The sequence below is a fragment of the Heterodontus francisci genome, unplaced genomic scaffold (assembly GCF_036365525.1).
Source record: "Heterodontus francisci isolate sHetFra1 unplaced genomic scaffold, sHetFra1.hap1 HAP1_SCAFFOLD_43, whole genome shotgun sequence".
NCBI classification, from domain to species: Eukaryota; Metazoa; Chordata; class Chondrichthyes; order Heterodontiformes; family Heterodontidae; genus Heterodontus; species Heterodontus francisci.
Window position 1 is genome coordinate 7,354,707 of NW_027141852.1, and position 72,089 is coordinate 7,426,795.

The 72,089-nt window shown below is 46.0% G+C and overlaps 4 non-coding genes across 4 annotated transcripts; all 4 read left to right on the top strand.

The window, feature by feature from the left end:
• The first annotated feature begins 23,840 nt into the window (after window positions 1-23,840).
• trnal-uaa (transfer RNA leucine (anticodon UAA)) lies at window positions 23,841-23,923 on the top strand. Its single transcript has one exon. It is a non-coding gene; the product is annotated as a tRNA-Leu (tRNA).
• Window positions 23,924-27,661: 3,738 nt separating this feature from the next.
• trnal-cag (transfer RNA leucine (anticodon CAG)) lies at window positions 27,662-27,744 on the top strand. Its single transcript has one exon. It is a non-coding gene; the product is annotated as a tRNA-Leu (tRNA).
• A 23,111-nt stretch (window positions 27,745-50,855) lies between these two features.
• On the top strand, window positions 50,856-50,937 carry trnas-gcu (transfer RNA serine (anticodon GCU)). The gene has a single exon. It is a non-coding gene; the product is annotated as a tRNA-Ser (tRNA).
• Window positions 50,938-61,328: 10,391 nt separating this feature from the next.
• On the top strand, window positions 61,329-61,400 carry trnaw-cca (transfer RNA tryptophan (anticodon CCA)). Its single transcript has one exon. It is a non-coding gene; the product is annotated as a tRNA-Trp (tRNA).
• The last annotated feature ends 10,689 nt before the right edge of the window (window positions 61,401-72,089 follow it).

The window sequence follows — 72,089 nt, forward strand, 5'->3', positions numbered from 1 at the left end:
TAGAAATCTTGATACTCATGACATCAAGGGATATGGGGATAGCATGGGAAAGGGGCTTTGAGGTAGGGGATCAACCATGATCGAATTGAATGACAGAGCAGGCTCGACGGGCTGAATAGCTTACTCCTATGTTCCTCTATTCCTAAGAGAGTTGGCGCCAGCGCGCAGCCCTGCTTTACCCCACTGCTGATCTTGAAAGCGTCTGATGTTGCTCCATTGTAACTGATGGAACTGTGCATGTTCTCGTGGAAAGAAGAGATGATGCCCAAGAGGTCAGGAGGGCAGCCTATGTTCCATTGCAGTTTGAAGAGGCCGTCTCTGCTGACAAGATCAAAGGCCTTAGTGATGTTAATAAAAATGTGTGAGGCTCAGTGGCGCAATGGATAGCGTGTTGGGCTTCTAAATAATGATTGAGACGATATTCAAAGGTTGTGGGTTCAAGTCCCACCAGAGTCAGATTTTGGACCAGAAACAGAGGAGCACAACGGAACAACAAATGAAGAAATACGCCAAAAGCACAGACTCGGAGACAGAGCGAGAGAGAGGGGAGCACGGCAGGAGCAGAGCAGGGGAAAAAGAAAATCGAGGAGTGACGTCATAATGGAGAGTGAGAGCAGGGAAACAGAGAGCCGCTGGGGTGAGGACACAGGGTTTGGTTCTTTCTTCGGTGCAGTGGAAGGAGCTGGTTGGTGAGGATCTGGTAAGCTGTGACATCACAGGCAAGCAGGTAGTTAATTGGTTTGGAAGAACCGACCTGCTTGATGCGCATCTGGTAAGTGATTAAGATCCATTTTAGTCCTAACGTTTAAAATAGTAAACAAACTAGTGGTAAGTTTAATAAAATATGCAATAAAATTAATAATTGAATAAAATATTTAAGTAGTTAATTGAAACACGTTAAGGTTGACAGGACAGGTGATGTGTCACAGCTGCAGCATGTGGGAGTTCCTGGATGCCAGTGTGATCCAGGGCAAACACGTCTGCAGTAAGTGTTTGCGGCTCAAAGAGGGAGAAAAAAGGAATGTAGTGGTAGTAGGGGACAGTATAGTAAGGTGGATTGACTCTGTTCTCTGCAGCAAAAGCAAGAGTCTAGACGGCTGTGTTGCCTGCCGGTGCCAGGATTCAGGACATCTGCTCAGGGCTGGAGTGAAACATACAATGGGAGGGGGAGGATCAAGTCGTCGTGGTCCATGTCGGTACCAGCGACATAGGCAGGACAAGGATAGAGGTTCTGCAAAGTCAGTATGAGGAACTAGGCACCAAATTAAGAAGCAGAACCTCAAAGTTAATCATCTCTGGATTATTACCTGAGCCATGTGCAAATTGGCATAGGACAAATAAGATTAGAGAAAGTAATGTGCGGCTGAAAGACTGGTGTGGTAGTAGTGGGTTCTGGTTCATGGGGCATTGGCACCAGTACTGTGGAAATAGGTGGCTGTACCGTTGGGACGGTCTACACCTGAACCGTGCTGGTGCCGGTGTTCTAGCGAGCCACATAACGAGGGAAGTAGAGACGGTTTTAAACCGAATAGTGGGGGCAAGGGATCAAATTTGGGAAGATATGGTGAATCAAGGAGGAGAGACAAGGCAAGAGAGAAAGGTATAAATATGGGAAATGATAAACAGACTGTGTCAGGAAGGGACAGAATGTACGAATCTAAGAGTAAATCGACAGATAAGGCGAGAGGTGACAAAAATAATAAAAGGACAAAACTAAATGCTCTGTATCTGAATGCATGGAGCATTTGAAACAAAACAGATGAACTGGGAGCACAAATAGAATAAATAAGTACGATCTGATAGTCATTACAGAGACATGGCTGCAGGGCGACATAGATTGGGATGTGAATATTGGAGGTGACATGGCATTTTGGAAGGACAGGAAGCTAGGAAAAGGTGGCGGGGTAGCTCTGTTAATTAATGATGGTATTAGCGTAATAGAGAGGGATGACCTGAGTTCTGGAGATCAGGATGCAGAAGCAGTTTGGGTACAAATGAGAAATCATGAAGGCAAGAAGTCACTTGTGGGAGTGGTGTACAGGCCACCTAACATTAACCACACTGTCGGATGGGATATAAAGGAAGAAATAATGGCAGCTTGTCAGAAAGGTACTGTGATAATTATGGGGGATTTTAATCTACATATAGATTGGAAAATTCAGATGGGCAGAGGTAGCCTAGATGAGGAGTACAAAGAATGTTTTGGGGATAATTTCTTGGAACAATACATTCTGGAGCCAAACAGAGAGCAGGCTATACTAGACCTGGCATTGTGCAACGAGATAGGATTAATTAATGACCTCATAGTTAAGGTGCCCCTAGGTAGTAGCGATTATAATATGATTGAATTTTACATTCAGTTTGAGGGAGAGGAGAGTGGGTCCCAGACTAGTATTTTAAATTTAAATAAGGGCAATTATAAGGTCATGAAAGCAGAGCTAGCTAAAGTGAACTGGCAAATTAGGTTAAGGGATAAGTCAATAGAGATGCAGTGGCAGACATTTAAGGGGATAATTCAGAATACACAGAATAGATACATTTCAACGAGAAAGAAAAGTTCCAAAGGTGGGACTCATCATCCATGGTTCACGAAAACAGTTAAAGATAATATCAAACTTAAAGAAAAAGCCTATAATTGTGCAAAGGTGGGAGGCAGGTCAGAAGATTGGACAGAATATAAAAAAAACAGCAAATAATGACTAAAAGATTGATAAGGAAGGTAAAATTAGAGTATGAGATAAAGCTCGCAAGAAATTTCAAGACAACTAGTAAGAGTTTCGATAGATATTTTAAAAAGAAAAGAGTTAACAAAGTGACTGTTGGTCCAATAGAAAGTGTGTCTGGGGAATTAATAATGGATAATTAAGAGATGGCAGATGAATTGAACAGATACTTTGCATCGGTCTTCACTATTGAGTATACAAATAACATCCCAGTATTAGCTGTAAGTCAGGAAATGGAAGGGATGGAGGAACTCAAGAAAATTACAATCACCAGGGAAGTGGTACGAAACAAATTGTTGGAGCTGCGGGTTGACAAGTCGCCAGGTCCTGAATTGGCTAGTGAGATAGTTGATGCGCTGGTTTTAATATTCCAAAATTCCCTAGATTCGAGAAGGTTCCGTTAGATTGGAAAAGAGTGAATGTAACTCATTTATTCCAAAAGGGAGGGAGACAGAAAGCAGGAAACGACAGGCCAGTTAGCTTAACATTTGTCTTAGGGAAAATGTTTGGAGCTATTACAGAGGATGTTATAGCAGGGCATTTAGAAAAAATTAAGGTAATCAGGCAGAGTCAACATGGTTTTTTGAAAGGGAAATCATGTTTAACCAATTTATTGGAGTTCTTTGAGGGAGTTACATGTGCTGTGGATAAAGGGGAACCAGTGGATGTATTGTATTTCGATTTCCAGAAGGATAAGGTGCCATATCAAAGGTTATTGCAGAAAATAGAAGCTCATGGTGTCGGGGGTAACATATTGGCATGGATAGAAGATTGGCTAGCTGACAGGAAACAGAGAGTCAGCATAAATGGGCCATTTTCTGGTTGGCAAGAAGTAACGAGTGGTGTGCCACAGGGATCTGTGCTGGGGCCTCAACATTTTACAATTTATATAAATGACTTAGATGAAGGGACCGAAGGTATTGTTGCTAAATTTGCTGATCACAAAGATAGGTAGGAAAGTAGGTTGTGAAGAGGACATAAGGGGGCTACAAAGGGATATAGATAGGTTAAGTGATTGGGCAAAGACTTGGCAAATGGAGTATAATGTGGGAAAGTCGGAAATTGTCCACTATGGCAGGAAGAATATAAAAGCATATTATCTAAATGGTGAGAGATTGCAGAGCTCTGAGATGCAGAGGGATCTGGGTGACCGAGGGCATGAATTGCAAAAGGTTAGTATGCAGGTCCAGCACGTAATTAGGAAAGCTAATAGAATGTTATCATTTATCACCATGGGAATTGAATACAACAGTAGGGAGGTTATGCTTCAGCATTACAGGACATTGGTGAGACCTCTTCTGCAGTACTGAGTACTGTACTGGTCTCCTTATTTGCGGAAGGATGTAAATGCATTGGAGGTAGTACAGAGAAAGTTTACGAGACTAATACATGGAATGGGTGGGCTGTCTTACGAGGAAAGATTGGACAAGCTAGGCTTGTCTCCGCCAGAGTTTAGAAGAGAAAGAGGCGACATGATTTGTTATTTAATTTATTAATTAACAAATTAGCTATCCTCCAGTCTTCCGGTACCTCACCCGTGGCTAACGATGATACAAAAATCTCTGCCAGCGCCCCAGCAATCTCCTCCCTTGCTTCCCATAGCATCCTAGGATACATCTGATCAGGCCCTGGGGATTTATCCACCTTAATGCGCTTCAAAACCTCCAACACCTCCTCCTTTGTAATGTTGATATGCTGCAGGATATCGCTGTTCCCTCCCTTGAACTCACTAGCTTCCATGACCTTCTCCACGGTAAATACAGACGAGAAATATTCATTTAAGACCTCGTCCATTTCGCGTGGCTTCACACATAGATTGCCACACTGATCCTTAAGGGGACCTACTCTCTCCCTAGCTACCCTTTTACTCTTAATACACTTATAGAATATTTTAGGATTCTCCTTTATCTTATCTGCCAGGGAAATCTCATGGCCCCTTTTCGCCCTCCTAATTTCCTTCTTAAGTATACTCCTATATCCCCTATACTTCTCGAGGGACTCGCTCGATCCCAGCTGCCTATACCTGACGTATGCCTCCTTCTTTGTCCTGACCAGACCCTCAATATCCCTCGTCAACCAAGGTTCCCTAAACTTGCCAGCCTTTCCCTTCCATCTATCAGGAACATGCTGGCCCTGAACTCTTCCTATCTCACTTTTAAAAGCCTCCCACTTGCCAGACGTCCCTTTACCTGTAAACAGCCTCTCCCATTCAACTTTTGAGAGTTCCTGTCTGATGCCATGGAAATTAGCCTTCCCCCAAGTTAGGACTTCAACCTGAGGACCAGTCCTATTCTTTTTCATAACTATCTTGAAGCTAATAGAGTTATGGTCACTGGTCCCAAAGTGCTCCCCCACTGCCATATCAACCACCTGCCCATCCTCATTTCCTGAGAGGAGATCGAGTGTAGCCCCTTCTCTAGTCGGGCCATCCACGTACTGCTTCAGAAAACTATCCTGGACTCACTTAACAAATTCTTCCCCATCTGATCCCTCAGCACTAAGGCAGTCCCAGTCAATATTAGGGAAGTTAAAATCACCTACTATTACAACCCTATAATTCCTATACCTATCTGTGATTTCCCTACATATATGCTCCTCCACTTCCCTCTGACTATTGGGGGGCCTATAGTATAATCCCATCAAAGGGATCACCCTTTTATTATTTCTAAGTTCTACCAGTATGGCCTCACTGGACATTCACCCCGGGATATCCTCTCTAAGTACTGCCGTGATGTCCTCCCTAATCAATAGTGCAACTCCCCCTCCTCTCTTACCTCCACCTCTGTCACGCCGGAAGGATCGGTACCGCGGAACATTGAGCTGCCAGTCCTGCCCATCCCTCAACCACGTTTCCGTAATAGCTACAATACCACAATCCCATGTACCGATCCATGCTCTGAGTTCATCTGCCTTACCTGTAAGGATACTTGCATTAAAGTAAATGCAGTTTAGCTCACCAGACCTTCTACGCTCCCTGTCCTGCCCCTTCCTGGCCTTCCTACTGGACTTGCTTGCTTTAACCTCTCCATTTGCCTCAACTATCTCATCGGAGAGACTACTACTTTGGGTCCCAACCCCGCTGCAAGACTAGTTTAAACCCTCCAGTGTATTACTATAAAATCTCCCTGCAAGGATATTGGTCCCCTTCCAGTTCAGATGCAACCTGTCCCTCTTGGACAGGTCACCTCTGCACCAGAAGAGATCCCAATGATCCAAGTACCTGAAGCCCTCCCGCCTTCGCCAGTCTTCAGCAAAGCATTCATTTGCCTAATCCTCCTATTCCTACCCGCACTAGCACGTGTCACAGGGAGTAATCCTGAGATTACAACCCTAGAGGTCCTGCTCTTTAACCTTCTGCCTAACTCCCTATATTCACTTTGCAGAACCTCATCTCTCTTCCTGCCTATGTCGTTCGTACCAATATGGACCACGATCTCTGGCTGCACACCCTCCCCTTTCAAAATTTCCGGCAGCTGCTCCGAAACATCCTTGACCCTAGTATTAGGGAGGCAACATACCATCCTGGAGTCTCGTTTGCGGCCACAGAAACGCCTATCTGCACCCCTTATGATAGAATCCCCTATCACAATAGCTCTTCCACCCCTTTTCCTCCCCTGCTGTGCAGCAGAGCCCTCCGTGGTGGCACGGACCGCGGTGTTGCTCTTTTCCCCTGGGAGGTCATCCCCCCAACAGTAACCAAAGCAGTATCTCTGTTTGAGAGAGGGATGGCCACAGGGGACTCCTGCACTACCTGCCTGCTCCTACTATTCCATCTGGTGGTCACCCATCCCTTTTCTGCCTGTGCATCCATTACCTGCGGTGCGACCACCTCACTAAACATGCTATCCATGATGCCCTCAGCTTCGTGGACGCTCCACAGTGAAAACACCCGCAGGTCCAGCTCCATAATGCGAGTAGCCAGTAGCTGCAGCTGGATACACTTCCTACACACATGGTCGTCATGGAGACTGGGAGGGTTCCTGAATCCCCACATAGCGCAGGAGGAGCATATCACGGGGCTGAGCTCTCCTGCCATGACTTACCCTTAGATTAATTAGTTACTCCCTTAATTAAAAAATACTAATGACACTAGGGGCCTTGTTCTACCCACTACTATCTCAAGTCCTTCATAAGCGACACTGAATTAAAAAAACACTTTAGTAGTACTCATCTTCTCAGCAGAGGTTTTTTTTTCAAGTAAAAAAACTTTGCCCTTTTCTTTAAGTTATTTAAATACACTAACAGCAGTGACTCACCAACCAATCACCTTGCAGCTCTCCTCTGACATCACAGTTGGCTTCTTTTTTTTCAAAACTCCAGCACACTGGAAGAGCTCCACTCCACTCCTGGAAGGGAAGAGACTGGGCCTCGATCCTCGGATTGGATTTATAGGCTCCGCTCTCAACGTTCTCCTCATATCGGTCCATATAGGTCTGCTCCGCTCCACTCCTCTCCGCTCCCGGAAGGTAATTCACCAGCTTTTGCAGAAAAGTAGGTCTTAAGCTGTTGCAGTACCTGTCAGAAAGATAGTCTAAGCTATTCTGAAGTCATCTTCCAATGTTATCTACATGGAAGCAGGATTTTAAAGGATAAGATGTAGTTTTTAAATGTCACTTCAATCTTCCTCAAGAGTCTTTACAAAGAAGCCAAGTAAATCTTGATAAAAAGTCATATACATTTAGAGATCTTTTAAAAGCACTTCAATCATGTTAATAAAAAGTAAGATGTAAATTTAAGAACTCTGATCAGGCGATGCGAAAAAGTTACATCTAATTAAGAAATAAAATACAACATTTAAAATGTCTGAATTCCCTCTGAAAGTTGACCACTGCTGCTGCCGGTGTCTTCCTGGAATAGTGGAGCTGTTGTGTCAACAGAAAGGTCTTTCCCGAGCAGCCTGTTGGTACCGGCTTTAATCCAACCCAGGTAAAAATCAGGGTACATTGTGGGCAATGAGCCCAAATTGCTGAACTACAGGTCCCTGTCACTTTAAAGAGTGGGCTGGTGCGATTTTGATCAGAGGCTCCTTCTAAGCACATTTCTCACCACCACAACTTCCAGATGCTGGTGTTAGTGTGTGCATGTACCAGCAGTTGCAGTGCTGTTCAGACCCTCAATAGCAGTGAAAGTCTCAGAATTCACCGCTTTTGGGGCTGTAAAATCCAGGCCAATATCTCACAGTCCTGTTAGATTTGCTCTCCCTCTGTACAAAATCAAACTCCACACATTGTCTTTCACTCACTCCTGTTTCCAGCCCTGATGGTGCAGAAATCCCCTCTCAAAGGTACACAATCCAGTTGATTTCTGATCAAATACCTCCTTCCTCATTCAATAGAGGAAACAGAGATATGAACAGGAGTCAGGTGCAAGAACGTTTCACCAACAGAGCAAAGAAAACACCAACAAAAGTCACACCTACTTTCCAAATCATTTCATTGGAATATTTTTTCACTTGTTTTCTCGGATGACTGCAATAAATCTGAAAATGAGCACCATGAGGTTTGTGTTCACTAGTCACTTGTTCTCCTGTGTTTGTCTGTCAGGTTTGTAATTCAGTTTGTATTGGATATTGAAGAGAATCTCTTTTCAAGATGATTGCACATCGTACTGTGTTTAAAGCAACCAACTTGTAAAATGGCAGAAAATGAATGTTTCAATACCTGTGTGACCAGATTCTTCCAATGCTTTTCAACAGCTAGATTGATGATGCTTGCAATCTCTATCCTGTGGAGAATGGGAGAGGAGAACAAAAACATGGTGCATGAACAGGACAGACTGTGTAAAATGGGAGCACAGAAATACTGCCACCTCATTGAAAGTTAATGAGATTTATTCTAAGTCAGAACCTGTCCACAATGAACAAGTGAATACATTAATTGTCCACTTTCAATCTAAATGGGACTGAGGTTCCAACAGAGAGGTTTTCTGGAAAATACCTGCTGCAGTTTTAAAATTGATGAACTGGAACATCTTATACTAACTTTCAAATAACTGTAGTGATTGTATAGTTCTCATAGTGGAGAGAAGGAGTTGTTTATAAATATAAGCAGAAAGACACATTTGTGGATTGGTGAATGAGCTTTATCTTTCTGAAATGTATTTGTCCATTGGTTGCAGGTCACTGGAAATTCTTTTTTACATTTCAATTGTAGCAGCAGCAGTTAGCAGCAAAATGTCTGATTAATTAGAGTAGTGGGTCTGGGAAACACTTAAACAGCCGAGACCCTGTAGAACAGAACTCCAAGTAATAGTTCAAATAAGGCACTGAACTGTCAGGAAAAAAAACCCGACACGAACCTGACAGAACCACACTGGACCCGAGCCCTACCCGGCCCGAGTATCTCCATTTATTCCCGCGCCCGAACCGACCCGAGCCTTACCCGACCACCGGAATGTTCACTTTACCGACCTCCCGATTCCGAATCTACAGGAAGCTGCAGCATGAGCGCAATGACGTCATAGAGATGCTCACTTGCTCACTGAGCAGACTCAGAGTTTCCCTCCTTGATGACCCGGACTCCCAGCTTAGGTTGGCTTTTCAACTTTTGACACTTATTAAACTCAACTTCCCAGCAGAGTTAAATGTAATACTTACTGTGTGTGTCCGACACGGACTCAGCCCGACCTGGACCCAGCCCAACCCGAACCTAGCCCGACCTGACCCGAGCCCGAAAGCCAGACCCGGAAGAGCGACCCAACACGACCCGGACCCGACACAGGTCGTCGTGTCCCGTTGGGTTCAGGTCGGGTGGCAGGCCTTTTCAGAGCGGAGGTCAGATGAGGATTGAATTAATTTCAATCACTGAATCTAAACAAGAAATAAATCTGCCAGGAATGGAAGACTTTGCTTTATGTGTGAGCTTGTGGCGCAACGGTAGTGCGTCTGACTCCAGATCAGAAAGTTGTGTGTTCAAATCATGTCAGGCTCACTTATATTTTACAGCAGCTCAAGTTCCTGGATTTTATATCAGAAGAGAGTTCGTTCTCTTGGAATGTTCGTGCATGGTATAATTTCAAGATCAACTTTAATAGATTAAAGTCCTGATTTCTGGTTCCGTTCCATTTCCATGCTCAGTTCTTATTTCACACTGTTTTACATCAGAACAATGTTTCAGGGATGTAATGTGTCCATTGTTTGGACAATCGCTCTGTCACCCAGCGTGAGAAACAAAACACAAACCGCACAGCGTGCGGCGCAAACCCATACCTGGCTCTGTCTATAGGCCGCTTAGTTCAGTTGGTTAGGACGCAGTGTTGATAACAACAAGGCTGTGGATTTGATCCCCATGTGCGCTGTCACATGGTCAGTCATTAATTTGACACATTTTTGTAACACTTAAAATCCAACTTTTAGATGCAAACAAGTTTACATCAAATGTCAAAGGGAATTTATTTTGAATAACATCCATTGCATCTTTGTCACTGGTCTGGAGTAACACAGAATTATTTCCAATTATCTTCCATTTGCTGATAAACATTGAACTCGTGGCCTGTTCTCGTTAATGGTCACGAGCAGCAAAAACAGACAGAGCAAGTCTGACCGCCCAGAGATCTGGAAAAGGCTTCAGTTTGGGACATGTGCAGCAAATCAAATGTTCACCCGGCCCCGAAAGATTCAAAAACTGGGGAAAAGGACACAAGGAGATAGAGAATAAGCAAAAGCAGACAATGTAAATATTTCCCATCCTTGATATCTCTCTATTCCAATATAACCTTCAGAGTTGGGTAAATAATTTCAGTGTAAATTGTGCAGCTCAAGAGTCAAAACCAAAGGGCGATGCAGAATAAAGGAGAACTGCCAAAACCCCAGATTGAACCAGGCATCTTCAGTCTAACACACTCCCAACTGAGCTATTTCAGTCTCACAGGCTTGGGATGATAAGTGGCAAGTAACATTCGCACCACACAAGTGCCAGGCAATGACCATCTCCAACAAGAGAGAATCTAACTATCTCCCCTTGACATTCAATAGCATTACAATCACTGAATCCCCCACCATCAACATCATGGAGGTTACCATGGAGAGCCATACAAATAACTTGACTAGACGAGCAGGTCAGAGGCTTGGAATCCTGAGATGAGTAATTACAGTGCAGCTGTTGGCTCCACCCCAGGGGCTGAATTTGTTCTGTAAACCATGAAGCAGCTTCCTCTCAAATCCCAGGTTTATCAATAAATCCTCTTACAAAAGCCCCAAAGTGTGATATATTCCTCTCACTCATCCATGACTCCTGACTCCCCAAAGCCTGTCCACCATCTGCAATTCACAAGTCAAGAGTGTGATGGAATACTCTCCACTTGCCTGGATGGGTGCAATTCCAACTCAAGAATCTCAACACCGTCCAGGACAAAGCAGCCCACTTGATTGGCACCCCATCTGCAAACATTCACTCCCTCCACCATCGGCACACAGTGGCAGCAGTGTGTACCGTCTACAAGATGCACTGCAGCAATGCACCAAGACTCCTTCGACAGCACCTTCCAAACCAGCGACCTTTACCACCGAGAAGGACAAGGGCAGCAAATGCACGGGATACCACCACCTGCAAGTTCCCCTCCAAGCCACACACCATCCTGACTTGGAGCTATTTCGCCGTTCCTTCACTGTCGCTGGGTCAAAATCCTGGAACTCCCTTTCTCACAGCACTGTGGGTGTACCTACCCCACATGGACTGCAGCGGTTCAAGAAGGCAGTTCACCACCACCTTCTCATGGGCAATTAGGGATGGGCAATAAATGCTGGCCTAGCCAGCGATGCCCACATCGCATGAATGAATGAATAAAAATGTGAAGTATCCCTTGTGTCATTCCTTTGGTAGAAAATATAACCCTGGTGGAATTGCCCCTCCCAATCACACCTCACTTCATAGAACATAGAAAATGGAGAAAATTTATGGCACAGAATGAGACCATTTAGCAATCGTGTCTGTGCCAGCTGAAAAAGAGTGATCCAGCCCAATCCCACTTTCCAGGTCTTGGGAATGGGATCTGAACAGATCTCAGAGCTCACATTATGTGAATGTTCTGTTGAAGTGTTGGTGAGCTGATATACCAGGGGAGATTCACACTGTTGGACACAGTGTGAAATACATTCAAGTATTTATAAAACATTACAACATGTGAGTAATATTCCCCATTGATTTCTCAGCACTGATGGATTGTGAAGTGGGAGACAGCCAGAAGTCCCAGTGATCCACACTGGCCCTGAGCTGAGAATGAAATGAGAAAAAGTTCAATCTTCAGCAGCGAGATGCTGCAGAGAGGTAAGAGTCCTGAATCAAGGACAGACTTTCTCATACTGCTGTTGAATCTCATTTCAAACACTCCTTGAACTCTCTGCAGAGGAATTCAGAGCTGGAGAATGCCTGTAAAATCAGCCTAAAAAGGAAATAGAAAACACCCACCGTGGGCTCAAACTCAAAAACTTGAGATTCAGAGTTTCATGCTTTCATCGACTGAGCTCACCATGCCTGAGACAGTGTCCCCGTCCTGTCTGTTATTGGACGGTGCAGCTGTTGGCTCCACCCCAGGGGCTGAATTTGTTCTGTAAACCATGAACCAGCTTCCTCTCAAATCCCAGGTTTATCAGTAAATCCTCTTACAAAAGCCCCAAAGTGTGATATATTCATCTCACTCATCCAGAATAAAAGTTACATCTTTTGCTCTTTTTACCTTCCAAACATTGACTTCTATTTTACTCAGCGTTTATTTCTCTCTCCTTTTTATGTTGTGCATTTCCTAATAAACATTTCATTTCAATTATTTATGAGGGATGAAATGAACAGAAAAGATTTTCTGCAATGGTACCGGGGTGTGGGACAGAGTGAGTGGTTCGGATCTGGAATACACTGCCTGAGAGTGTGCTGGAGGCAGATTCAATCGTGGCTTTCAGAAGGGAATTGGATAAACACCTGAATAGAGAAAATTTGCAGGGCTACAATGAAAGGGCAGAGGAGTGGAATTAGCTGATCTGCTCTTGCAAAGAGCTGTCATGGACATGATGGACTGAATGGTCTCCTTCTGTACTGTAACCATTTGATTCCTTGATTCTAACTCTGTCAAAGTTGTTATGAACTTGCTCTGCTCCAAGGAGAACAACCCCAGCTTTTCCAGTCTCTGCACATAACTGAAGTTATGAAGAACCATGGGGAACCCACTGTAAACCTTCCTCCAGACAGAAATACAACTGTTCGCCACCACACTGTGACCCAGCTGTTCACATGATTTGGATGCGGGGACCAAATGTAGCATTTCCAAGTTTGCAGATGACACAAAACTAGGTGGGAATGTGTGTTGTGAGGAAGTTGCAAAGTGGCTTCAAGGGAATTTGGACAGACTTAGTGAGTGGACAAGAAAGTGGCACATGAAATATAATGTGTAAAAATGTGAGGTTATCCACTTTGGTAGGAGAAACAGATGTGCAGATTATTTGTTAAATGGTAAGAGTGTGAATGTACAAAGGGGCCTGGGTGTCCTTGTCAATAAGTGACTGAAAGCTAACATGCAGGTGCAGCAAGCAATTAGGAAGGCTAATGATATGTTAGCCTCTATCGCAAGAGGATTTGAGTACAGGAGTAGTGAAGTCTTGCTTCATTTGTGTATAACCTTGGTTGGATTGCACTTTGGAATACTGTGTGAAGTTTTGTTCCCCTTAGCTTCGGAAGGATATCATTGCCATAGAAGGAGTGCAACGAAGGTTCACCAGACTTGTTCCCGGGATGGCGGGACTGTCAAATGAAGAGAGATTGGGGAAACTGGGCCTGTATTCTCTAGAGTTTTGAAGAATGAGAGGTGATCTCATTGAAACTTACAAAATATTTAAAGGGATAGACAGGTAGATGAAGCTAAGATGTTTCCCCCGGTTGAGGAGTCTAGAACCAGGGGACACAATTTCAACGTAAGGGGAAAGCCACTTAGGACAGAGATGAGGAGAAATTTCTTTACTCAGTGGGTTGTGAATCTTTGGAATTCTCTACCTCAGAGGGCTGTGGAAGCTCAGTCATTGAGTATGTTTAAAGCAGAGATTGACAGATTTCTAAACACAAATGACATCGGGGAAATGGAGATAGTGTGGGAAAAAGGCATTGAAGTGGACGATCAGTCATCATCATATTGAATGGCAGGGTGGGCTCGACGGGCTGAATGGCCTACTCCTGCTCCTATGTTCCTATCAGTCTGCAAACTTCATATGCATGCTGTCATTGTCCGTTTTATTCCATGGGCTTCAGTTTTACTGGCAGTCTAGTATGTGACATCATCAAGAAGGTTTTCAATAAGTTAAATAAGGAGAAATTGTTTCCAGTGGCAAAAGGGTCAGTAACCAGAGGATGTATTTATCAGGTGATTGAGAAAAGAACCAGAGGCGAAATGAGGAATGATTTTTTATACAGTGATGTGTTGTGATCTGGAATGCACTGTCTGATCAGGACTTGAAAGCAGATTCAGTCGTAACTTTGAAAAGCGATAGGGATAAATACTGGAAGGAAAAATGTACAGATTACAGGAGACAGCACTGACACAATGGACCAAATGGTCTCCTTCTTTGGATATCATTCTATGGTTTTATGAACATAATGTTGATACAATTCGCTGAGTTGGAAGGGAAGTGAACCCAGATTCCGGGTATTCTAAACACCAGACCCAAACCAAATGAACAAGCCCGTTGTTTAATCTCTGTTTTTCACACCAGCTTCTCCTCGCTCTTTTTGTGTTTCCAGCCTGGTCTGTTCCTCTGACCTTCATTCCTGACACTCTATTGAGAATGGCCAACTCACTGCACCTCTCACTCACACCGTCACTCCACCCCTTCACCCACTTCCAAACCTCTCTGTTCAACAGTACCTCACATCTGCTCCTCTGCTCCATTAATATAACAGGAAAACATTTTCAAACAGACATCTCCAGACAGTGAACGTTCAAGAAAGACAAGGTAAAGAGCAGATTCATTCACTTTAAACACAGATAGAGCAGCTCTCCCTGTTCAGTCTAAGGAGCAGCTGTAGTTTCACTCCCATTAGTCTTAGAGACATGGGCCAGAATTTTAAGGGACCGTTGGAGACGGGAATGGAGGCCGCAGAGGGGGAGGGGGGTGTATAAAATAGGGATGGAAGACGTTGGACCGGATTTTTCTGTCGGCGGCTGACATGGAGGGCAGACTTCGCACATCCACACGGCAAGAAGGCATTTAAAGTATTTATGAGGCCAATTGTCAGCAATTTTATTCACTGGATCCAATTGAACTAATAGCACACGGGAACCACGGGGCTTCAGAGCCTCGCCTGGTTAAAGGAGGTGACTGGGAGGTGGGAGCTGAGTGTTGTCTTCACTGGGAAGCTATCGGGTGAGGCAGCAAAACTTGGCAGCAAGGGTGGAGGGGGAAAGGGCATCGGGAAACACTGTCAGGAGTGGGGGCCAATGTGCCAGCTCTGCAGGGTGAGCCACACCAGGGTGTCATTGGGGCAGTGCCACATCATTGAGGATGACAAGTGAGGTAAATGTGGCTGGGTGTTGTTTACTGTGAAGGCCTTGCACTCAGGGAGGGGCAACCTGTCATGGGCCTCATTCGAAGCTCTCATTGGATTCGAGGCTCCCATTGAGGAGGAGGAGGAGGGGTAGAGAGGAAGGGAGGGAGGCGCAGGCACCAGCAGGGGCACCACAGCAGCTTGGGGGCCCACAGGAAGGCCAGCCTCGAACATGAGGCTGGAGAAGGAGGCAGAGGAACACGTCAGCCGAGGTTCAACTACCTGCAGATGTCCGAGTGACAGTGTCTCCGCAGACTGCACCTCTCCACGGAGGTCGTCACTGATCTCTCTGCCATGATGCAGCTGTGCCCCATGCGACTTGGTGGGCACCTGATGCCAGTGTCACTGAAGGTCACCGTGCCACTGAACTTCTTCACCACCAGATCATTGCGGGGATCCACTGGAGATATGTGTGGAATCTCACAGTCTGTAGTGAATCAGTGCATCAAGGAGGTCACCAATGTCCTGTTCAGGAGGGCCGGTGACTATGTGCACATTGATCCAAACAGTCAAGCTGAGAGAGCTATAGGATTCGGGGCCATCGCTGGATTCCACCAGGTGTAGGGTGTCATTGACTGCACCCATGTGACCATCAAGGCTCCTGCAGACCAGCCAGCAGCCTTCAACAGGAAGGGCTTCCACTTGCTCAGTGTGCAATTGGTCTGCGACCACTGCAAATGGATCCTATAGGTGTTTGCACAAATCCCGGGAAGCAGCCACAACGCCTGCATACCAAGGCACTCCCAGGTGCCAGAACCTTTCCGCGGCCCCATCCGCTTTCAGAGATGGATCCTTGGAGACAAGGGCTACCCACTGAGGACATGACTACTGACGTCTGTGAGGAACCCACGCACGGATGCAGAGGAGAGGTACAACACCTGCTGCGGGTCAACCCGAGCGACCATCAAGGAGGCCATTGGTCTCCTGAAGATGAGATTCAGGTGCCTAGATCGATCCAGTGGAGCCCTTCAGTATGTCCCGGCGAGGGTCTCGCATATCGTGGTGGTTTGCTGTGCACAGCACAATCTGGCATTACAGAGGGGTGAGGTGTTGACTAGTGAGGATATCGTGGAGTGTGGTGTCTCCTCTGATGATGAGGATGTGGAGGAGGATGCTGCCCAAGCAGTGCCAGATGAAGAACCTCAGGAACAGCAGGAAAGGGGCCATGAGATACACACAAGGGAGATATGAGACACCCTTATACATTCAAGTTTCCTTTGAGCCTTACCACCTTCTGGAACCACAGCAATAAAGTCTTAGCTTTAAGCAGCCCTGTTGTCACCTCCTTCCTTCTGTTCTGCAGCTTCCAGGTACACATCGCACAGTGACAAGGCCGAAGCTTTGTAAACTCAGGGCTTGGTCCCTCACTTCCAGCCCCTTGGGAGGAAGGGTTTAAATGAAGTCCCAAAGGGTATCAACAATAAGAAGGAGACATAGTGAGAGAACATCATTTCTATATTCCGTGTGACACCAAACACAACCCTATCCATCTGGAACGTACATTCACCCGTGAATCCCTCAGTGAATTTAGGTGCTCTTCTTAAATCTTTTCCGGGTACTCCTACGTGGTGCTCCCCCTGCTCTGTCAACTGAGATGGAGACAGGCTGCTGACCTTGCTGCCCCATGGCTTGGGATGACATTGGTGGCCGTCCTCTTGCTGCCTGAGGCCTGGAGGGCCCCGGCACACTGAGGGCCTCCTGCACAGGTACAGGGACCCCCCTCTGTCATCGAGGATGATGGAGGCAGGCACTGGCATCACTTGTGTCACTCGCAGAGGGGCTTTGGAGCTACTGTCCACACCAGGAACACCCTGAGAGGGGACCCCAGATGAAGCAGCCAGCTGCTCCTCCCCCTTATAAGACACACTTGTACCTCGCTGCTGACCTGAGAGGGACGTGAACCTGGTGAAGAGTTCAGGTGCCACGTCCCCCCTCTCACCTTGTCACCGCTGGATGGAGCTCATGGACAAAGCGATGGAGTGCAGGTCTGCGCACATCTCCGGCAGCCACTGATTGGTCGGCTGGATCTGGCTCTCCATCAGAGTCACCAATCTCTCAAGGAAGGAAGCCAGACACACCCCCATCAGAGACAGTACAGCATGCAAGGCCTGGATGGACTCCTCCATCATCCGAACTTGGGTACACATAACCTCTGGCAACTCTGCCAGATGTTGCCTGACCTCTTGCTGCAGCTGCAGTATTTCCCGTGTTGCTGGTGACACCAGAGGCACGTCATCAGCCTAGACTCAGTATGGGCCTGGCCTCCCACAGACTTCCAACTGCCAGTGGCCTCGGCTATCACAGCCTCCGTCAGCTGCCCGGGCCTGTCTGTGACGTGCTCACCAGCTTGTGTGCCCAAATCTAACAGCAAGTGGATACCCACCGAGTGAGGGTTTCTGTGCTGGTGGAGGGTGCAGGGGAATGAGGTGATGGTGCACCATCTGAGGCTCCCTCCTCCTCCTCAGAGGTGTCTGGCTGTCCCCCAGTCTCTCCAGCTCTTCGCTCTTGTCGTTCATCCTCGCCTGCATGTGAAAACATGGACATTGAAGGGTTAGGGTCTGCCCATCGTGACATTCCAACCACCCCTCCTGTGCAGCTCCATTGATGCAGTGGTGAACAGATGAGCAGTATGGCTCCTTTGCAGCGGATGCTCCCTTGTGCCCCAGGAGATGTTCACTCACTCTCTTAGGTCGGTGTCCCTGTCTCTCCATCAGCTATGGAGCAGCTGCTTTGCTGCCCTGCCTGTTCCATGGCCTCCACCTCCATCGGAATGAGGACATGGAGATAAGGCATCCACTGCCAGTCTTGACATGCTCTTTCCGATTGTGGGCTGTCTTCTCCTGCAGCCACTATGATCAACAAAGTTAGTCTCCCAGCGGGGACAAACCCAATATCTCTGATGGTGATAGTCCAGCAGTCCATGATGTGGACACACATATTCCTCCTGCATGTGGCCCCTCTCGAGGGACTGTGTGAGTTTATACAATGACTGATGTGCACCTCCCACCGAGATGCAGCCAAGCCTCAGGCAGCATGTCCTGCTGCCCTTCCCCAATACACATGACTGGGTGGTCACTCCCTTTCCACCAAACACTCCCTCTCACTCTGCCATGCGCAATGTCCAAAGGGTCCAAAGTGTTTTGAGTTTGCGCCTGAGCAGCCCGGATCCGGTCATTGACCCACTTCGTGCACTGGATCCATGTCTTGGGGGTGACCCCACGGCTGCTGACTTCACCTACTATCTCAAAGCAGCTTTGCTTGGTCAGGTGGACAGGTCTCCACCTCCCATCCCTGGGGAAGAGGATCTTCCACCTATCTGTTGTCACCTGGAGGCGAACCTGCAGGAAGGCATCGCCAAACCATTGGACCATGGTCACTGCAGGCTCGCATTCAGCTCCTTACCTATCAGGCAGCAGAGACAGCAGAACGGGTCCTGGGGCATCAGTGACAGCAGAAAGGGTCCTGGGCAGCAGAGGCAGCAGAACAGGTCCTGGGGCAGCAGATGCACCAGAACAGGTCCTGGGGCAGCAGAGGCAGCAGAACAGGTCCTGGGGCAGCGGAGGCAGCAGAACAGGTCCTGGGGCGGCAGCTGCAGCAGAACAGGTCCTGGGGCAGCAGATGCAGCAGAACTGGTCCTGGGGCAGCAGAGGCAGCAGAACAGGTCCTGGGGCAGCGGAGGCAGCAGAACTGGTCCTGGGGCAGCAGATGCAGCAGAACTGGTCCTATGGCAGCAGATGCAGCAGAACAGGTCCTGGGGCAGCAGATGCAGCAGAACTGGTCCTGGGGCAGCAGAGGCAGCAGAACTGTTCCTGGGGCAGCAGAGGCAGCAGAACAGTTCCTGGGGCAGCAGATGCAGCAGAACTGGTCCTGGGGCAGCGGAGGCAGCAGAACAGGTCCTGGGGCAGCAGAGACAGCAGAACAGGTCCTGGGGCAGCAGATGCAGCAGAACTGGTCCTGGGGCAGCGGAGGCAGCAGAACAGGTCCTGGGGCAGCAGATGCAGCAGAACGGGTCCTGGAGCAGCAGAGGCAGCAGAACGGGTCCTGGGGCAGCAGAACGGGTCCTGGAGCAGCAGAGGCAGCAGAACGGGTCCTGGGGCAGCAGAACGGGTCCTGGGGCAGCAGAGCCAGCAGAACGGGTCCTGGGGCAGCAGAACGGGTCCTGGAGCAGCAGAGGCAGCAGAACGGGTCCTGGGGCAGCAGAACGGGTCCTGGGGCATCACAGGCAGCAGAACAGGTCCTGGGGCAGCAGAACGGGTCCTGGAGCAGCAGAGGCAGCAGAACGGGTCCTGGGGCAGCAGAACGGGTCCTGGGGCATCAGAGGCAGCAGAACGGGTCTTGGGGCAGCAGAACGGATCCTGGGGCAGCAGATGCAGCAGAACGGGTTCTGGGACAGCAGAGGCAGCAGAATGGGTCCTGGGGCAGCAGAGGCAGCAGAACGGGTTCTGGGGCAGCAGAGGGCTCTCAGGAAGACACTCCTTTAAACCAGGCAGCAGTGAATGCAAGTCTGGCAGCCCTTTCAATATGGTGCCAGCACCTGCCGTTGTATCAGATGTCGGTGCCATCGGTGCCTCGTTCCCTACCTCTGGTCCTTGTTTACATGGGCCCCACGCCTTCCCTTCATTAATTGGTCGGCTGCGCCGTGATCGGGGTCGGTCGGCCACATTTCACTCGTGTGGTGACGACACCCACTTCCGGTGCCTCTGCCGAGAGCCACACCGTTAGTTTAAAATTCAGCCCATGGGGTCAAGAGTGGAAAATCTCCCCTCTGATTCTCTCTACTTAGAATGAAGGAGACACCAAATTAAAACTGATGAAACCAGGGATTGTATCCTGGTTCTTCAATCTAGTGTTCTCCCAACTGAGCTATTCCAGCCTCACTGTGAACTCATCTTCATTGGAGACAAATATAACTCCAGGCGGAATTTCCCCACCCGTTCATTCCTCAATTCAGGGGAATGGGACCCGACCAGATCGCGGAACTCAGATTATGTTAATGTTCTGCTCTTGATATCTTAATATTATCTTGCGTTTGAGCCACTTTGAATCAGGTTCACGGACAAATTCTTCCATCATCCCTTCTCCCACATTCTCTCTCTCTCTCATTCATTCTTTATTCCTCACAATCCAGAAAGGGTTAGGAATCAGAGCTCACCCCCAAACCCTCTGCACACAGACCTCTGTCTGTTACCCTGTTTGATCCAAGAGACCAGTCAATAAATTACACTCTTTATAAACACAGAAAGCTGCCTCAGAGTGTTGGACAGAGATAAATACACTGAAGTCTTTTGAAAAAAAGTTCATCTTACGGGTTGTTACTGAGCCCACAGAGCAGGGCGGGCCCAGGCTCCAGCCCCATCCCCAGCCTGTGCTGTGTTAGCTGATGCCACCTGGTGTGATACTGAGCCACACGGAGCAGGAAAGGGCCTGGTTGTTTTCATGGCCTGTGTTGTGTTAACTGATCCCACTCAGTGTGGTAGGAGCCACACAGAACAGAATGGGCCCAGGCTCCTTCCTCAGCCTGAGGGATGATAGTTCTTCTCACACGTTGTTGTCCAGAGCCCCACACAGAACAGGGAAATCTTAGGCTCCATCCCCGGCCTGTGGTATTTTACTTCATCGCACCTGGTATGGTACGGAGTCCCCAGAGCAGGAAAGATCCAGCTTCCATCTCCGGCCTGTGCTGAATTAGCTGATCTGACCTGGTTGGCACTGAACCGCAATCAGGGAAGGATGGGACGAGGCTCCATGGCCTGTGGTGTGTTAGTTATTCTCATTTGGTGAGGTACTGAGCACCATATAGAGCAGGATGGGCCTGTGCTCAGTGAGCTGATCTCACCTTGTGTGGTCCTGAGACCCACACACAAAGCAGGACAGGCCTAGGCCTCATCCCCGGCCTGTGTTCAATTAGCAGATCTCAGTCAAAAGATTTTGATAAGGTTCCACACAAGAGGCTTCTCTATAAGATTAAAGTCCCTGGTATCAGTGGTAATATATTGATCTGGATTGGGAACTGACTGGCAGACGTAGGCAGAAAGTAGTTACAGATGGATCTGGATCTGTTTGGAGACCAGTTACCAATGGTATCTCACAGGGATCGGTGTTGGGACTGTTGCTCTTTACTATTTTTATTAATGATCTGGATGTAGGTGTAGGGGGCACCATCTGTAAATTTACAGATGATTTGAAGATCTGTGCGAGTGTTCAGACTGTAGACGATACTCGACTATTTCAGGCTGATCTTAATGTGTTGGGAGATTGGGTTCATGACTGGTAAATTATGTTTAATTTGGGTAAGTGCAGTGTTATTCATGTGGACAGGGCGAATGCTCAACATTCATACACCCTTCAGGGAAAAACATTAAAGTAGGTGGAAAAAAGAAAATAATTTTGAGCAGAGATCTGGATGTTCTAGTGCACAGATCTCTAAAGGTACAGCAGCAATGCTGTGAAGTGATAGTTGGAGCAAATAGAGGGTTGGGCTGCATTCAGAGGACAATTGAGTATAAAATGAGGCATATTCTTTCATGGGATGTGAGCGACACTGGCAAGGCCAGAATTTGTTACCCATCCCTAATTGTCCTTCACAAGGTGGCGGTGAGCTCCCTTCTTGAGTTGCTGCACTCCATGTGGTGTAGGTATACCCACAGTTCTGTTTGGAAGGGAGATCCAGGATTTTGACCCAGCATCAGTGCATGAACAGCGATATATTTGCAGATCAGATGGTGTGTGACTTGGAGGGGAGCTTGCACATGGTGGTGTTTCCATGCATCTGCAGTCCTTGTCCTTCAAAGTGGTGGAGGTCTTCGGTTTGGAAGGTGCTGTCTGCGGAGCCTTGGTGAGTTGCAGCAGTGCATCTGGTAGATGGTACACACTATTGCCACTGTGCGTCAGTGATGAAGGGAGTGAATGTTTCAGGTGGTGAATGGGGTGACAATCAAGGCGGCTGCTTTGTCCTGGACAGTGTCGAGTTTCTAGAGTATTGTTGGTGCTGCACTCATCCTGGTTTGTGCCTTGTAGATGGTTGACAAGTTTTGGAGAGTCAAAAATCACAAAATTATTGCAGTGCAGAAGGAGGCCATTCGGCCCATTGTGTCTGCATAGAATCATAGAACATAGAAAGTTTACAGCACAGGCAGGCCAAAAAACGAGCCACCCAGCTGAATCCCATTGCCCAGCATTTGGACCGTAGCCCTGCAGGTTCAGGTACTTGAGGTGCACATCCAGACACCTTTTAAATGAGTTGAGGGTTTCTGCCTCAGCTACCCTTGCAGGCAGTGAATTCCAGACTCCCACAGCCCTCTGGGTGAAAAAACCTTTCCTCATCTCCCCTCTAATTGTTCAACACATCACTTTAAATCTATGCCCCCTAGTCACTGACCTCCCTACTAAGGTAAATAGACACTTCCCATCCATTCTATCCAGACCCCTCACAATTTTGTACATTTCAATCAAATCTCCCCTCAACCTCCTCTATTCAACCCCAGCTGATCCAATCTTTCCTCATCGCTGCATTTTTCCAGAGCTGGCAACATCCTCGTAAATCTCCTCTTTAACCTCTCTAGTGCAATTACATCCTTTCTGGAATGAGGTGACCAGAACTGCACACAGAACTCAAGTTGTGGCCTAACTAATGATTGACACTGTTCCAGCATAACCTCCCTGCTCTTATATTCCATACATCGGCTAATAAAGGAAAGGATTCCATAAGCCTTCTCAACCAACTTATCAACCTGTCCTGCTACTTTCAGGGATTTGTGGACATTCACTTCAAGGTCCCTCACTTCCTCTACACCTCTCAGCATTCACCCATTAATTGTGTATTCCTTTGCTGTGTTTGACCTCACCAAAGGCATCACCTCACACTTCTCCAAGTTGAGTTCCATTTGCCACTTTTCTGCCCACCTGACCAGTCCATTTCTCCAGCTCTCCTAATGAGCATTTCACCACGTGCCTTGAGCTGAGTTACTCATCACAGAATTCCCACTATCTGATTTACTCTTGTAGCCAGTGTATGTATATGAATGGTCCAGTTAAGCTTTTGTCAATGGTAACCCCCAGGATGTTGATGGTGGGGGGATTCAGCGATGGCAATGCTGTTGATCGTCAAAGGGAGATGGTTACATTCTCTCTTGTTGGAGATGGTCATTGCCTGGTACTTATGTGGTGTGAATGTTACTTGCCACTTAGCAGCCCAAGTCTAAATGTTGTCCAGGTCTTGCTGCTTCTGGACACGGACTCCTTCAGTATCTGAGATGTCCTGAATTTGTCCTCTTATGAAACCTTTGTCAGGACTCACTTGGAATATTGTATCCAGTCTTGGTCTCCTCATATGATGGGTGATATTGAGGCTTTGGAAAGGGTACAGAGGAGAGACATTCGACGAATTCCCAGTATAAGACATCTTGGTTATCAAGTTAGACTAAAAGAGTTGGGACCCTACACCTTAGAGAAACCTAGACTTAGGGGTGATCCGATTGAGGTTCATAAATAATGAAGGGTCCAATTTAGCATGGGAGAGGAGTCATAAGTTTATATTGGAAAAGGCCAGATGGCACCCGGATCACATTAAATTTCATTTTCAGTGGTGGCCTAATGTGCCAGGATGGCCGAGTGGTTAAGGCGTTGGACTTAAAATCCAATAGACATGTGTCTGCGTGGGTTCAAACCCCACTCCTGGTATCTGTGCTTACAAAATGTTATTTATTCTTTCCCTGACTTTTGCCTTGCACCATCATCTCTTCTGTCATTTAATCACTCTTGCCTTCCAACTGATCACAGCTTCCTATTATTTGATCTGCCCCAGCACCGTTCCTTGGCTCTGCGCTTGCTTATAAACTGGTAAATCTTTAACTTAATCTCCTCTGTACCCTGACAATGACCTTCTCATCCTTCCTGGATTGTGGTTCCTCACAGGATCCGCTGCCTCTCCGACTCCCCTCCAGGTAACTGAAGGCCCTGAGCCTTGGTCTCGCTTTGTACGCTAGCTGGTAGTTGATTCCTTGCAGGTCTGCCACCGCTCAGGAGAAGCTCAAGACCCAGATCAAGCAAAGTATCAAGAGGAATGTGAACAAAGGCTCCCTGGTGCAGAGCAAGGGACAGGGCGCCACCGGCTCCTTCAAAATCAGCAAGAAGGAAAACCCAGGGAAAAGTGGGAAAGAAGGTGAAGAAACCAGCAGCCAAGAAATCTTTAGTGAGGAAACCAGCAGACAAGAAATCTTCAGTGAAGAAACCAGCAGACAAGAAATCTTTAGTGAAGAAACCAGCAGACAAGAAAGTGACAACAAAGAAAGTAACAGCCAAGAAAACGAGCAGCAAGGTGGCGGCAACGCCAAATAAGGCGGTGAAGAAAGCAACGCTTCAGAAAAAGTCTCCTGCGAAGAATGTCAAAAAAGGCAAGAGTGCGGCGGGCGGAAAGGCGCTGAAGAAAGTGCAGACATGGAAGAGCAAGGTCAAGCCGAAAGCAGCGAAGTCTCAGAAAGCAGGGTCTGGAAAGAAGTGAAAGCGCAGGAAACTTGTAAACATCTGAACACAAAGGCTCTTCTCAGAGCCACCCACATCTCTCAGGAAAGAGCTGATCCCCTGATCAAATGATCCCTGTCCAGGCCCCGCCTGCAGATTCCACATGGAAATGATTTGGAGTAAATCCAGGATCCCTGGTGACTCTCCTCCACCCAGCCCTTTCCCCACTCTCTGTCATAAAACAGAGGGGTGTCCGGCCCTCACACTAACTGGGGATGTGTTCGGTGCAGTCTCAGTTCACAAATTCAGGGGGAGAGTTTGTAAGACAGTAACACTGGCGGAGAAACCCCACCTCACAACTCAAACCCCAACACATGAGTTTCTCCAATTCAGCTGGAGTCGGGTGACAACAGGAGCTGGGATAGGCTGTGATCGGGAATGTTAGGAATGGATTTGTTCAGGGAGGAATGTACCTGGAATCTCCGAAAATAATAGTTCCTTATTTCCCCAGATGACACATTCTGCAGTGAGAATGAAAAGTCTCTTCACTGCTTCACATTTACTAATTGTTTGGTTCGAGATGAATAATGAGTCAGAGAGTAATGACAGGATCTGAAGCTTCTCTCACACCAGCCCTTGAATGACTCAGTGTGAAGTGTCCAATGTGTGAAGCTGCTGCCAGGGTTTGTCAATCTGAACAGTTTCAGCTCAGTTACTGGGGGCCTGGAATCCCCGCAGTTTGACTCTGTCTCTGATTGGTCACCCGCTTCTCAATCCAATTCTTAACCAATAGGAGAATCACATATAAGTAAATAGAAGTTCTCATTGGCTTAGATTTTCCAATTGGAAAAATCCTGGCAATTCCAAAGCAGGAAGGAATTGAAGTGATGGAAAATTTCAATTTTCAGGCAACAATTTTAAAACCTCTCATTTTATGTTCTGTGTTACTGTATTTACCGTCACAAAATCCTGACGCGATTTTAGGAATCGTTTTCATTTGTCAATCTGTTAACTGTAAGCGGCGGGAGGAAGGTCCGGTTCAGCAATTTAAAACGGGACAAATATCAGCTTCCACTCTGTAAAAGGAACAAATTAGCGACTAACCGCCTCTCACAGGCTTCTCGGGGACTGACAGAAACGAGCGGTTTCTGATCTTTTCTCCTGAAAGAGGCGGATAATGCTGCAGGGAGCAATGAACTGCCCTTCACTTTCTGGCTGCTAATTCACCCCTGACTTTAAACAGTTCAAACAGCGACTGATGCTTCTGCCGGAAAATGAGCAGATTCACCAGAATGATCCCGGTCCATCATGGCCAAAGACATCCAGCTGGCCCGCCGCATCCGCGGGGAACGCACCTAAAACCCAGCTTCAGTAACAAGTGTAACAAGGGCTCTTTTCAGAGCCAGCAAATCAGCAAAGGAAAGAGCTGCCATCTCTGTTCATCATCAAACCCATTAGATTGGAGGGGCGGCCACATGGTTTCTGTTTTGTCACATCACTTTCCCGAAAGGCCTGTCGGACTGAGAGCTGATCTGGAATTTAGAAAGCAGCATTACCGGAGACTCATTGCTGCTCAGCACAATCTCAACCCCGCTCCTGGGATCCGTTAGCTGGCATTTGGGGAAAAGAAATGGATCCCAGTTTTATTTGGAAGGCATTAATGGAGCCGGGTCCGTTCACATGAGGGTTATTTACTAACATTACCCAATGAGTTCACTAATATTTGAATCCATTGGAGATTAGTACACAGGCAATGTAAGGCAGCTCGGTCACTCTGACTGAAACCGCCAGTTCCCCGGGGTTGCAGACCATAACACTGCGGGGAGAGAATCCCCGACTCTATCCCGCCGCCGGGGGAAACAGACAGCTCTGTGTCCGGAGAATAGGGAGGGCCGGGGGGAAGGCACATATTAAAGCGCTGCAATGGACTCAGCTCCTGTGTGTGCACAACTCTCACTGATTCCGTCCTCTGGGAAAAGTGCGGTCTAAACAGATCAGGTTAGGAGAGAAACACACAGCCCGAGAATGGCCTCTTCCTTCCTGCATTTACTCTGTTCCGGAAGCAGATTCTCATTGAGAAGCGGCGCTCAGATCACCGGAGAGAAAAAAAAAACACAATTCAAACTGTCCAAATGAAAAACAGAGAATTAACCCGGACACTTCCATTATTAAATTAATTCATCAGCTCCGAACCAGTTCCCGTTTATGTACCGGGATAATCTCGGGATTTATCAAATCGAAGTCAGTGGGATTTATTAAATTGTTGATTCTGACACCCTGTTCTTCACTTAACTAGAGGGGGAGATGTGTGAGCAGAGAAACAGAGCGAAATCCAGAGAGGGAACTGAAAACACACCTGGACAGATGTGAAACAGGTCAATCCACTGTTCCAATAACTCCATCTCTGACTTCCTCCTGACAGTAACCAGCCCTTTCACAGAGACTGTGAGTGGCTCTGAAAAGAGCCTTTGGTTTATTAGATGACATTTTGGCCGCTTTACTTTTTCTGGGAGCTCTTGAGTGCTGGTTTTCTTAGGCAGCAGCACGGCCTGGATATTAGGCAGAACCCCGCCCTGAGCGATGGTCTCCCCTCCCAGCAGCTTGTTGAGCTCCTCGTCGTTGCGGACGGCCAGCTGCAGTTGTCTGGGGATGATGCGGGTCTTCTTGTTGTCCCGGGCCGCGTAACCGGCCAGCTCGAGGATTTCAGCGGTCAGATACTCGAGCACAGCAGCCAGATCGACCGGGGCTCCGGCATCCACACGCTCAGCATAGTTACCCTTTCTCAGGAGCCTGTGAACACGGCCCACCGGGAACTGCAGTCCAGCCCGGGAGCAGTGAGACTTGGCCTTGGCCCGAGCTTTCCCGCCGGTCTTTCCTCTTCCAGACATTTCCACAATCTCACAAATACTTTCACAAAGAATGAATAATTTCCTTAGCAGTGGTAATACATCGCAGGCAGTCAGGATGGCTGAGCGGTCTAAAGCGCTGCATTCAGGTCGCAGTCTCCACTGGAGGCGTGAGTTCGAATCCCACTTCTGACAAGTTGTGTTTTGACTGAACTGGAGGCGTTTGGGAGCAGCGGCAAAAAGCAAAGAAAAAGCATGAAAGAACATGGACAAACAAAATAACAATGGACCCAAAGATGTTGCATTCAAACATGAGAGTAAGAGGCAACTAAACAAACAGCAGGGCACATAAAAGATCAAAAATGTAACCTTTGTCTCGGGGTGGAAGATGTTGCCAATATCCTTAATGAATACTTTGCTGTTTTCCCGAATGAGAGGGTGATGCAGATATTGTTATTAAGGAGGAGGAGTGTGACGTATTGGACGAGATAACTTAAGGAGAGAGGAAGTCTTAATGGGATGAGCATCCTTGAATGTGGATAAATCATCAGGACTCCGAAGTTCCGAAGAAGGGTCACTGACCCGAAACGTTAACTCTGCTTCTCTTTCCACAGATGCTGCCAGACCTGCTGAGTGAATCCGGCATTTCTTGTTTTTGTTTCAGATTTCCAGCATCCGCAGTATTTTGCTTTTAAGAAATAGTGAAAGGTCTGACCATCATTTTCCAATCCCTCACTGGATACAGGTGTGGTGCCAGAGGATTGGAGGTCTTGTAACGTTGCAATAAAAGCAAAATACGAGGCAGATCAAGCATGGCTGATCCTTTCGAGTAGAGAAACAGGGCTGAATTCCCTGAACCAGTGCTACAGCTTTCAGAATAGAAGGAGCCTATACAAACCTGATGGGTTCCACTTAAACAAAAGAGCTGGAGGTGTTGACAGTCAGAACAGATAAAATGTGGAGGACTGTTTGAAGCAGATTCTGTGTGGTTACTGTAGTTGTACTATGGAGTTATTTCAAGGAGGTGATTCTGAATGTAATGGATCAACGTGGACCCATCCAAGGCAAAGGTTCTAAGCTTCCCTGTGGTCCAGCCTGGTTGAATGGAACTGAAGCAAACAAATCATCCAGAAGAGGAAAAGATATGTAAGGCCATGAAAGTACAGAATTCAGATGGATGCAATACCAGATGTTATGGCAAGAGTGTAAAACAGCAACAGATTGGTGAATAAAACTTTCCCATTGAATGAGACAAGAGAAAAGAAGGGTAATAATAGTGTCAGGTGAGTTGTGACACTATTCACATTCCACCTTGATCTGAATAGGACTGTTGAAGGGAGTGATTGAGAAGAATAGAGGAGAAATGAAAAGAAAGGAGAAATAAACAAAAGGTCTTTTGATTTTAGAATGCTTGTTTTTGGAAATGACAGACTGTAAAGTGTGTGTGTCAGAAGATATAGAGCGAAGTTGGGTATGACAAGATCACAGGAAAGTTGTGCCCTGAGACAAGGTGTGTGTTGACAGGAAAGCTGCTTTCTTTTGCACAATATGTATTTTATTCGTATAATTTGTGCAATTACATTGCAAAGCAGTTCAAATTTAATATTACATCAGGAACAATACAGATCAGTTTCCTTCAATAATGTACATGATGTATCTCACTATCCTTGCCTGCACAGGTTATATTTACAGTATTTACATTACACATCAAACATTCTCTGGTGCAAACAGCCCGAGGGGTTTTACACGGGTTCCAGCCCCTCACTGTACTATGGCCTACTAGGGCCCTCGACTGCAGCCTTTCCCCATTGAGTCTCCATGGTGGCTTCCCCAAGCTTTAATGCCGTCCCACAGCACATAGTCTTGGACGTTGCAATGTGCCAGTCTGCAACACTCGGTCATGGACAGCTCTTTGCACTGGAATACCTGTCCCACGGCCGGGCTCGTTCTCAATAGAGATCATTTCAAATGAACATTTCCTAAATCCGTGCTTTCTCTCTCGCAATAAAGAGAACAGGATGTCCAGCAGATTCAGTGTGAGACAATAACACTGCCGGGTAAAGGCCGCTTTCCAACTCCAATCTTAACACAGGAGATTCCCCAAGCAGCTGCAGCAAGGTGCTGTAAACTGCTGGAAGCGGATGTGTGTGGAAATGGTGATGTTACTGAGGAGGTTTCTTGTTATAGAATGGACTGTGTTTAGGTGGGAATATTACTGAGCGTTAATTGCATCGGGACCATATTTAAAAGCTCCGGCTTTCTGGAAAGCCTTGATTATGAAGACCGAGTCTGGAAGGCTTTGTGTGGAGAGCTGGGTTTCGGTTCCACTGTTAATCAAGGGTTTGAAATTGGCAGCCCGGAGGAAACTGGAGGTGGAGCTGAAAGATGAGGGGCCGTTCTCTCTCCGTATGTCACTCTGGGTGTCTCCTCCCCATCTGCTCTCTGTTCAATCTTCACTCTGTCTCCTCCCCTTCCTGCTCTCTCTCTGCCATTCTCAGCCAGGTCCGGGTGGCCTGTATAAAAAGGAGAATGACGGAATCAGTCTCTTTTATTGTGCACTGATTTGAGGCAAGAATCAACTTGTCTGGCAGTAAACAAGAGTATGCTCCAGGCTGGCAGTATGTTAGAATCCATGAGGAAAGGCATCATCACCCTCATCGACAAGCGGAAGGGGGAGAGGACAGAAATAAGAAATTGGCGGCCCATTTCACTGCTTAATGCTGACAACAAGATTCTGTCAAAAGTCATAGCCAGTCGATTCAAGTCTGCTCTGGAGTTGGTGATTCACCCTGATCAGACCTATACTATACCAGGCAGGACAATCTCTGATAGCATTGCGCTACTCAGGGATATGATCACCTATGTACGGGACAGGAGGGTGGACACCTGCCTCATCAGCCTGGACCAGGAGAAGGCTTTTGACAGGATATCGCACACTTACATGATGGATGTGCATTCCAAAATGGGGTTTGGGGAGGGAATCTGCAATTGGGTCAAACTACTCTACACAAACATCAGTAGTGCAGTCTCAATCAATGGGTGGGAATCAGAAAGTTTCCCGATCCAATCTGGAGTCAGACAGGGCTGTCCTCTCTCCCCTGTCTTGTTTGTTTGCAGTATTGAACCCTTTGCTGAGTCTATTAGGAAGAATGCGAGCATCAGAGGGGTGACAATCCCAGGCAGCGGAGGCACTCAGGTGAAAACCTCCCTGTACATGGATGACATCGCCATTTTATGCTCGGATCCACTGTCTGTGCGCAGACTGATGAGCATCTGCGACCAGCTCGAACTGGCCTTGGGAGCCAATGTTAAACACGGCAAGAGCGAGGCCATGTTCTTTGGGAACTGGGCTGATCGATCCTTTGTCCCCTTCACCGTTAGGTCAGACTACCTGAAGGTGCTGGGGATATGGTTTGGAAGGGCTGGGACGTGCACCAAAACCTGGAAGGAGCGAGTAGCCAGGGTACAACATAAGCTGAGCATGTGGGAGCAGCGATCTCTCTCCATTATGGGTAAGAACCTGGTCATCAAGGGCGAGGTGCTCACATTGCTGTACGTGGTGCTGGTCTGGCCCATACCGCATTCCTGCACTGTGGCGATCACCTGAGCCATTTTCCGCTTCATCTGGGGATCCAAAATGGTCCGAGTCCGGAGGGACACGATGTTCAAACCTCTGGATAAGGGCGGGAAAAATGTACCCAACGTCGCCCTCATCCTTATGGCTACCTTTGTGTGCAGCTGCATCAAGCTGTGTGTCGATCCCCAGTTTGCAAACTTCAAGTGTCACTACGTGCTGAGGTTCTATCTGTCCCCGGTGTTGCAAAGGATGGGCCTGGTCATATTGCCGCGGAATGCTCCATCCAGTTGGACTGTGCCGTACTGCCTATCCTTCATGGAAAAGTTTCTGTGGAAAAACACCTTTGACCACCAATCCATCAGGCAGTGGTCTGCACGGAATATCCTCAAGGCCCTACGGGAAAAGAAGATGGTGGATCCTGTCGGATGGTCCCCTGAGCAGAAGTCCAAAGTCATTTGGCAGAATGCCTCATCACCAGAACTTTCAAACAAGCACCAAAATGTAGCCTGGCTGATGATGAGAAGAGCCCTCCCTGTCAGATCCTTCCTGCACACCCGAAGTCTCACCCCATCCACACGCGGCCCTCGAGGTGGCTGTGGTGGAAAAGAGACGTTGCCCACCTCTTTCTGGAATGTGTCTTTGCAAAGCAGGTGTGGAAGAGATGCAGTGGTTTTTGTCGAGGTTCATCCCAAGCAGCTCTGTAGCACAGGAGTCTGTGCTCTGTGGGCTGTTCCCAGGGACGCACACCAAGATAAAAATCAACTGTTGCTGGAGGACTATCAATTCGGTGAATGATGCCCTTTGGTCTGCCCGAAACTTGCTGGTCTTCCAGTGCAAAGAGTTGTCCACGACCGAATGTTGCAGACTGACACATTCCAAGGTCCAGGACTATGTGCTGAGGGACGCACTAAAACTTGGGGCAGCCGCAGCAAAGGCTCAATGTGGAAAGACCACTGTGTAAGGTCCCCTCACCAAGCTGAACTGAGGGGCCGGATCCATGGGAAACCACTCGAACTGTAGCCAGAAAATATTTGTTTGCTGTAAAATGTACATGGCATGACAATGAAATGGAAGGGTTGTGAGGCAACTCACTCCTGTATTGAAGGAAACTGATCTCCTTTGCACTCTTTGTATTGCTTGACTTGGTGCTTTTGGGAACTGTTTTGTAATGTATTTTTTTTACAGATTTTAATGAATAAAGTATATTTTGGAAATTAATAAAAGAAAGTCTGGCAGAGGTAAAGGAGGGAAAGGACTGGGCAAAGGCGGAGCAAAGCGGCACCGCAAAGTGCTTCGTGATAATATCCAGGGCATCACCAAACCAGCAATCCGCCGCCTGACTCGCCGTGGCGGGGTCAAGCGGATCTCGGGTTTGATCTATGAGGAGACTCGCGGGGTGTTGAAGGTTTTCCTGGAGAATGTGATCAGGGATGCGGTCACCTACACTGAACACGCCAAGCGCAAGACGGTCACTGCCATGGATGTGGTGTACGCTCTGAAACGGCAGGGCCGCACTCTCTACGAATTCAGCGGCTGAACAACTCGACCCTTTCCAGCAAACACAACAAAGGCTCTTCTAAGAGCCACCCACCGCCTCACAGAGAGAGCAGTGACCTGGAAACGGGAGCTGGGATAGGCTGTTTAGAACTGTCTGGAATAAATCTGTGCTGTGTTCGGGATACAAAACTAGAATCCCCAAATTTGACATTTCATTTGTAGCAAGGATATGCAGTGGATTTGATTTTCTGAACGGGCTGTGTAAACAGCGCCTGAGGCTCTTCAGTTAGTTATTTCTCCAGTCGACACATGCCCTCAGTGAAAAGCCACATCACTCCTCCAGAATCACTCATTGTTTTCATAGAATTTCAAAATGATTTTGCTGCAATGAGGGAATCCGGGAGTTTTGCAGCAGCCGTTGAATCGGTCGCTGGAACCAGACCCACTTGTGATGTTATTTCCCCCGAGACGGTGTTTCCTGCACTGAAACGGACAGGGTTTGTGAAACTGATCAGTTTCAGCTCATTCATTCAGGGACCTGGAATTCCCGCAGTTTGAGCCCGCGCTATCCAGAGCCCACTTCTGATTGGTCACCCTCTTCCCATTCGCATGTCTTAACCAATTGCCGAGCCTCGAATTAGAAAATACAGCAAATCATTGGCTTAAATTGTCCTCCTGGCAGAAAGGTTGAATTCAAAAAAGCCGCCAATTTCAGTGTTGGGCAGAATCGAATTACTCAATGAATCTCAATAACGAAATTGGCGGCACATTTTATACTTTCCCCGATTTTCCTTTCCATCGATTGGGGTGCTAATTCACTCGGGTGCGTTTGCTAATACTAACTGTAATCCTCAGATCCAGTTAACATTTCAGTAATCCTATTAAATACAAAAGGAATTTTATGATTGAATTTCCATTGGAAGATAGTGAATTAGCACCCCGATCGATGGAAAGGAAAATCGGGCAGAGGATAAAATGTGCTGCCAATTCGTTATTGTGATTTGTTTATATAACTGACCAGGATTGACTTCACCCGAACGCAGCTACTAGCTCCCACCTCACTGACCGCTCTCCCCCCTCTGCAACTCGCTTTCTCCCCCTCCTCCCTGCTGGCGAAATTCCACACTCTGGCTGTTCGCTCCCCGCACCCCTACCCCCCACCCTGTCCCAGCCCTGCCCACAGCTGCTAGCTCTGGCCGTGACACTCGCTCCCACATTTCTTCACCAGGCGCCACCTGTAGAAGCAGGAGGGCCGCAAGGAGTGACAGGGCGACGGAGGAGTGAGTAGCTGAGAGGAGGGAAGCGGCGCGGCCTGGAGCGAGTGGTCAGAGAGTGGGGTAGTGCGAAGCGAGGAACAACTGGCCAGGGGAGTGGGGGGGGGTGGGGGAGCAGCGAGGTCTGGAGCGAGCGGCTGAGGGGGGGAATCGTCGAGGCCTGGAGTGAGTTGCCGAGGGGGGAGAGCTACAGCTTCAAAATCTCCCATTCAGCCACTTCCTCCAGCCAAGTGGTGGGGGGATGGGGTGGCTAGATACCCAATGACGCTTTATCACGCATGCACGAAGATGGATTTGTTGCGGAAATGTGATGATGTTGGCGCTGCAAAATGACATCATCCCGTGCACGCGCCACTCAATCCTGGCAAGATGTCAAAAATCACTGTGATTTTTTGGTCTTTTCAGTGCACTCCTCTTTCTTTAGTTGCCTCTTACCTTAATGTATAGAAGAAACATCTTTGGGTCCATTTTAATTTTCCTTGTCAATATTCTTCCATGCTTTCCCTTCACCGCTGCTCCCAAATCCCTCCAGTTCAGTCAAAACACAACTTGGTAGATTTGGGATTTGAACACACGCCTCCAGAAAACACTACGACCTGAACACAGCCCCTTAGACCACTCGGCCATTCTGACTGTTCCAAGCTTACAACAAAAGCTGAGAAATTATCCATTCTTTGTGACAGTATTTGTGAGATTGTGGAAATGACTGGAAGAGGAAAGACCGGCAGGAAAGCTGGGTCCAAGGCCAAGTCTCGCTCCTCCCGGGCTGGACTGCAGTTCCCGATGGGCCGCGTTCACAGGCTCCTGGGAAAGGGTAACTATGCTGAGCGTGTGGGTGCTGCAGCCCCGGTCTATCTTGCTGCTGTGCTCGAGTACCTGACCGCTGAAATCCTCGAGCTGGCCGGTAACGCGGCCCGGGACAACAAGAAGACCCGCATCATCCCCAGACACCTGCAGCTGGCCGTCCGCAACAACGAGGAGCTCAACAAGCTGCTGGGAGGGGTGACCATCGCTCAGGGCGGGGTGCTGCCTAATATCCAGGCCGTGCTGCTGCGCAAGAAAACCAGCGCTCAGAGCTCCCAGAAAAAGTAAAGCGGCCAAAATGACATCCAATAAACCAAAGGCTCTTTTCAGAGCCACCCACAGTCTCTGTGAAAGGGCTGGTTACTGTCAGGAGGGAGTCAGAGATGGAGTTATTGTAACAGTGGATTGACCTGTTGCACATCTGTCCAGCTGTGTTTTCATTTCGCTCTGTTTTTCTGCTCACACATCTCCCCCTCGAGTTAATTGCAAAACTGAACTACAGGGTGCAGAATCAACAATTCCCAGGATCGGGGGTGAGATTGTGCTGAGCAGCAATGAGCCTCCAGTAATGCTGCTTTCTAAATTCCAGATCAGCTCTCAGTCCAACAGGCCTTTCGTATTTTAAATATCACAACAGAGCTGAGCGGGGGTGAGCGCAGCCTCAGCTGCACCGAGTCTCAGGGGCTCTCAGGACCCCAATCAGAGCCACCAGGCCTGGCGGACGTGCAGCGAGGACCCCGGGGGAGGGAGGGTGCACCATTAAAGTGATGGTTCAGCTCCTCCCCCATCCTCGCCGCCACTTCCCGGTTTCTTCTCCCGTTTATCTCAACATTAAGAAGACGCTTTTGCTCTGGACTACACTGGTTATAAAGTAAGACCCAACTTTGTCTCTGAAAGTGATGAATAGCAGCAACAACAGCAGAATCCAACCCCTGCAGTTACATGTGAACTTGCTGATGTTGCAGCAGATTGAATGACTGAGTGAATCCCTTCCCACACACATGGCAGGGGAACGGCCTCTCCCCAGAGTGAATGTGTTGGTGTTTCAGCAGATCATTACTGCTTTTCAAGCTCTTCTCACAGTCAGGACATTGAAAAGGTCTCTGATCAATGTGAACAAGTTGATGTTCAGTGAGGTTGGATGACTGAGTGAACCCCTTCCCACACACGGAGCAGGTAAATGATCTCTCCCCAGTGTGAACTCACTGGTGTTTCAGCAGGTTGACTCTGGCTGGGTTCAGTTCTACACTCACTGGTTCCTCTCTCTCTCCTCCCCTGAAGGTGCTGATTCTGACTGTATGTACATGCTCTCTCCCCGTCCGACCCTCCCTGTCCAATGTAGTATCTCCAGTTTTGGTGATGTGCTCTCCCTGACCTGTCTCCATTTCTCCTTCCTATACAGACTTGCCCTGAGTGTCACTATTTCATAGAATCAAACAGCACAGAAGGAGGCCAATCGGTCTTTTGTGCCTGTGCTGAATCTGTGAAAAAAATGATGCAATTAGTCCAACCCACTGCCTATTTCCCCATAGTCCTGGAGAAATTCACTTTGAAATATTTGTACAATTCCTTTATGAAAGTTATAATTGAATCTGTTTCCACCACCCTGTCAGACAATTCATTCCAAATCCGAATCAGTTACTTCTTAAATGTTGTGAGGGTTCCGGCCTCTACCACCTCTTCAGGGAGTGCGTTCCAGATTCCAACCACCCTCTGGGTAAATTTTTTTCCTCAAATCCCATCTCAACCTCCTGTCCCTTACCTTAAATCTATGCCACCTGGTTATTGACCCCTCCGCTAAGGTAAAATGTTTCTTCCTATCTAACCCATCAATGCCCCTCATAATTTTGTAAACCTCAATCTTATCTCCCCTCAGCCTTCTCTGCTCTAAGGAAAACAACGCTAGCATTTTCAGTCTCTCTTCATAGCTGAAATGCTCCAGCCCAGGCAACATCCTGGTGACTCTCTTCTGCACCCTCTCCAGTGAAATCACATCCTTCCTATAGTGTGGTGCCCAGAACAGTACACAGCACTCCAGCTGTGGCCTAACTAGCATTTTATACAGCTCCGTCATAACCTCCCTGCTCTTATATTCTCTGCCTCGGACTATCTATATTGGCCTGCAATCTAAGGCTTTCCTCCTCACTATTTACGACACCACCAATTTTCGTGTCATGTGTGAGAAAGGGTTTGATTCTATCCCTATCAGTATCCGTTACATGCATGTGTTTTTAATCTGCACCCCCTCTATTTTATTCTCTGTACTTGTCAGCCTCTTGTAGGTGAGTCTGTGTTTTGCTCTTTATCTCTCAGTCTTCGAAGTATGAGCCTGGGTTTGTACCTAATTTTCTTTGTACCTTGCAGGACGGATATTGAAGAGAGGTTTTTACACATTAACTGCCAAATCCTGATAAGTGATTTTTGGGTTTCACACAGTATCAGTCAGTTTCTTGTCTAGGACTGTTGGTTTTACTCTGTCCCTGGCATTTGCTGGTTTGTTAGTGTGTGGTTTACACTGTACCTGTCAGTTTCTCATTTGTGAGTGTTGGTTTCACTTTGTATAGAATCATAGATCACAGAATAATTACAGCACAAAAGGAGGGATTCAGCTCATCGTGCTTGTGCTGCCTCTCTGCACAAGCAACTCAGCTCATGCCACATCCTCATGTATTCCATGAAAAGCTGATTTTTTTTTCCCTTCAGATAATTATCATATATCCATTTGAAAGCTTTGGTTGAATCTTCCTCCGTCACACTCTCAGGCAGTACATATCAGATCTTAACCATTTGCTGCATAAAAAAGGTTTTTCCTCATGTTGCCTTTGGTTCTTTTCCCATTCACCTTAAATCGGTGTCCTCTGCTTACTCAGCCATGAGTAATATTTCCCATTGCTTTCTCAGCACTGATGAATTGTGAGGTGGGAGACAGCCAGAAGTCCCACTGAGCCGCACTGACTCCCAGCTGAAAAAGAAATGAGGTAAAGTTCAATCTTTCACAGCGAGATGCTGCAGAGAGTTAAGAGTCCCGAATGAAAGAGAGCGTTTCTCATACTGTTGTTGAAATTCATTTCAAACACTCCTTGTACTCTCTGCTAATGAAGCCTAAAAAGTGGAAAAACTAAATGGCGCTCAAACTCACAACCCTGAGATTGAAAGCCCCATGATCGACAGACTGAACTGAATATGTCACTTCTACTGTAACTCTGTTTGGATGGATGCAACTGTATGCTCCAATGCAAGGGCAGCTTTCAAATCCTCCCATGGGTCCACACGTCAGACTAAGTTCCATGTTGCAAACTCAAGCAAAGGAAATCTGCTCACTTCCAAAGCTATCAACAAATTGAAGCTGATTACGATCAACATCATCAGAGGTCAGAACTACCTGGTGAAAGAAGACACCCTGAAGAAGGATCCACAATTATTCAAAGGCATCGACAAAGTGAAAAACAAGAAAATCGATGAGTCAATCCAAGCTAAACAGAAACACTGAAGAATTCCATTCCAGACCAGAACACAATTAGAGGCATTTTTTGTATTCAAAGCTGGGCATTAGTATTTAATAGTTGATATATAATTTTGAATATATTTGAATTTCTTTATTCATTGGGCACTGCTGAACATGAAATTAAATCATTTAATTTTTTTTTTGTAAAATCTGATTTACCAGATTAAAATATTAGATCAAGGGAGAAATTTCAAAGATTACTGGACCAGTAATCCAGAGGCCTGGACTCAAGATCCAGTGACAGCCAGGACGTCAAGGCGGGAAACACTCCGCACTAGTCTGCAGTGAGCGATTCCATCGAAGGTAGAGCACAATCTCTTTAATATAAGAATGTATATTTTATAATAATTAATCACTCAAGACCTTCCTGGTCTCTGCATCTCAGCTGCTCTCTGGATAAACTTGCAGAAAGTATTTCAACCTGTAAAGCAGGAGACTAGGGAATGTATAATGATATTTTCTAGCCTTCGGGCAATATTTTAATCAATACAGTGTGGGACAACCTGTCTGGGCACAACTCCACGAGTTTCTCTTGAACTAGTGACCTCACAATCACTAACTTCTATGGTAACAATCTTCAGCTCATCACCTCCGGTACGTCGCTCTAATCTTAATGTACATTTAAACAACCTTTCAAGTCCAGTTACAGTTTTTGTTGCCTTACCTGCACAAGCTTAAAAAGTGAAAAACGGAAGCAAGTTTAACTGAACATTCTGGTGGTCAGTTCGGGCACGGGAAAAAAATGAAAGGACTCGGACCAGGTCGGATGCGGTGCTGTCAGGCTTGGGTCGGGTTTCATTTGCTGACCCGTACAGGCCTTTAGTTACTGTTGCAACCTTATATTCCCACTTGACAATCTGTATATTTTGTTCATTTCAATTTTGTCGACAAGCTCTTTGAATCCAGTTCCCCTGTCCTCAAGCAGGCTCAGTTTGGAAATCGATTCCGCTTTCTGGAAGGCTGAAAGCAATCGATGACCTTAAACTAAAAATGGCAACAGAGAAAGGCTCGTCTGAGATTTGAACCCAGGACCTCTCACATATTAATCACTTACATACCCAAAGCGAGTATCATACCCCGAGACCAACGAGCCACCGTTGGCATAGTTTTTATTCGCTCCTGTGGAATGTCACTGGCACCCACAGCCGATCATGCATTTTTTTCAGATCAAAACAATATCCTACAAAGCTGAAATAAAAACAGAAAGTGCTGGAAATACTCAGCACCTCTGACAGCATCTGTGGAGAGAGAAACAGAGTTAACATTTCAGGGTTTTCACCTTTTGTTTGAGCCATCTTTTCAGACTGCTTCTGTCCATCCAATCTCACTTTTTACTCTATCCACATTCTAAGGGTGGTGCAGTGGTGAGCACTGTAGCTTCACAACTTCAGTGACCCTGATTCAGTTCTGTATACAGCCTGTGTGGAGTTTGCAAGTTGTTTATGTGGGCTTCCACAAGGTACTCTGGTTTCCTCCCACAACGAAAGACTTGTGGGTTGATAGATGAATTGACTGTTGTAAATTGGCCCTAGGGTAGGTGATAGGAGAAATGTGGGGATGTGGTAGGGAATTCTGGGTTAACATAGGATTAGTATAAATGGGTGGTTGATGGTCAGTGCAGACTCAGTGGGCCAAAGGGCCTATATCAGTGCTGTATATCTCTATAACCATTCTCGAAGCAAATGCATTTTTCATGAATTCCTCATTTCTTTTATTAACGACAATTTTATATTTCCGGCCCTTGCTTCACACGATACCACAAGTGGAATCATGTTTCCATCAACCTGATCAAACCCCTTCACTATTTCCTCATATTGCAATGTTTCTTTCACCCTGACAGACTGTGGAGTTTCTGCTGCTTGATTGCAGTTCTTGCTTCCCGCCAGTAGATGTCACCTCACTCCAATATAGTGAAGTTTACAAATCTGAGAGAGACACAACAGGAAATAATTGTTCACATTATAGTGAATGTGTGGGATTTAGGAATACTAGGAGTGGAGACGAGTTATTATTGAATTTGTCAAACCAAACATATGTTATAATGTTGTGTTAAATCTGTCACTCTGTTGTCTTGATTCTGAGAGTGACATAGACTCATCGAGTCATTGGGTCATTTGTGGTATCGAAGGAGGTCATTCGCCCCATCGAGTACAGGCCAGCTCTCCATGGAGCGATCCAGTCAGTCCCGCTCGTCTGCTCGATCCCCCGAGCCCTGTAAATTTATTTCCTTCCAATGCCCATCGAAATTCCTTTTGTAACCAACGATTGTCTCCACTTCCTCAGCCCTCGGGGGCAGCGAGTTGCAGATCATTACCAATCACTGTGTAAAAAAGTTCTTCCGCACATTCCCCCTGCATCTCTTGTCCAAAACCTTCAATCTGAATCCCCTAGTCCTTGTACCAATAGTTAATGGGAACAATTTTTCCTTGCCAACTTATCTAAAACTGTCATAGCCTTCGACACCTCCATCAATTCTCCCCTCAATCTCCTTTGATACAGGCAGAAAAAACCCTGTTTTTCTAACCTAACCTTGAAACTAAAACCCTCCATCCCTGGAACTATTCTGGTAAATCTCCTCTGCATCCTCTCAAGAATCCGCACATCCTTTCTAAAGATTGGTGAGCAGATCAGGATGCAACACTCGTATTGGGCCCGAACCAGAGTTCAGCATAACAACCCTGCTTTTGTTCTCAATGTCTCTATTTATAAAGCCCAAGATCCCACATGCTTTGCTAACCACTCTCGCAATATGTCTGAACAGTTGAGGTGCTTCTCTGTTCAGATTGCAGCTTTCACTGGAGGCATGTGTTTAAATCCCACTTCTGACAACTTGATTTTCAGTTACTTTGCAGAGCTTCCTTGAAGGTTTGAGGTAGAGTAAATTCTGAGGAACTGTTTCTAACTGCTGAACCGTCAATAACCGAAGGTTACAGATTTAATGTGACTCACAAAACTGGAAAGAACTTGAGGAAAAATTCCTTTCTGCAACGTATGGTTAGGATTTCAGTTATGTGGATAGATTGGAGAAGCTGGGGTTGTTCTCCTTCGAGAGGAGATTTGATAGAGGTGTTCACAATCATGAGGGGTCGTGACAGACCCGATAGAGAGAAACTGTTGGTAGAAGGATTGAGACTCAGGTAAAAGCTGTGGCTCAGTTGGTCACACTCACCTCGAAATCACAAGCTTCTGGATTCAGAGTTCACAGCTGACACTCCAGTACAGCACTGAGGGTGTTGAAGGTGCTGCCTTTCAGGTGTGATGTTAAACCAAGACCTGGTCTGCATGTTTGGGTGAATGTAAAAGATCCCATGCTGCAATTTCAAACAAGTGAAGAGCAATTCTCCCTGGTGTTGTGATCAATATTTGCCCCTCAATCAGATCAGTTGGTCATTATCACATTGCTGTTTGTGGGTATTAGCTGCTGCATTTCTGACATTACATCAGTGATTACACTTCAAAAGTATTTCATTGTCTACAAAGTGCTTTGATATGTCCAGTGGTCTTGAAAGGTGCTATATAAATGCAAGTCTTTTCTTTCTTTATCACAACACATTACTGTGTAAAAAATGGTTCTTCATGTCACCTCTGGTTCTTCTGCCAATCACCTGATATCTGTGTCCTCTGCTTACTGACCCTTTTACCACTGGAAACAGTTTCTCCTGATTTAAACTATTGAAAACCTCCATGATTTTGAACAAATGTGTCAAATCTTTTCGGAACTTTCTCTGCTGCAAGGAGAACAACCCCAGCTTCTCCAATCTCTCCACATCACTGACGTCCCTCACCCTGCTACCATTGTGGCAAATCTCTTTTTTATTCTTTCACGGAATGTGGGCATCGCTGGCAACGGCAGCATTTATTGCCCATTCCTAACTTCCCTTGAGAAGGTGGTGGTGAGCCGCCTTTTTGAGCTGTTGCAGTCCATGTGGTGTAGGTAAATCCACAGTGCTGTTCGGAAGGGAGTTCCAGGATTTTGATCCAGTGACAGTGAAGGAACGGTGATATCTTTCCCAGTCAGGATGGTGTGTAGCTTGGACGGGAACTGGCAGATGGTGGTGTTCCTATGCATCCAATGTCCTTCTCGGTGGTCGAGGTCATGGGTTTGTAAGGTGCTGTCGAAGGAGGCTTGGTGAGTTATTGCAGTGCATCTTGTAGATGGTACGCACTGCTACCACTGTTCACTGGTGGTGGAGGGAGTGAATATTTAAGGTGGTGGATGGGGTGCTGATCAAGCGAGCTGCTTTGTCCTGGATGATGTTGAGCTTCTTGAGTGTTGTTGGAGCTGCACTCATCCAGGCAAATGGGGAGTATTCCATCACGCTCCTGACTTGTGCTTGTAGATGGTGGACAGGAGGTGAGTGATTCACAGCAGAATTCCCAGCCTCTGACCTGCTCTTGTAGCTACGGTATTTATGTGGCTGATCCAATTCAGTTCCTGCTCAACGGTAACCCCCAGAATGTTGATAGTGAGGGATTCAGCAATGGTAATGCCATTGAATGTCAAGGGGAGATGGTTAGATTCTCTCTTGTTGGAGATGTTCATTGCCTGGCACTTTTGTGGGTTGAATGTTCCTTGTCACTTATCAGCCCAAGCCCAATGTTGTCCAGGTCTCTCTACAGGTGGACACGGACTGCTTCAGTAGCTGAGGAGTTGCTAATGCTACTGAACATTTTGCAATCATCAGCGAACATCCCCACTTCTGACCTTATGATAGAGGGAAGGTCATTGATGAAGCAACGGAAGATGGTTGGGGCCTAGGACACTACCCTGAGGAACTCCTGAGTGCTGTTCTGGGACTGAGATGATTGGCCACCCACAACTATCACCATATTCCTTTGCGCTAGGTATGACTCCAACTAAAGAACAAAGAACAAGGAAAATTACAGCACAGGAACAGGCACTTCGGCCCTCCAAGCCTGCGCCGATCCAGATCCTCTACCTAAACATGTCGCCTATTTTCTAAGGATCTGTATCTCTTTGCTTCCTGCCCATTCCTGTCTCTGTCTAGATACATCTTAAAAGACGCTATCGTGCCCGCGTCTACCACCTCCGCTGGCAACGCGTTCCAGGCACCCACCACCCTCTGCGTAAAGAACTTTCCACGCATATCCCCCCTAAACTTTTCCCCTCTCACTTTGAACTCGTGACCCCTAGTATTTGAATCCCCCACTCTGGGAAAAAGCTTCTTGCTATCCACCCTGTCTATACCTCTCATGATTTTGTACACTTCAATCAGGTCCCCCCTCAACCGTCGGCTTTCTAATGAAAATAATCCTAATCTACTCAACCTCTCTTCATAGCTGGCACCCTCCATACCAGGCAACATCCTGGTGAACCTCCTCTGCACCCTCTCCAAAGCATCCACATCCTTTTGGTAATGTGGCGACCAGAACTGTATGCAGTATTCCAAATGTGGCCGAACCAAAGTCCCATACAACTGTAACATGACCTGCCAACTCTTGTACTCAATACCCCGTCCGATGAAGGAAAGCATGCCGTATGCCTTCTTGACCACTCTATTGACCTGCGTTGCCACCTTCAGGGAACAATGGACCTGAACACCCAAATCTCTCTGTACATCAATTTTCCCCAGGACTTTTCCATTTACTGTATAGTTCACTCTTGAATTGGATCTTCCAAAATGCATCACCTCGCATTTACCCTGATTGAACTCCATCTGCCATTTCTCTGCCCAACTCTCCAATCTATTTATATTCTGCTGTATTATCAGACAGTCCCCTTCACTATCTGCTACTCCACCAATCTTAGTGTCGTCTGCAAACTTGCTAATCAGACCACCTATACTTTCCTCCAAATCATTTATGTATATCACAAACAACAGTGGTCCCAGCACGGATCCCTGTGGAACACGTCTCCATTTTGAGAAACTCCCTTCCACTGCTACTCTCTGTCTCCTGTTGCCCAGCCAGTTCTTTATCCATCTAGCTCGTACACCCTGGACCCAATGCGACTTCACTTTCTCCATCAGCCTACCATGGGGAACCTTATCAAACGCCTTACTGAAGTCCATGTATATGACATCTGCAGCCCTTCCCTCATCAATCAACTTTGTCACTTCCTCAAAGAATTCTAGTGGAGAGTTTTCTCCCTGGTGGCCATTGACTTCAATTTTGCAAGGGCTCCTTGATGCCCTTGGCAAGAGCAGTCACTGTCTCCTCACCTCACCTCTTGAGTTCAGCTCTTTTGTCCAAATTTGGGTCAAGGCTGCAACGAGGTCAGGAACCAAGTGGCTCTGGCAGAACCCAAAATGAGCATTGATGAGCAGGTTATTGCTGTGTAAGTGCTGCTTGATAGCACTGTCAATGACACCTTCCATCACTTTACTGATGATCAAGAGGAGTCTGATGGGGCAGTAATTGGCATGGTTGGATTTGTCCTGCTTTTTGTTTGCAGGACATACCTGGGCAATTTTCCATGTTGCTGGGTAGATGCCAGTGTTGGAGCTGTACTGGAACAGCGTGGCTAGTGGCGCGGCTAGTTCTGGAGCATCAGTCATCAGCACTGCAGCCGGGATGTTGTCAGTATCCAGTGCCTTCAGCCATTTCTTGATATCATGTGGAGTGAAGTGGATTTGCTGAAGATTGGCATCTGCGATGCTGGGGACATCAGGAGGAGGTCGAGATGCATCATTTATTTGATACTTGTGGCTGAAGATGGTTGCAAATTATTCAACCTTGTATTTTGCACTGATATGCTGGTCTCCCCTATCATTAAGGATGGGGATATTTGTGGAACCTCCTGTTGATTGTTTAATTATCCACCACCATTCAGGACTGGATGTGGCAGGACTTCAGAGCTTTGATCTGATCTGTTGGTTGTGAGATCACTCAGCTCTGTCTATTGCATGCTGCTTCCACTGTTTGACATGCAAGTAATCCTGTGTTGTAGCTTCACTCATTTTTAGGTCTGCTTGGTGCTGCTCCTGACATGCCCTCCTGCACACTTCATTGAACCACTATTGCTCCCTTGGCTTGATGGTAATGGTCGAGTGAGGGATATGTCAGGCTATGAGGTAACATATTGTGTTTAAATACAATTCTGCTGCTGCAGATGGCCCACAGTGCCTCATGGATGCCCAGTTTTGAGTTGCCAGAACTGTTCATTTCTTCCCTCAGATATAATTGGAAAAAAATTCCAAAGGAATGCATGTACTAAACAAAAAGGAGAGAGAAATAAATACTGACAAAATAGATGGCAGCATTTGCAAGGTAAAAAGATTTATAGGTTTTATTATCGATGAGTGAGAGGAATATATCACACTTTGGGGCTTCTGTAAGTGGATTTACTGATAATTTTGGGAATTGATAGGAAGCTGCTTCATGGTTGGTGGAACAAACTCCCGCCCTTGGGGTGGAGCCAACAGCTGCATCCGTCCAATAACAGACAGAGTAGAAGTACTGTATCAGGCCTTGTTAGCTCAGTTGGTGGAGCATGAGACTTTTAATCTCAGGGTCTTGGATTTGAGACCCATGTTGTGTGGTTGTTCTTCCCTTTTCCAGACTTCATCGGCAGAGAGTTCAAGGGGTGTTTGAAATTAAATTCAACAACATCACCAGATTTCAACTCCCCCCTCCCAGTGTAGTTGAATGGACCTTCAACCTCTGCCCTCCCCCTTCCCCTCCCTCCCAGAACTGCAACAGGGATCCCCTTGTCCTCACTTTCCACCCCACCTGCCTCCACAGCGGCACAGTGGCGCAGTGGTTAGCATTGCAACCTCACAGTTCCAGCAACCCGGGTTCAATTCTGGGTACTGTCTGTGTGAAGTTTGTAAGTTCTCCCTGTGTCTGTATGGGTTTCTTCCGGGTGCTCCAGTTTCCTCTCACAAGCCAAAAGACTTGCAGGTTGGTAGGTAAATTGGCCATTACAAATTGCCCCTAGTATAGGTAGGTCGTCGGGAAATATAGGGACAGGTGGGGATGTGGTAGGAGTATAGAATTAGTATAAATGGGTGGTTGATCGTCGGCACAGACCATGTGGGCCGAAGGGCCTGTTTCAGTGCTGTATCTCTAAACAGAAACACATCCAAAGGATCATCCTCCACCATTTCCACCACCTCCAGCGTGATGCCACCACCAAACACAACTTCCCCTCCCTTGTCAGCATTCCGAAGGGATTGTTCCTTCCACAACACCCTGGACCACTCCTCCATTACCCCAACACCTCTTCCCCTTCCCAAGGCACCTTCCCATGCAATCGCAGGAGATATAATACCTGCCCTTTTCCCTCCTCTCTGCTCATTATCTAAAGCCCCAAACACTCCTTTTAGGTGAAGCAGCGATTTACTTGTACTTCTTTCAATTATGTATACTGTATTCACTACTCACAATGCGGGCTCCTCTAAACTGGGGAGACCAAAAGCAGGTTAGGTGGAACACCTCTGCTCAGGCCGAAAGCATGATCCTGAGCTTCTGGTTGCTTGCCATTTCAACACTCCCCCCTGCTCTCATGTCAACATTTCTGTCTTTGGCCTGCTCCAGTGTTCCAGTGAAAATCGACCCAAGCTCGAGGTGCAGCACCCGACCTTTTGATTCGGCACTCTACAGCCTTGTGGATTGAACATTGTGTTCAATAACATCAGAGCATGACTGGTGTCAGGCAACCACAAGCATTAACACACTTTGTCCCAGGACAGCTCTGTTATTTAATCTCTCCTGCCCTCTGCCCGATCAAACACCTGCCCCTTTGTTCTCTCCCACATGCCCCTCCCCTTCACTTGTTTAAAACCTAATTCTTTTCTAACCTGTGTCAGTTCTGATGAAAGGTCACAGACCAGAAATGTTAACTCTGTTTCTCTCACCACAGATGCTGCCAGAGCTATTGAGTATTTCCAGCACTTTTTGTTTTTATTTCAGATTTCCAGCATCTGCAGTATTTTGCTTTTATTGTGTCAGAAAGTCTTTCCTTGATTCAGGACTCTTACCTCTCTCCAGAATCTCTCTGCTAAAGATTGAACTTTATCTCATTTCACTCACAGCTCAGGGTCAGTGTGGCACAGTGGGACTTCTGGCTGTCTCCCACTTCACAGTCCATCAGTACTGAGAAAACAATGGGGAATATTACTCACATGTTGTGTTCTGTAACTTTTTACAAACACTTTAATGTATATATTGTCTTCCAAAGCAGTGACAGAATGGTGGCTTTCGTGTGTTGTTGAAATAGCTTTGTTGAGTTCGTGCTGTACTAACAGTTAAACACTTTTTGGTTCAATACCAAGTTTTGGCACTTTCAAACTCTCCTGTGTCTTTTTCTTTGGCTCCAATTGTCAAGCTGTTTGATTTACTCTGAAATTAGCACCATAAAACCAAGGCACCAGCGAGCATGAGGAGCTGAAATTAGCACAGATCAAATCCACTTAATACTTCTGACTGAAGATGGTTGCAAATGCTTCAGTTTTGCCTTTTGCACTGACTTGCTCAGCACCACCATCATTGAGGATGTGAATGTTTTTGGAGCCTCCTCATCTTGTTAGTTATTTAATTATCCACCACCATTCACGACTGGATGTGGCAGGACTGTGGAGCTGTGATCTGATCCTGAGGGAGATATCCGTGCGTGGAGTGGCGGGATGTATGGAGAGTGATCCTGAAGAGGGTGTCTGAGCCTGGAGTGGAAGCTTTCTGTGGAGGTACAGGAGTAGGCCATTCAGCCCCACTGTTTTATAAAGGTTTAGCATAACTTATTTGCTTTTACTCTATGCCTCTATTAATAAAGCCAAGTGTCCTGTTTGCTCTTAGCAACCTTTTCAAACCTTGATCAAAAAAGATTGGTGTACATTGTCTCATTCTTCCTCCCAAACTGTATCACTTCACAAGTCTCTGTGTAAAATGTTATCTGTTGTGTGAAAGCCCATTTTACCAGTGTGTTTAAGTTCCTCTGAAGTGTGTTACTGTCACTGGCATAGGACGAAATTCACGAGCATTCTTTGATGCTATCTCCTTGGAAAGAGCAATATTACACACTAGCTCAAATTGGGATTTTGTGTGTTTAGCATCTTTCCTCATCCACCAATATAAGCACAAATCTGTCTCATAATGTACGGTCTAAGAATGTGCCAATGTTGCAAGGTGGTGATAAATTCTTCAGTGTCACAATGTACTCACCAACTATTTCACTACTTTTCTGATTTCTGGATCCAAGTTTGTAGCTTTCCGCGATCTCTAGTGGCTTAGGGTTGAGCCTCACTTCAACGAAGAAACGGAAAATTATGATTTAAAGATTACACTGTCAATCATTCACATCTCTGTCTTCTCCTGAACTTCGAGTTCAAATTTGTTTGTGAAGTTGAGTCACACGTTAAGACAGCACAGTCTTTTTCTTTGTGAAGGAAGTGATTTGGGAATGACTGTTTGAAACTGTCCCTTCTTGCACAGAAATTCAGTGCAAATACTTGATCACTCACAATTTCCTTGAGAGAAATTTGTTCACAATCGCATTCGACACGGAAACTGCCTCAGCATTAATCTCACTGAAGCAGAATGTGACCGTGTTGTTTGTTTCAGAATGTTGTTGCCGTTATTTGTCGCTTTTAACCGAGACTGGGAGACAGGGCAAGTTTGATCCGAGGTTGGAATATATTATCATTCAGGAGCAAGAAAAATCAAAAGGAACAAAATAAGAAAACCCAGTCTCTGGATTTGAGAATCTGTAGATCCGCTTTGGGAAAGTGAATCAGAGCAGAATGAAGGGTGAACTGTCCAGAAGAGATGAAGACACAGCTCAGTCAACACGTTCCCCTGGTTTATGATGCTGGAACATTCATCACACAGAAATGATTCAACCCAATGACAAACATTCTTACAGCTGATAATTTATGCTACTGATTTAAGGACTGTTTCATGTGGTTACCGAGTGACGACGAGAAGATATTAAACTTTGTTCTATTCAATCTAGCTGTGATGAAGTTTGAATTTTTCGACCTTTTATAAACAGTATTTGAAGGGTCTCGGTAACAATGTTCAGTTTTGATGAGAGTGGGGTCTGGGTGAGAAGCTGCTGAGTGTGACAGGGTCAGGACTGGATGCATGAAGTTCTCTGACAGTCTCCCTCTATCTCTCTAATGGGTTTGAGTTGATTTACGACTGGTAGCTTTTATTTTACTTTTCTTATTTAGAGATACAGCACTGAAACAGGCCCTTCGGCCAACCGAGTCTGTGCCAACCAGCAACCAGCCATTTATACTAATCCTACATTAATCCCATATTCTCTACCACATCCCCACCATTCTCCAACCACGTACCTACATTTTGGACAATTTACAATGGCCAATTTACCTATCAACCTGCAAGTCTTTTGGAGGTGGGAGGAAACCAGAGCACCCGGCGGAAACCCACACAGACACAGGGAAAACTTGCAAACCCCACACAGGCAGTACCCAGAACTGAATCCTGGTCACTGGAGCTGTGAGGCTGTGGTGCTAGCCATTGCGCCAATATGCTGCTGTTGGTGCTTTGATGAATGAAGGAAGTTCCCTCCACCCATTTTCTTTGGACAGACAGTGTGGTATAAGGATGTAAAGGGTTAATGTTGAAGATGGTGGGATCAACCCCTCCCACTGTCAGAGTGATAATGTAACAGTCACATGAGATGAAGTTTGGGAGAAGAGAGAGCAGCACCAAGGATGCTAGCTTAGCAGGCTTGATGAGTGTGTATATAGTATTGTGTAAATTAGAAAAGAGTTCTTAGTTCTTTCAGCAGGAAATGTGTCCAGAAAATATCGAGAAACTCACAATTTTATTATTCAGGAGTCAGAACACTGATATTAATTCCAAGTGACAGTTCTGGGACCAATTAACAAAAAAAGTAGAGAATAATATTGCTCACTGATTGAAATCCCCCAGTGAGGAGACAGTTAAACAGGTGATCTATTGGGGCATCCTTCGATCCAAGGTTTCCGCAACATTTAATCTCCCTTTTTGGTGAAATTCTCTGTTATTTGCAACTTTTTTTATCAGCTTTGATGGGTGAGTGAAAAAACTGAAAAAATGGAACATTTCCATCCTTTCTTTTCTTCCTTCTTCTCTTCTTTCCATCAGTTTCTCTTTTCTGTCCCAGATCAATATAATGATGAGAATCCCAATTTAATCTGCTGTTTCTGGTGTTTTATCCATTCCAATCAAAATTTCAACATTCCAATCAAATCTATTTGTTATTCCACAGTGTCTCTCCATGTGTTTTATTCTGTTGTATACTCTCACAGTCTGTTTGATGATCAATGTCACATCTCACTCTCTGTTCTGGTGAAGATCAGAAGCAGAGATATCTGTTTACACCACCCGACAAGTTGGTCTGAGGCTGTGTCTCTCTGATCATGTGGAGTTAAAGCAATTCTTCCAGTCAGTTAGTTCAGTTGTCATTTCATGAGAAATTCGGTCATCATGACTTCGTCAGTGACCTCATGGTTCCGGTGTCTGAGTGATGTTAATCATGATGTGATGAAATGTTTGTATGTTCCAGTCTTTCCGTGGTGGGTTTTCACACTGAATAGAAATGTGTTGGACATGCTCTGAAAATGTTTCACACCGCTCCATTCCCAACTTCATTTACTTGCAGAAGATATATTTCCATCATGACACAGCTCGCTGCACAGCTAGAAGTTGTGCTGAAGGTGACAGCTTGGCTTATGCAACTGACAAGGTGGCCGAGGGGTTAAGGCGATGGATTGCTAATCCATTGTGCTCTGCATGTTTGAGTTCGAATCCCATCTTTGTCGCTTGTTTATGAACTGTTTATGTTGGGGGAGTTTCTGTGTCAAGTCAGCCTCAAAACCCGTTTTTGTCTGTGTCCAGTTAGTGATTCCAGAATTGGTTAAACTTTATTAAAATTGAGACAGACATTTGGAATTCTTCACCCAAACTGCACTGGAATGAAGATCAAATAGGGATCACGAAACGGAGCTGGATTTTTCTTCCCCTCCTTCCTTCCATCTTTACTTTCTCTGGCTTTGCACCAAGTGAAAGACAAATGGGAAAAGCAAATGGCGAGGGAGCAGATGCAGAAAATTATCCTTTGGCAAGAAATTTATTTTCAAATCTTCTTGATAGATTAATTGAGTGAGCAATGCTTTGGCAGATGGAGTTTAAAATGAGGGGTCATCTACTACCTACGATAGATCAGAGCGTTTTTTTGGAAGAGGTGAGATGTTAGAAACGGCGGAGGAGCAGAGACCCGAATACTGAATGAATAAAAGCTCGTGGACTGGTCGAAAATAATGTGAAAAGTGAACAGAATATGAAGATTGGAACTCATGTTGCAGTGATATAAAGCTCTGTGCTCCTGAAGTAAATGTCCAAGCCCAGATTGTGGGGAATCTGTGGAGAGTGATTTGGTTTTTATTCATTCTTGGGTGTGAGTATCTCTGATAAGGCGAGCATTTATTCCCCATTCCTATTGCCGTTGAGAAGGTGGTGGAGAGCTGCCTTCTTGAACTGATGCACTCCATATGGTGCAGGAACACCCACAGTGCTACTGGGGAGGGAGTTCCAGGATTGTAACCAAACAACAGTGAAGAAATGGCGATATCGTTCCAAGTCAGGATGGTGAGTGACTTGGAGGGGAACCTGCAGGTAGTGAGTTCCCATGCATCTGCTGCCCTTGTCCTTCGAGGTGGTAGTGGTCACGAGTTTGGAAGGTGCTGTTGAAGGATACTTGGCGAGTTGCTGCAGTGCATATGGAGATGGTACACACTGCAGCCACTGTTTACTGGTTGTGGAGGGATTGAATGTTTAAGGTGGCGGGTTAGGTGCCGATCAAGTGTGCTGCTTTGTCCTGGATGGTGTTGAGCTTCTTGAGTGTTGTTGAGTGGGATGTATTCCATCCCACTCCTGACTTGTGCCTTGTAGATGGTGGACAGGATTTGGGGTGTCAGGAGGTGAGATACTTGCTGCAGAATTCGTAATCTCTGACCTGCGCTTATAGCCACAGCATTGATGTGACTGGTCCAGTTACGTTTCTGGTCAAGATGTTGATGGTGGGGGATTTAACGATGATAATGCTTCTGAATATCAAAAGGTAGATTTTTTTCTCTCTCATTGGAGATGTTCACTGCTTGGCACTTGTGTGACCAGAAGGTTGCTTGTCACTTATCAGCTCAAGCCTGAATGTTGTTCAGGTCTTGCTGCTTGCAGGCACAGACTGCTTCAGTATCTGAAGAGTTGTGAGTCATCATCTAAAATTCCCACTTCTGACTGATGTTGAAGAGAAAGTTCGTCAATGAAACAGCTGGGATGTTTGGGTCTGCGACACTACCCTGAGAAACTCCTGAGGCAATGTCCTGGGCTGAGATGATTGGCCTCCACTAACCACAACATCTTGTTTTGTGCGAGGTATGACTTCAACAAGTGGAGAGTTTTCCCCCTGATTCCCATTGACTTCAATTTTGCTGGGGATCCTTGATGCCACACTCACTCAAGGGCACTCACTCTCACCTCTCCTCTGGAATTCCAGTCTTTCATCTCTGTTTGGACCAAGCTGCAATGAGGTCATACGAACATAAGATCAGAAGAACTAGCAGCAGGAGTAGGCCATTTGGCCCCTCGAGCTTGCTCCGCCATTCAATAGGATCATGGCTGACCTGATCATGACCTCAACCCCACTTTCTTGCCTGCCCACATAACCCTTGGCTCTCTTGTAGATAAAAATCTTGAAGCCATTCAATGACCCAGCCTCCACTGCTCTCTGCGGTAAAGAATTCCAAAGATTAATGACTCTCTGAGAGAAGAAATTCCTTCTTAAATGAAAAACCCCTAAATCTGAAACTGTGTCCCCGAGTTCTAGATTCCACCACGAGAGAAAACATCCTCTCAGCATCTCCCCTGTCAAGCTCCCTCAAAATCTTATATGTCTCAATACGTTCTCCTTTCATTTTTCTCAACTCCAATGAGTATCGGTCCAACCTGCTCAACTTTCCTCATGAGACAACACCTTCATCACAGGAATTAATCCAATGAACCTTCTCTGAACTGCCTCCAATGCAAGTATATCCCTCCTTAAATAAGGAGACCAAAACTGTACACAGTACTCTCGGTGTGGTTTCACCAGCACCATGTACATTTGTCGCAAGTCTTCTCTACTTTTATACTCCATCCCCCTTGCAATAAAGGGTAACATTCCATTTGCCTTCCTAATTATTTGCTGTACCTGCATGGTAACTTTTTGTGATTCATGTACGAGGACACCCAGATCCTTCTGCACCGCAGCATTCTGTAATCTCTCACAATTTAAATAACATTTTCCTTTTCTATTCTTCCTACCAAAGTGGATAACCTCACATTTTCCCACATTCTACTCTATCTGCCAAATTATTTCCTGGAGCTGAGAGACCCTGGCAGAACCTAAATTGAGCATCGATGAGCAGATTATTGCTTAGTGTGTGGTGCTTGATAGCACTGTTGGTGACATCTTCCATCACTTTGCTGATGATTGATAGTAGACTGATGGGGCGGCAATTGGTCAGATAGGATTTGTCCTGCATTTTTTTTATGGAGAGGGCACACTTGGGTAATTTTCCACATTGTCAAGTAGATACCTGTGCTGCAGCTCTACTGGAACAGCTTGGCTGAGAGCGCAGCTAGTTCTGGAGCACAAGTCTTCAGTACGAGTGTGGAAGTGAGCAGAAAGGCATGGCACTATGCTTAATGGGAAATATAGCCAAGTTAGGAATAGTAGCTTTGCTGAGCTTTGATTTTAAGTGGCAGAAACCACAATGAAATAGTTAAAAGTAAAGGCAGAGCGTGTGAGACTGTAAAGACTAGCCGACACTGGTAATTGCAAGGACATCTGTTCTTTATGGCCTGATTGTGTGACTCCCTGTGGTTTGGAACAAATGGACTCCTGTGAATCAAATGATGTCCATCCCTGTGTGAGTGATAAGGAGTGCTAGGCCCCTCTTATCTTCGTGAACTGCCGCTACTTGATGTAGCTGCAGACTGCACGAAACACTCAGGAATGTACACCGAATAGAGATAGCAGGATGCGCCGCAATTACTTGTCACAAGGTAGAGACAGACTCATGATCCATGTAGGGAGTGAGACTCGAATGATTATAAATGATTCCTATGCTCTTGCTAATTAGCTTGCTTGTCTGCTTTGTTTTATCTTGCTGGTACAAAACAATATTTTATTAGTAACAAGTATGTATTGAGAATGGAGTGTTTTGTAACCTCAGTAACAGATGTACTGCATGTCACCACGTGGGTGAAGTCGAATTGCATCGCACTGATTGGTTAAACAAGGGGGTGCAGCATGAATCTTAATGTATAAACAGTAGTACCCGTATCAAAAAACTTCACTTACTCTAGTGGACCAGACAGACTCTGGGTGGAGTCAGTGTCGTTGCATTAGAGTAAGTCAGCCGGCTAAATGCGCAAATAAAGTAATTGATTTTACCTACACATCCGACTCAGTATATTCACTGAACCAGACTGAAGGCAAAAATAACTCAGAATTACACTAGAGCCGGAATGTTGTTAGGGCATTAATAGTAGACTGATGGGGCGGCAATTGGTCAGATTGCATTTGTCCTGCTTTTTTACAGACAGGGCACACCTGGGCAATTTTCCACATTGTTGAGTAGACGCCTGTGTTGTAGCTCGACTGGAACAGCTTGGCTGAGAGCGCAGCTAGTTCTGGAGCACAAGTCTTCAGTACTAGAGCCGGGATGTTGTTAGGGCCCATAGTCTTTGCTGTATCGAGTGCCTTCAGCTGTTACTTGCTATCATGTGGAGTGAAGCGAATTGGCTGAAAACTGGAAGCTGTGATGCTGGGGACCTCAAGAGGCCGAGATGAATCATCCACTGAGCAATTTCTGACTGAAGATGGTTTCAAATGCTCCAGCTTCATCTTTTGCACTGACGTGCTCGGCTCCACCAAAATTGAGGATAGGGATGTTTTTAGACCCTCCTCATCTGGTTCGTTATTTAATTGTCCACCACCATTCATGACTGGATACCTAGTTTCTCAGGGCAGTGTCCGAGGCCCAACCATCCTCAGCTGTTTCATTGATGGCTTTCTCTTCAACATAAGTCAGAAGTGGGAATGTTCGCTGATGATTCACAACTCCTCAGATACTGAAGCAGTCTGTGCCTGCAAGCAGCAAGACCTGAACAACATTCAGGCTTGAGCTGATAAGTGACAAGCAACATTCTTTGATCTGATCCTGAGGGAGATATCCGTGCGTGGAGTGGCGGGATGTATGGAGAGTGATTCTGAAGAGGGTGTCTGAGCCTGGAGGGAAGAATCTGTGGTGAGTAGTCCTCAAAGGATGTCCGTGTCTGGAGATTTAGGATCTCTGAAGAGGGTCTCCGAGCCCATAGTGCTGGGATGTATGGAAAGTGATCCTGAAGTAGGTGTCCGAACCTGGAATGGCGGGATCTGTGGAGAGTGATCCTGAAGTGGGTGTCCAAGCCTGGAGGGCAGAATCTGTGGAGAGTGATCCTGACGAGTGTGTGTAAACCTGGAATGGAAGCTTTCTGTGGAGGTACAGGTGGAGGCCATTCATTCCCAGTATTTTAAGAGGTTTAGCATAACTTATATGTTTTTACTCTATGCCTCTATTAGTAAAGCCAAGTGTCCTGTTTGCTCTTAGCTACCTTTTCAATCCTTCTAACATTGGTGTACATTGTCTCTCTGCTCCTGCACCCAGTTTAGAATTGTAACGTTTCATTTATGTGGCATTCTTCCTTCCAAATTGTATCACTTCACACTTCTCTGTGTAAAATTTCATCTGTTATGTGAAAGCCCATTTTACCAGTTTTTTTTAAGTTCCCCTGAAGTGTGTTCCTATCACTGGCATTGGACAAAATTCCTGAGCATTCTTTGATGCTATCTCCATAGACAGAGCAATCTTTTACGCGAGCTCAAATGTAGGATTTTGTGTGTTTAGTATCTTATTTCACCCACCAATATAAGCACAAATATGTCACGTAAATCTTGTTCACTGCAGTCCCTGCTGCTGTTTGCTGCCTATATTTACAGGCTTTTATCTCAACCTCGTCACCATGTTCTCTAATATATTCAGGGGGCATCAGCAGAGAAAATGTTCACCAAGCATGGCAAGTGCAAGGAAATGTTTATTTATGTCATTATGTCATAAACATAATATACAAATTTTTACATGTGTGAATCATCAAGATATGTCTTCAGAAATGGAACCCCGTCACAATAAACACTGTCACCTTTCAATGTTTAGCAGACAGGTTTGACGGCCTGATGTGTGTGATTCCCATATTAATGTGTTTGTACAAAGTTCGGGGAAAGATGGAGATACGAATAATTTACAGGGAAATCTTTTAAACATATTACCACATCTCTCACTCACAAAGATCTGCAAACACATGGATTCAGAAAGAACCTGAGTACAAAATCAGCTAAAATAAAAACAGCCAGAGAGACTTGCGATAACCTGCAGCTCAGGGAAAGTACATGATGTTATGGAAGGGATTCTATTTCTTTTGTTAAAATATTTTTTGAAGAAGTCATAATCAAACTGAATAAATGTAGGACCAGTTCTTTTTCAAGAGGGCACCAAAAGGACCAATTTGGCAACTATGTTTACTGGTTGTCACATGATTCAAGTTAAATATAGAACAGAAACCCTGGTAACCGGGAGAAATTTGGTTAGTGAAGTCAGTCATGCCCCTTGAATGGACAACCTTGGCAGCAGCAGCGCAAACCGAAGACAGCAGAAAACTCACAACCTTTGGTTGTAGCAGTCAGTGTGTTTTACCTGCCGGAGTGAGCAGCTGATAAAGTTAGCCTGAAGAATTGTCAATGAAGGAGAGAAGACCACAACCCAGTTTGTTTTCCAGAAAATCTTTAAAAGACCCTGAGAAGTCCACTGAGTTAATTCATCTTGTCGCATGTCTTTGCAGAAGGTCTGCTAAAATTAATTCTCAATGCCTTCTGAAAAGAACTGTTCGAAAATAACCTAGTGACCTGTCTACGTATATTCGGAAGTTAGACTGTATTCCAGTTTTGGAGCAACATATCTCATCTGATGATTTCTTCAAAAATGAGCAAATAAACAGCCCAAGAGGTTGTTTTTGTCTGCAACAGAGTGCTGAATTTAAAAAAAAATCCCTTTTATTTTTTCAGCTATCCGGTGTGTGTGTGTGTGTGTGTGTGTGTGTGTGTGTGTGTGTGTGTGTGTGTGTGTGTGTGTGTGTGTGTGTGTGTGTGTGTGTGTGTGTGTGTGTGTGTGTGTGTGTGTGTGGCTCGAAGACAAAAAAAAGGGCTTTAAAAGTTGTTCAAGGTGAAAAAGGAACTTTTAAAATTTCCACCTGTGTGTTTATGCTTTACTTCATGACTAGTTAAAACTTATTCGACAATAAATGTATAATTTTGTTGTTCATTAAAGAAACCTGGTCAGTGTCTTCTATTCTGGGAAAAATAGAGTACATGACTGACTGTATCAGTAAGTGGGAAAAGTTAAAATAGATGTTGTGACCTGTGGAGAAGTGGGATGAGAATAAAGAGTGCCCTCCTCTGCCCTTAGTTGTCACATCATTTGTGATCTGGCTCAGTAGCTTAATTGGTTCGAGTGTTTGTCTAATAATCAGAAAATCTTGGATTCATATCCTTGCTTCAAAAGTTTAGCTGTCAATCGTTTACATATGTTTTCTTGTGAACTTTAACTTTTCTTATGAATTTTATTCACAAAAGAAAACAGCTCAGTGGTTGCCTTTGTGAAGGATGTGCGTTTGAAATGGCTGTTCCTGCTCGTACAGATGTTCAGTGCTAATATTTCAACGGCAACTCAATCCGCTACAATTTCTTTGAGAGCAATGTGTTTGCAGTTGCATTTAACCTGGAAAACAGCTCAACATTAATCTCACTGAAGGAAAGTGTGACCGTGTTGTATGTTTCAGAGTGTTTGTCTCGTTTTGTGTCTCTTTTAACCAAGACTATAACACGACGCAAAGGGGTGGGTTGATCCGAGGTTTAGAATATATTATCATTCAGGAGCAAGAAAAATCAAAAGGAACAAAATAAGAAAACCCAGTCTCCAGATTTGAGAATCTGTAGATCCACTTTGGGAAAGTGAATCAGAGCAGAATGAAGGGTGAACTGTACGACTGCCCAGAAAAGATGAAGACACAGCTCAGTCAGCACGTTCCCCTGGTTTATGATGCTGGAACATTCCTCACACTGAAATTATTCAATCAATATTCATCTCCCAAGTCGGTCTGAGGCTGTGCCTCTCTGATCACGTGGAGTTAAAGCAATTCTTCCAGTCAGTTAGTTCAGCTGTCATTTCATGAGAAATTAGAAGTTATCATGACTTCGTCAGTGACCTCATGGTTCAGGTGTCTGAGTGATGTTAATCATGATGTGATGAATTGATTGTATGTTCCAGTCTTTCAGTGGTGGGTTTTCACACTGAGTTGAAACGTGTTGGACATGGTCTGGAAATGTTTCACACCGCTCCATTCCCAACAGGCCATCACCTGATGTGATGGAAATTCCATTTACTTACAGAAGCTACATTTCCATCATTGCACATCTGGCTGCACAGTCAGGATCTGAGCTGAAGGTGACCGTCCTGCCCAAATTTCCATAGAGGCAAAAAAGACATGTGATGGGTTACTGGCACAAAGCTGGGTGATGAGGTGTTTGAGAGGTTAAGATGATGGATTATTAATTCCTTCTGTATGAGTTTGAATCCCATCTGCATCAACAGTTTATAAAATGTTCAATCCATTGTTTCTTCGTAATTCACCAGCTTTTGCAGAAAGTAGGACTTAAGCTGTTGCAGTACCTGTTAGAAAGATAGTCGAAGTTATTCTGAAGCCATCTTCCAATGTCATCTACATGGAAGCGGGATTTTAAAGGATAAGATGTAGTTTTTAAAAGTCACTTCAATCTTACTCGAGTCTTTACAAAGAAGCCAGGTAAATCTTTGATGAAAACTCATATACATTTAGAGATCTTTTAAAAGCACTTCAATCTTGTTAATAAAAAGTCAGATATAAATTTAAGAACTCTGATAAGGCTATGCTAAAAAGTTACAAACAACTAAGAAACAAAATACAACATTTAAAATGTCTGAACTCCCTCTGAAAGTTGACCCCTGCTGCTGCCGGTGTCTTCCTGGAACAGTGGAGCTGTTGTGTCAACAGAAAAGTCCTTCCCGAGCAGCCCTGAGCCAGTTGGCACCGGCTCCAATCCAACCAAGGTAAAAATCAGGATACATTGTGGGCAATGAGCCCAAATTGCTGAACTACAGGTCCCTGTCACTTTAAAGAGTGGGCTGGTGCGATTATGATCAGAGGCTCCTTCTGAGCACATTTCGCACCACCACAACTTCCAGATGCTGGTGTTAGTGTGTGCATGCACCGGCAGTTGCAGTGCTGTTCAGACCCTCAATAGCAGTGAAAGTCTCAGTGTTCGCCGCCAATGGGGCTGTAAAATCCAGGCCAATATCTCACAGCCCTGTTAGATTTGCTCTGCCTCTGTACAAAATCAAACTCCACACAGTGTCTTTCACTCACTCCTGTTTCCAGCCCTGATGGTGCAGAAATCCCCTCTCAAAGGTACACAATCCAGTTGATTTCTGATCAAATATCTCCTTCCTCATTCAATAGAGGAAACAGAGACATGAACAGGAGTCAGGTGCAAGAAAGTTTCACCAACAGAGCAAAGAAAGGCACCAACAAATGTCACACCTACGTTCCAAATCATTTCACAGGAATATTCTTTCACTTGTTTTGTGAGATGACTGCAATAAATCTGAAAATGAGCACCATGAGGTTTGTGTTCACTCGTCACTTGTTCTCCTGTGTTTGTCTGTCAGGTTTTTAATTCAATTTGTATTGGATATTGAAGAGAATCTCTTTTCAAGATGATTGCACATTGTATTGTGTTTAAAGCAACCAACTTGTAAAATGGCAGATAATGAATGTTTCAATACCTGTGTGACCAGATTCTTCCAATGCTTTTCAACAGCTAGATTGATGATGCTTGTAATCTGTATCCTGTGGCGAATGGGAGAGGAGAATAAAAACATGGTGCATGAACAGGACAGACTGTGTAAAATGGGAGCACAGAAATCCTGCCACCTCATTGAAAGTTAATGAGATTTATTCGAAGTCAGACACCTGTCCACAATGAACAAGTGAATACATTAATTGTCCACTTTCAATCTAAATGGGACTGAGGTTCCAACAGAGAAGTTTTCTGGAAAATGCCTGCTGCAGTTTTAAAATTGATGAACTGGAACATCTTATACTAACTTTCAAATAACTGTAGTGATTGTATAGTTCTCATAGTGGAGAGAAGGAGTTGTTTATAAATAGAAGCAGAAAGACACATTTGTGGATTGGTGAATGAGCTTTATCTTTCTGAAATGTATTTGCCCTTTGGTTGCAGGTCACTGGAAATTCTTTTTTACATTTCAATTGTAGCAGCAGCAATTAGCAGCAAAATGTCTGATTAATCAGAGTAGTGGGTCTGGGAAACACTTAAACAGCCGAGACCCTGGAAAACAGAACTCCAAGTAATAGTTTAAATAAGGCACTGAACTGACAGAGCGGTAAAGGCCTGCTCAGGTCAGGAAAAAAACACGACACGAACCTGACAGAACCACATTGGACCCGAGCCCGACCCGGCCCGAGTATCTCCATTTATTCCCACGCCCAAAGTAACCCGAGCCTTACCCGACCACCGGAATGTTCACTTTACCTACCTCCCGATTCCGAATCTACAGGAAGCTGCAGCATGAGCGCAATGACATCATAGAGATGCTCACTTGCTCACTGAGCAGACTCAGAGTTTCCCTCCTTGACGTCCCAGACTCCCAGCTGAGGTTGGCTTTTCAACTTTTTACACTTATTAAACTCAACTTCCCAGCAGAGCAAAATTTAATACTTACTGTGTGTGTCACACCCGGACCTAGCCTAACCTGGACCCAGCCTGACCTGAACCTGAAAGCCCGGAAGAGCGACCCGACACGACCCGAACCCGACACAGGTCGTCGGGTCCCGTCGGGTTCAGGTCGGGTCGCAGGCCTTTCCAGAGCGGAGGTCAGATGAGGATTGAATTAATTTCAATCACTGAATCTAAACAAGAAGTAAATCTGTCAGGAATGGAAGCCTTTGCTTTACCTGTGAGCTTGTGGCGCAACGGTAGCGCGTTTGACTCCAGATCAGAAGATTGTGTGTTCAAATCACATCAGGCTCAGTTATGTTTTACAGCATCTCAAGTTCCTGGATTTTATCTCAGAAGAAAGTTCGTTCTATTGGAATGTTCAGTGAATGTTTGAATTTCAAGATCAACTTTAATAGATTAAAGTCCTGATTTCTGGTTCCGTTCCATTTCCATGCTCAGTTCTTATTTCACACTGTTTTATATCAGAACAATGTTTCAGGGATGTGATGTGTCCATTGTTTGTGCAATCGCTCTGTCACCCAGTGTGAGAAATAAAACACAAACCGCCCAGCGTGCGGCTCAAACCCATACCTGGCTCTGTCTATAGGCCGCTTAGTTCAGTTGGCTAGGACGCAGTGTTGATAACAACAAGGCTGTGGATTTGATCCCCATGTGCGCTGTCACATGGTCAGTCATTAATCTGACACATTTTTGTAACACTTAAAATCCAACTTTTAGATGCAAACAAGTTTACATAAAATGTCAGAGGAAACTTATTTTGAATAACATCCATTGTATCTTTGTCACTGGTCTGGAATAACACAGAATTCTTTCCAATTATCTTCCATTTCCTGATAAACGTTGAACTCGTGGCCTGTTCTCGTTCATGGTCACGAGCAGCAAAAACAGACAGAGTGAGTCTGACCCCCCAGAGATGTGGAAAAGGCTTCAGTTTGGGACAAATGCAGCAAATCAAATGTTCACCCTGCCCCGAGAGAGTCAAAAACTGGGGAAAAGGACACAAGGAGATAGAGAATAAGCTAAAGCAGACAATGTAAATATCTCCCATCCTTGATATCTCTCTATTCCAATCCAACCTTCAGAGTTGGGTAAATAATTTCAGTGTAAATTGTGCACTTCGAGAGTCAAAACTAAATGGCGATGCAGAATAAAGGAGAACTGCCAAAACCCCAGATTGAACCAGGGATCTTCAGTCGAACACTCTCCCAACTGAGCTATTTCAGTCACACAGACTTGGGATGATAAGTGGCAAGTAACATTCGCACCACACAAGTGCCAGGCAATGACCATCTCCAACAAGAGAGAATCTAACCATCTCCCCTTGACATTCAATAACATTACAATCACTGAATCCCCCACTATCAACATCATGGGGGTTACAATGGGAAGCCATACAAATAACGTGACTAGAAGAGCAGGTCAGAGGCTTGGAATCCTGAGGTGAGTAATTACAGTGCAGCTGTTGGCTCCACCCCAGGGGCTGAATTGTTCTGTAAACTATGAAGCAGCTTCTCTCAAATCCCAGGTTTATGATTAAATCCTCTTACAAAAGCCCCAAAGTGTGATATATTCCTCTCACTCATCCATGACTCCTGACTCCCCAAAGGCTGTCCACCATCTGCAATTCACAAGTCAAGAGTGTGATGGAATACTCTCCACTTGCCTGGATGGGTGCAATTCCAACTCAAGAATCTCAACATGATCCAGGACAAAGCAGCCCGCATGATTGGCACCCCATCTACAAACATTCACTCCCTCCACCATCGACGCACAGTGGCAGTAGTGTGTACCGTCTCCAAGATGCACTGCAGCAATGCACCAAGACTCCTTCGACAGCACCTTCCAAACCAGCGACCTTTACCACCTGGAAGGGCAAAGGCAGAAAATGCAGGGGATACCACCACCTTCAAGTACCCCTCCAAGCCACACATCATCCTGACTTGGAACTATATCGCCGTTCCTTCACAGTCGCTGGGTCAAAATCCTGGAACTCCCTTCCTCACAGCACTGTGGGTGTACCTACCCCACATGGACCGCAGTGGTTCAATAAGGCAGCTCACCACCACCTTTTCAAGGGCAATTAAGAATGGGCGGTCAATGCTGGCCTAGCCAGCAACGCCCACATCGCATGAATGAATGAATAAAAAAGTGAAGTATCCCTTGTGTCATTGTTTTGGTAGAAAATATAACCCTGGTGGAATTGCCCCTCCCAATCACACCTCACTTCACAGAACAAAGAAAATGGAGAAAATTTATGGCACAGACTGAGACCATTTAGCAATCGTGTCTGTGCCAGCTGAAAAAGAGTGATCCAGCCCAATCCCACTTTCCAGGTCTTGGGAATGGGATCCGAACAGATCTCAGAGCTCACATTATGTGAATGTTCTGTTGAAGTATTGGTGAGCTGATATACCAGGGGAGATTCACACTGTTAGACACGGTGTGAAATACATTCAAGTATTTATAAAACATTACAACATGTGAGTAATATTCCCCATTGCTTTCTCAGCACTGATGGATTGTGAAGTGGGAGACAGCCAGAAGTCCCATTGGTCCACACTGACCCTGAGCTGAGAATGAAATGAGACAAAGTTCAGACTTCAGCAGCGAGATGCTGCAGAGACGTAAGAGTCCTGAATCAAGGAGAGACTTTCTCATCCTGCTGTTGAATCTCATTTCAAACACTCCTTGAACTCTCTGCCGAGGAATTCAGAGATGGAGAATGCCTGTAAAATCAGCCTACAAAGGAAACAAAAGACACCCACCGTGGGGCTCAAACCCAAAAACTTGAGATTCAGAGATTCATGCTTTCATTGACTGAGCTCACCATGCCTGAGACAGTGTCCCTGTCCTGTCTGTTATTGGACAGTGCAGCTGTTGGCTCCATCCCAGGGGCTGAATTTTTTCTGTAAACCATGAACCAGCTTCCTCTCAAATCCCAGGTTTATCAATAAATCCTCTTACAAAAGCCCCAAAGTGTGATATATTCCTCTCACTCAACCAGAATAAAAGTTACATCTTTTGCTCTTTTTACCTTCCAAACATTAACTTCTATTTTGCTCAGCATTTATTTCTCTCTCCTTTTTATGTTGTGCATTTCCTAATAAACATTTCATTTCAATTATTTATGAGGGATGAAATGAACAGAAGAGATTTTCTGCAATGGTACCAGGGGTGTGGGACAGAGTGAGTGGTTCGGATCTGGAATACACTGCCTGAGAGTGCTGGAGGCAGATTCAATCGTGGCTTTCAAAAGGGAATTGAATAAACACCTGAATAGAGAACATTTGCAGGGTTACAATGAAAGGGCAGAGGAGTGGAATTAGCTGATTTGCTCTTGCAAAGAGCTGTCATGGACATGATGGACAGAATGGTCTCCTTCTGTACTGTAACCATTTGATTCCTTGATTCTAACTCTGTCAAAGTTGTTCTGAACTTGCTCTGCTCCAAGGAGAACATCCCCAGCTTTTCCAGTCTCTGCACATAACTGAGGTTATGAGGAACCATGGGGAACCCACTGTAAACCTTCCTCCAGACAGAAATACAACTGTTCACCACCAAACTGTGACCCAGCTGTTCACATGATTTGGATGTGGGGACCAAATGTAGTATTTCCAAGTTTGCAGATGACACAAAACTAGGTGGGAATGTGTGTTGTGAGGAAGATGCAAAGCGGCTTCAATGGGATTTGGACAGACTTAGTGAGTGGACAAGAAAGTGGCACATGGAATATAATGTGAAAAGATGTGAGGTTGTCCACTTTGGTAGGAGAAACAGATGTGCACATTATTTCTTAAATGGTAAGAGATTAGAAAGTGTAGATGGAAAAGGGGCCTGGGTGTCCTTGTCAGTAAGTGACTGAAAGCTAACATGCAGGTGCAGCAAGCAATTAGGAAGGCGAATGACATGTTAGACTCTATCGCAAGAGGATTTGAGTACAGGAGTAGTGAAGTCTTGCTTCAATTGTATATAACCTTGGTTGGACTGCACTTTGGAATACTGTGTGCAGTTTTGGTCCCCTTACCTTAGGAAGAATATCATTGCCATCGAGGGAGTACAACGAAGGTTCACCAGACTTGTTCCCGGGGTGGCGGGACTGTCCTATGAAGAGATTTTGGGGAAACTGGGCCTGTATTCTCTAGAGTTTCGAAGAATGAGAGGTGATCTCATTGAAACTGACCATGTATTTAAAGGGATAGACAGGGTAGATGAAGCTATTTCCTCCGGTTGAGGAATCTAGAACCAGGGGACACAATTTCAACATAAGGGGAAAGTCACTTAGGACAAAGATGAGGAGAAATTTCTTTACTCAGAGGGTTGTGAATCTTTGGAATTCTCTACCCCAGAGGGCTGTGGAAGCTCAGTCATTGAGTATGTTTAAAGCAGAGATTGACAGATTTCTAAATACAAATGACATAGGGGATATGGAGATAGTGTGGGAAAAAGGCATTGAAGTGGACGATCAGTCATCATCATATTGAATGGCGGGGTCGGCTCAATGGGCTGAATGGCCTACTCCTGCTCCTATGTTCCTATCAGTCTGTAAACTTCATATCCATGCTGTCATTGTCCCTTTTATTCCATGGGCTTCAGTTTTACTGGCAGTCCAGTATGTGACATCATCAAGAAGGTTTTCAATAAGTTAAATAAGGAGAAATTGTTTCCAGTGGCAAAAGGGTCAGTAACCAGAGGATGTATTTATCAGGTGATTGAGAAAAGAACCAGAGGCGAAATGAGGAATGATTTTTTATACAGTGATGTGTTGTGATCTGGAATGCACTGTCTGATCAGGACTTGAAAACAGATTCAGTAGTAACTTTGAAAAGCAATAGGGATAAATACTGGATGGAAAATGTACAGATTACAGGAAAAAGCTGAGCATCAGAACTAATTGGATAGCACAACCAAAGAGACAGCATTGACACAATGGACCAAATGGTCTCCTTCTTTGGATATCATTCTATGGTTTTATGAACATAATGTTGATACAATTCGCTGAGTTGGAAGGGAAGTGAACCCAGATTCCGGGTATTCTAAACACCAGACCCAAACCAACTGAACAAGCCTGTTGTTTAATCTCTGTTTTTCACACCAGCTTCTCCTCGCTCTTTCTGTGTTTCCAGCCTGGTCTGTTCCTCTGACCTTCATTCCTGACACTCCATTGAGAATGGCCAACTCACTGCACCTCTCACACACACCGTCACTCCACCCCTTCACCCACTTCCAAACCTCTCTGTTCAACAGTACCTCACATCTGCTCCTCTGCTCCATTAATATAACAGGAAAACATTTTCAAACAGACATTTCTCGACAGTGAACGTTCCAGTAAGACAAGGTAAAGATCAGATTCATTCACTTTAAACACAGAGAGAGCAGCTCTCCCTGTTCAGTCTAAGGAGCAGATGTAGTTTCACTCCCATTAGTCTTGAAGACATGGGCCAGAATTTTAAGGGACCGTTGGAGACGGGAATGGAGGCTGGGGAGGGGGAGGGGGGTGTATAAGATAGGGATGGAAGACGTCGGACCGGATTTTTCTGTCGGCGGCTGACATGGAGGGCAGACTTCGCACATCCACACGGCAAGAAGGCATTTAAAGTATTTATGAGTCCAATTGTCAGCAATTTTATTCACTGGGTTCAATTGAAATAATAGTGCACGGGAACCACGGGGCTTCAGAGCCTCGCCTGGTTAAAGGAGGTGACTGGGAGGTGGGAGCTGAGTGTTGGCTTCACTGGGAAGCTATCGGGTGAGGCAGCGTAACTTGGCAGCAAGGGTGGAGGGGGAAAGGGCATCGGGAAACACTGTCAGGAGTGGGGGCCAATGTGCCAGCTCTGCAGAGGGAACAGCACCAGGGTGCCATTGGGGCAGTGCCACTTCATTGAGGGTGACAAGTGAGGTAAATGTGGCTGGGTGTTGTTTACTGTAAAGGTCTTGCACTCAGGGAGGGGCAACCTGTCATGGCCCTCATTCACCCTGGATTCGAGGCTCCCATTGAAGAGGAGGAGGAGTAGAGAGGGAGGGAGGGAGGTGCAGGCACCAGCAGGGACACCACAGCAGCTTGGGGGCCCACAGGAGGGCCAGCCTCGAACAGGAGGCTGGAGAAGGAGGCAGAGGAACACGTCAGCCGAGGTTCAACTACCTGCAGATGTCCGAGTGACAGTGTTTCCACAGACTGCGCCTCTCCACGGAGGTTGTCACTGATCTCTCTGCCATGATGGGACTTGGTGGGCACCTGATGCCAGTGTCACTGAAGGTCACCGTGCCACTGAACGTCTACACCAGCATATCATTGCGGGGATCCACTGGAGATATGTGTGGAATCTCACAGTCTGTGGTGAATCAGTGCATCAAGGAGGTCACCAATCTCCTGTTCAGGAGGGCCGGTGACGATGTGCACATTGATCCAAACAGTCAAGCTGAAAGGGCTATAGGATTCGTGGCCATCGCTGGATTCCCCCAGGTGTAGGATGCCATTGACTGCACCCATGTGACCATCAAGGCTCCCGCAGACCAGCCAGCAGCCTTCAACAGGAAGGGCTTCCACTTGCTCAGTGTGTAACTGGTCTGTGACCATCACAAATGCATCCTACAGGTGTGTGCACAAATCCCGGGAAGCAGTCACAACGCCTGCATATCAAGGCAGTCGCAGGTACCAGAACTTTTCCGTGGCCCCATGCGCTTTCTGAGATGGATCCTTGGAGACAAGGGCAACCCAGTGAGAACATGAGTACTGACGCCTGTGAGGAACCCACACAAGAATGCAGAGGAGAGGTACAACACATGCCACGGGTCAACCCGAGCGACCAACAAAGAGGCCATTGGTCTCCTGAAGATGAGATTCAGGCACTTAGATTGTTCCTGTGGAGCCCTTCAGTATGTCCCGGCGAGGGTCTCGCATATCGTGGTGTTTTGCTGTGCACTGCACAATCTGGCATTACAGAGGGGTGAGGTGTTGACTCGTGAGGATATCATGGAGCGTGATGGCTCCTCTGATGATGAGGATGTGGAGGAGGATGCTGCTCAGGCAGTGCCAGATGAAGGACCTCAGGCACAGCAGGAAAGCCACCATGAGATACACACAAGGGAGACACGAGACACCCTTATACATTCACGTTTCCTTTGAGCCTTACCACCTTCTGGAACCAAGGCAATAAAGCCTGAGCTTTAAGCAGCCCTGTTGTCACCTCTTTCCTTCCACACTACAGTGCCCAGGTACACATCGCACACTGGCAAAGCTGAAGCTTTGTGAACTCAGGGCTTGGTCCCTCACTTCCAGCCCCTTGGGAGGAAGGGTTTAAATGAAGTCCCAAAGGGCATCAACAATAGGAAGGAGACATAGTGAGAGAACATCATTTCTTTATTCTGTGTGACACCAAACACAACCCTATCCATCTGGAATGTACATTCACCCGTGAACCCCTCAGTGAATCTAGGTGCTCTTCTTAAATCTTTTCCGGGTGCTCCTACGTGGTGCTCCCCCTGCTCTGTCAGCTGAGGTGGAGACAGGCTGCTGACCTTGCTGCTCCATGGCTTGGGATGACATTGGCGACCGTCCTCTGGCTGCCTGAGGCCTGGAGGGCCCTGGCACACTGAGCGCCTCCTGCACAGGTGCAGGGACCCCCTCTGTCATCAAGGATGATGGAGGTGCTGGCATCACTGGTGTCACTGGCAGAGGGACTTTGGAATTACTGTCCACACCAGGAGCACCCTGAGAGGAGACCCCAGATGTAGCAGCCAGCTGCTCCTCCCCCTTATAAGACACACTTGTACCTCCCTGCTGACCTGAGAGGGATGTGGACCTGGTGAAGAGTTCAGGTGCCTCGTCCCCCCTCTCACCTTGTCACCGCTGGATGGAGCTCATGGACAAAGTGATGGAGTGCAGGTCTGCGCACATCTCCGGCAGCCACTGATTGGTCGGCTGGATCTGGCTCTCCATAAGAGTCACCAATCTCTCAAGGAAGGAAGCCAGACACACCCCCATCAGAGACAGTACAGCATGCAAGGCCTGGATGGACTCCTCCATCATCCGAACTTGGGTACACATAACCTCCGGCAACTCTGCCAGATGTTGCCTGACCTCTCACTGCAGCTGCAGCATTTCCCGTGTTGCTGGTGACACCACAGGCACGTCATCAGCCTGGGGCACAGCATTGGCCTGGCCTCCCACAGACCACCAACTCCCAGTGGCCTCGGCTGTCACAGCCTCCGCCAGCTGCCCGGGCCTGTCTGTGATGTGCTCATCAGTTTGTATGCCAGAATCTAACCGCGAACGGATACCCACCAACATGAGGGTTTCTGTGCTGGTGGAGGGTGCAGGGGAATGAGGTGATGGTGCACCCTCTGAGGCTCCCTCCTCCTCCTCAGACGTGTCCGGCTGTCCCCCAGTCTCTCCAGCTCTTTGCTTTTGTCGTTCATCCGGGCCTGCATGTGAAAACAGGGACATTGAAATGTTAGGGTCTGCCCATCACGACATTCCAACCACCCCTACTGTGCAGCTCCATTGATGCAGTGGTGAACAGATGAGCAGTGTGGCTCCTTTGCAGCGGATGCTCCCTTGTGCCCCAGGAGATGTTCACTCACTCTCTTGGGTAGGTGACCCTGTCTCTCCATCAGCTGTGGAGCAGCTGCTTTGCTGCCCAGCCAGTTCTATGGCCTCCTCCTCAATCGGGATGAGGACATGGAGATAAGGCACTCCACCGCCAGTCTTGACACGCTCTTTCCAATTGTGGGATGTCTTTTCCTGCAGCCACAATGATGAACAAAGTTAGTCTCCCAGCGGGGACAAGCACAACATCTCTGATGGTGATAGTCCAGCAGTCCATGATGGGGACACACGTATTCCTCCTGCATGTGGCCCCTCTCAAGGGACTGTGTGAGGTTATACAATGACATAATTCAAGTTAAATATAGAACAGAAACCATGGTAACAGGGAGATGTGGTTCGTGAAGTCATTCGCGCCCCTTGATTGGACAAGCTCGGCAGCAGCAGCGTACACCTAAGACAGCATAAAACTCACAAGCTTTTGGTTGTAGAGTCAGTGTGTTTTACCTGCTGGAGTGAGCAGCTGATAAAGTTAGCCTGAAGAAGTGTCAAGAAAGGAGAGAAGACCACAACCCAGCTTGTTTTCCAAAAAATCTTTAAAAGACCCTGAGAAGTCCACTGAGTTAATTCATCTTATCGCATGTCTTTGAAGAATGCCTGCTAAAATTAATTCTCAATGCCTTCTGAAAAGAACTGTTCTAAAATACCCTACTGACCTGTCTACCTATACTCAGAAGTTAGACTGTATTCCAATTTTGGAGCAACGTATCTCATCTGATGTTTTCTTCAAAAAACCCAAGAGGTTTTTTTTTGTGTTTGTGACATGTTGGAGAAATGTTCTTAGCTTTGCTAATTATTACTTAACTTTGTAGAAGCAGAAAAGCAGGAGACAGCTTGTAGCTAATCTAACCACAACCAACGGTCATAAAATGTAGACAGAGCAGCTAACCACAATCAGACGTTATGGCCAGATATGGTGTCTGAAGTGGGCATTGAATTAAGGAACTAGCTTGTTATTGTTGAAACTGATGTTTTGCTGACCTCGGACCCTGCATGGTGCACCGTTACGTAGGCAGTCTTGTGGGTGCTTATCTAATTGTGAAACTGTTAGCTCTTCCTCTTTTATACTATATAAGTCCACGGCGATCTGTAGCTTTTTGGGAGTAGCACTGGACCGCCTTTAGGTAAGGTGTTATATCCCATGATATCATGCAATAAAGTGTTAGTTCTCAACGTCTGAGTCCGGAGAATTTGTTCAACAATTGGGCACAATCTGGATTTTCTCCAACAGTTTGGCGTAGTTGGCAGGATCCCTGAGTTCACGGGATCCAAAAGAACCTAGTGAAAAAATAATCAACAGGATCAGGGGTAAGTCAACCTTTCTGCAACCCTGATATCCCAATCACCCAGCCTGAGCCGGAATTAAGAGGACAATTGGGTCCCACGTGAAGGCCAGGAATTAAATGGGCGAAGGGAACAAAGGGGTCAAGGAAGAATTGGCTGAAACCTGATCAGAAAAGGTCTAAAATTGAGTAAGTTAAGCTCACACATGGGAAGTGAGTAATTCTGCGAAGGGAAGTTGAAAAGTAGATAAGTGGAAAATGCAGTAAATTTAGGAATCAGGCATAGTCGGCTGGGGCTAATACCTGATCCCATTGAGTATACGAAGTTAACTCTCACACACGGGAAGTGAGTAAAATATGGTGACAAGATATGGGACAGAGATGACTGGGGCTGTAACTAAATTACCAAATTGACCCAACAGGCACATTTTCGGGGCTCCTGAGTACACCCGCTGATCAGGCCCTCGAGAAAGATGCGGGTGACAAGAGTTGGAGAACGAAAATACCATTGACCTGAAGAGACAGGGATGAGCCGGTTAGCTGACCTTGAGAATTTAACATTAACTGCGCCTGTTTGTCTCCTTGTGTGTGGTTTTGTCTTTTGTTTGTGTTAATGTTGTTTATTCCATAGAAATTAACTCATAAAATTAGAAGGTTTTGAGAAAGTAGAAGTAAGAGTGGACTCAATGGCTTCCAAGAAGGAAGGGTTGCCCCCAGGGACGAGTAATCCATGTCCTCTGGAGAAAGGCGACCCACGTCCGTTTCCCCCCTCGAAGAAGACGCAGAAGCGCCACGGTAAATATGTGTTTTAAAGATAGGTATGTTTTAGAGTAAAACAAGTAACTGTGTCTTTGATGCGACTGTGAGAATGTAGGAAGCTTCCGCGAATGAATTGAATATCTGGATTTTACAGTTTGTGTTCTGCAGAACTGACTGTCGTTAACTCTTTGTTGTCTGGCTTTAATGTTAAAAGCATGAGTCTATTAAGTTGTTTGGAATTGAATGAGTGTGAAAAGTGATTGTTGAGTTTGTTCATTTCGATTTAGGATTGTGCACCCAGGAATGGGATATAAAATTGAATTATATTTTAAGTTA